Source organism: Molothrus ater, chromosome 12 (assembly GCF_012460135.2).
Source record: "Molothrus ater isolate BHLD 08-10-18 breed brown headed cowbird chromosome 12, BPBGC_Mater_1.1, whole genome shotgun sequence".
In the NCBI taxonomy this organism is placed as follows: domain Eukaryota; kingdom Metazoa; phylum Chordata; class Aves; order Passeriformes; family Icteridae; genus Molothrus; species Molothrus ater.
In genome coordinates this window covers 9,446,108-9,518,196 of record NC_050489.2, presented here as the reverse complement: position 1 = coordinate 9,518,196, position 72,089 = coordinate 9,446,108, and the positions used below count along the sequence as shown (strand labels likewise).

The following is a 72,089-nucleotide window of genomic DNA, read 5'->3' as shown; positions in this document are numbered from 1 at the left end:
ATATTCTGCAATGTAATTTACCTATATAGCAATTTGTACTTGTTCTGCCTGTAGATTGTTTTTCACAATCTGAAATCCTGCCCAAGACCTTTTAATTTGATCTGATCAATCAATTTTGATATCTTTGTTTTTCCTTGTACAATTCATGCTTTCTTTATGGAATTCTTGACTCACTGAAATAAGGTTTTAAAGTAAGAGGTAGAAAATGGTGAAGGCAATAAATGTATTTTTTCTTTCTCACCTCAATATTATAACAATTAGTATTTTTTAATAAGAAAAGATTTTTTTTTTCCTACAAATGATGAAACTCAATTTCTAAAATCCAGTTTTAATACCTGTGTTCTGCCTAACTGGATCTGAAAACAATGTAGATCTCAAACTGTTTCATGACAAAATAGTCTTTGCCTTCAGCCTTGAGCAAGTGAAACAGGGTTTCTGGTTATTCCTATTAAGAACAGTATAAATAAACCTGAGCACACTGCCGTGTAATGTTCAAGTAGAAAATAGTCTTATTACAGACTGGCTTGACTGAAATTTGGATTTGGCATGTTAAACATGTTTTACATCATCAGTTTTTGTTACAGCTGTTGGCACTAGACTGCAACATGATTGAGAGGTTTTGATGACCTCAGCTTCTGCAGTTTATTAAGTCATCCAAACAAATAAAGAGGTTCTGTCAAGTAGCTTGCTCACAACATCTGCCTTACCTGTATATTTTTATGGTCTAGTATAATTGTAATTTGAATTTTAAGTGTCTGTCAGTAAGGGAAAGAGGGAAAAGAGAAAGCTCCTATTCTGTGGCTGAAAGAAAAGGGAAAAAGACACCTTGGCTACCATCTCTCTATTGAATACATAATGAAGGGCTAAGAAAACAACCTTTTAATGGCCTCAAGACTTGGTCCAATTAATAAAATAAACATGCTTTCATTCTAGGACTGGTAGCAGTCAATTATGATGAATACAAGTATTGCTGAAATTTCATAGAGAGGCAGAAACATTATTGCATCAACTGCAAGAAACAGTGAGAGCAATGTATTCATGTGAAGGAAGCAGATTGGTTTTTTGAAAGTACTTTTCCCTGGGCCAGTGGCATATCCAGTGTCTCCTAGTTCTCTGCTAGAATCCAGATGGTTCTGCATTGCAGAGAGAACAATGCCATTTTAACAACAGTTGATTATTTCTTTAGAATTGGAGATTTTCAGAGAGCTTTTTCCTCGGTTCTCGGCTGACACGGGACTGATAGTTAGGACATGTGATAAATGAAAAAAACTCAAAGGCTTTATTGTTTCTAAATCAGATGAAACTTTTTGACTTTCACAAATCCTTGTGGTGTGGTGGTAAAACTGATGGTTTGAGCCAGGTTGAAATTAGAGTGAAAACAACTTTCCTGTTGGCATTTCAACACATCTGTCAGGCAAGTCGGCTTTGACACAGTGGAAAAAGAGAAGACCAAAGCAACATTGAGCAACTCTGGTGATCCCCAAAACCCTCTTAAAGCAGAAGTCAGTAAGATTTAGCTCAGTGGAAAGTATGTATTGGTTCAATTCCCCCACCCGTGCTGCTGGAGGTGCCTGTGTGTGGCTGCAGGCCCCAGGGCGATCCCCAGGTCTGGCTCTGCCCTCCCAGGTCAGCAGTGCTGAGGATCACATCCAGAGGGCAGGAAAATGTTTGGAGATGGGGTGTTCCCATTTTCTTTTTCCTTTGGAAAGTGTAAGGTAGCATGGAATGCCTGTAGGTGTTAGTACCAGCTGCTTCTTACATTTTCAGAGGAAGATTACCTGAGGTCAGCCTCATGAAGTTCTTGCTGTTGTGGAGGCCTGGTGAGTGGTCTCTGGCTGTGTATGATCACTCCTTGCAGTGCCCTGCCTGAAGTACAATGCGTCATCTCTTCTTGGAAAGGTCAGCTCGCCTGGGTTATCTGATACTGGCCCTAGGAGGCTACTGTAACCTAGGAGGTTATGGTAAATGTGTCTTCCTGGCAAGCACGGGCATGACTACATACAATTATGAGATTGCAGCTAAAGCTAACTGCATTTTCAGATAACATCTTGTCATCCCTGTGCCATGCCTCCCAGCTCATGCAGGCACTTTGCATTTGTGTGTGTGTAAATCCAATCAGACCATCCTGAAAGGGCAGTCAGTGGCTTTGGGTGTCGGTACCAGCACTCAACACATTGCAGACTTGAGTGAGACTTGATTAGATCACATTCTAGAGATCACATATAGAAATGCAGCTTGCTCTTTTCTTATAGAGCAAAAGGGAGGGTCAGAGTACTGTGAGTCATGACACAGAAAGGTCTCTTTTCTATTAAATTAGGAATTTGCTGTGTAGTAGTTTGGACTACCCTATCACCATCAACAAAATGCTGGCACAGGTCACTAAAATGACAGTCTGCTTGGCTGCATCTCGGTCTGGGGGAGTTTGCAGTGATGCCAGCAACTCAGAAGTGCATCAGAAGTTGTTTTAAAGTACTGAAAAGCAATGCGTAAACAGTGAGCAAACACATGAGTAAATGGAGAGTGAAGTTGTCATCAGCTGTCCTTCTGTGGAAGCAGGAAAGTGCATGTTTTAAAATGTAGCTAGTAGCAGAACTCTTTTATTTGCCGCCTCAGTGAGCCCCCAGCTTTCAGAAATCCAAAGCTGATCATTTTCAAGACCACCTTCACAATATATCTGTTTAAACTGCCTCAGAAATAACCCTTATGGAAAATAATGAAAAAAGGCACATTGTCCTTCAAGTCAATATTTTCCTTGTGGTTTTAATTCAGGTCCTGGTCAGAAGCTAATGGGAATTATTTTTCCTTTGACTTCCACAATCTTTGAATCCAGTCTTTAGCATGCACAAATTCATGAAAAGCTGGGGAGCATGTTTATTCCCAAAGTGAAGCAGTCTTAGAGGCATTTCTCTTTTTCTTCTAAGGCTGCCCTTTTCTCTTTGGAATAAAGATGTGGGCAATAGGCCATGTTTCAATGTCTGAGACCATCTGCCAATGCAAACTGAAAAAAATTAATTGTGAATGGTGTCTTCCCATGCTAAATCATTTATTGTAAAGGAGTTTTTCAGCTTGTTTGTAATGGCTGTAGCCTAAGGGTGCACACTGTATAAATTGCCTGATTACAGGATACAGAACACTTCTAAATAGGCCTCAGATGATTAGGAGAGGGGAAAGAAATTAAAAAGGCCATTTCCCTTTAGGTATGCAAATGGATTGCAGAACAATAGTCAAAGATATGAAAGACCATGATAAAACATACCCTCTTTTCTTTTGCCTTAAATGATGTACTAGGCAAGTAGCAAGCTTCATTACATGTGTCAGCTGAGATGAGAATTGTTTCATAATTGAAACAATGCTGTGCCTGATAGTGCATGTTAGATTTCAAGATAGAGTACCAGGTTTTGTGTCCTCAAGCAGTTTGGGGTTTGCTGCCTAAATCTGTTTTAGGAATGGTTACATTCTGACCTTGGTTTATTTAACTCTGCCTACTTTAGCCTCTTTTGAGTTACCTCTTCAAGCAGAAAGGACTAAATTTGCTTTTGTCCCACTAGATCCTCCTCTCAAGTCACAGTATGGTGTCTGCCTCTTCTGAGCAGGCAGTGCTGGTATTTTGCTGCCTCTTTGAAGGTATCTGGGTGTGTTTAGACAGCTCAGTGAACGGCAGGAGCCATCTCCAGTCTGTCACACCCTTACACAGATCTGCACTCCCTCTTTCCCATGCCCTCACACACATACACATCTGTGTGGGACAAGCATCTGCTGTTTGCTGGGAGCCTGAATATTTGGGGAGAGAAAAATTTAAGTTTCCTGGTACTAAAGTAATTCAAATGTCTTAACAGTCAACAGCAGCTCCAAGGGAACTGAAAGGTGAGAGGTGATAGATAATATTGCCTTTAAGTATTGCCTTCCCACGACACTCGGGGCTCCTTGGAGTTTAAGTGACTACGGAAATTGGTCAGAAGTGGGTGCTTAACAGCTACAGCCCTTTGAAAAATTACACCCCCATACCTCCACATTGCTGTGTCTCACGTGTGAAGCAGACAGGATACTGACAATCACCAGATGGGGTTTAAAAGTCGTAGTTTTTAAAATCATAGATTTTTAGAAAACTTTTGAAATCTTATTAGTCTGCTATATCAAGCATTTGGGGTTAAGATTCTCGTTACAAGTATGATGTATCAAAAGTAGCAGGATTAGGATCCCAAAGCTAGTGTGAACTGAATTTTTTGCATAGTCAAAGCTAGAATTCTCCCATAATTATAAAAGGCCAGTACCTGAACATAAAATTTGAAGCTTGTTCTAAACCTATCAGATTTGAAAACCTCCCACTATTTAATCTCCATGTATTTTGCTCATTTTCTTACAACATCAAGTTTGCAAGTTTGGCCAGAGGAAGCTTATGAGAGCTGAACTGTGTGTTACAGTCATGAGGAGCTCAGCACATGAGAACCACAGATATTTTGGTGTGTCTCCCCAAGAAAAGAATCAAAATCAAGATTTAGAAATTAATCAAGTCTACATTTTTAGATGAATATTTTGGTTTTCGTAAGACAAGTGAACAAACAAGGAATTTAAAATATTCTCCATATATGTGCACTGTGTCTGTATAGTGCAGTCTGCTCTACTTTCTCTGTCCAGTCTTTCTTCAGAGAAAAAAATCTATCTGCAGGTGCACCATACATGTAGAGCCAATCCTCTGATCCAAGTGTTGAGTCTTACTCCCATTTGGAATCTGTTGATCATTATTCTATCTTCCTCTGCTTAGGTCAGGCCACCAGGCCAGCCTTCAGCTCCTTGCGGTGGGCAGTTCTTCTCTCAGTCAGATGCAAGGCAGAAAAGAGTGGAGAGGGGGAGGGTAAGGAGAATTTTATGATACAGTCATCTGGGGCTTGCAAGAGCTGTAAATTGGGATTTAGAGTGATATCGCTATTCTTTCATTTATTTCACCAAGTAACAAGGGAAACAGCACTTTGAATGTAGTACTAATGAATAAATAATGCACTCATTTGAAAGCTGGAGTCAAAACTGAGATATATATCCAGTATTTTTTAGTGGGCCTGAAGTTCCATTAATGTGCCAGCTCAGAGGGAGGACCCATGCAGGGAGATGCACTTGGTGCCAGCGTGGCCCTGCCACCTGCCCCAGCCACAGATGGGCAAGCCCAGCTGCTCCTCCCACATTTTTGCTGGTCATTCCTGTGCTCTCCAGCCATTGCTGAGCTTTTTCAACCTAAGGGGTGTGACGAAAAGAGAATATTATGTTAAAATTTGTTTGAATCTATGTTTCCTTTTTGTAGGTACCCAGTTTGTGGTGATTGGGATGGGGCTGGGCTGAGCCTCATCCCCAATGAGCTGCAGCTGTGAGCAGCAGGTGAGCAGCAGTGACAGCAATGAGCCATGGAGTGCCCAGGGGCACTGACCAACACCAAAGGGAGCAGAGGGCACACAGGGGCAGGGCATTAACAATGAGGGGCACCCAGGGGCAGGGCATTAACAATGAGGGGCACACAGGGGCAGGGCATTAACAGTGAGGGGCACAAAGGGGCAGTGCATGAACCATGAGGGACACACAGGGGCAGTGCATGAACCATGAGGGGCACACAGGGGCAGTGCATTAACAGGAGGGGTATAAAAGGCTGGACTAAAGAACAAGAAGGGCAGATGCTTGAAGCCTTCTGATGTGGTAAGGTGTTACTCTGTTTGGGAGAGTGCTTAAAGCCTTCTGAAATTGTATGGTGATACTTTGTGTATTGTGGCCATCTCAGCTGTGACATAAGCTGTGTCACTTGCTGCAACACCTTTTGTTCAGTGTCCTCAGGCTCAGGTTTGGTTGTATCCTGTGAGGGCCTTGGCCTGCTGGATCAAAGCACGGTGAGGGATCACCAGTCCCTCTAGGGAAGCTCTGAACACTTTCAGTGCCCTGTGGCCATGTCTTTGGGCTGTTTGATGAACTTTGAATACATAGCTGTGGTCCATTTTTATTGTCAACCAACAGTCACTGCAGTACTGTGTAAAGTTTCTGGATTGGCTGAAACACTAATGGTCCTCTAAGCATCAAAGGTGAACAAGGAGCAAAGTGCTTAAATGTTTTCTGTCCTTACTTCATTCAGTCCATTTTCCTTTGCAGTTCTTTCCAAGGAATACTGGGATTGTGTAGACCTGCTTACAACCATCCCTTGGTTGCCCAGTGTTTCTTTCTTGGTTCAATTACAGCGTGAACAAGCTATAACTTATTGCCTTGTGCACCTCCAAATACATAATTGCTGACTATTTTTCCTAATAATTTGAAAATTATTAGGAAAATAAATATGCATCTTTTCTGTCTTCAATATACCTAGCTAACAGAATCTGGAAAGGTCTAGAAACTGTGATGAATATTTCTCTTGTTTTGGAGGAGTGCCTTCCACAAATAGGAGTTTGTGGAATTTCCCCTCCCTGCTTCTGTGGATTATAAATTCTTGATGAGTGTCTGAGATCAGGTCACAATGGGATGAAATCTGTGAAAGATTATTGATTTCTTTAAGAAATGAGGAAATTTGTAAGCCATGGCATGCATTTTAATATTGGTCCTGTCTGGCAGATCAGCTGCTTGGATCAGCTCTACGGATGCAGTCATTTCAGGATCCCTATCATCATTCAGACATGAAAAATTATTTTTAAATGGATGTGTAATAGACTTAATTTTTATAAAATGAATATTTGCAGTTAGCATCAACAAATACATTTCATTTCATTTGATGTTTGTGTTTTTCCTTGTTCCTAACTATTAGATAGATGAAAAGCTTTGAATCCAGCTTGAAATATGGTATTATATATCCTACATTAGGTATCTTTGAAATAGCGTGTGTGGGTGTTTATGACAGTTTTGAAGATTGATGATTGACAGTCACTCCCATAAAAAGTAGTAATATGAAGAATCACTTGTTTCAAGAATGCTGAGAACATTCCTTACTTTGATATTTTTCCTTCTTTTCTGAAACCTGAAAAAGAGTTTTATTTTTTAAGAATAGGAAACTATGAACAAAATGACACTTCATCAGGCTAATCTGCTATATTTATTTTTTTTACTGCCTGCTCTAAAAAATCAGCTTAAGTTCTGCCTCCTAATGTCATATAGAGTCCATTTCCAGGTCTTGTTCATTGTAAACTCAATACTACATGATCCTGTCTACTTCACAAAACCTTGGGAAGGCAAAGCAACCAGAAAATCAATGTAAGGAAAAGGTGATTTTGTAAAGCAATCCTTTCCATATTGAGTGTGAAACCCAGCAGAAAATAATGTCCTCAGAAGGGAAAAGCAGCTTCTAGCCACACTTCACCATTCTTGGGATAAATGTCACAGAGTTTTGGACTCTGAGGAAGCCCCATCACCTGAGCAGCTCCTGGACAGGCACCTCCTCTGGGAGTACAGCAGCTCCAGGGGCAAAGCTCAGCCCTGCAGGATCCTCCTCTCTCCTTTTGGGGTGACACAAGCTCCTGACCGCTACTCTGTCATTATATGTGATGATGTACATTGTGGTCATATTGCTGAAGATTATATTAAATCTTAAAATGCTTTTTCATTTATTAAGTTTTTAGGTTTGTGGCAGCAATTCCCCTTCCCTCCCCACCACTGATTTTGTTGTTTTTTACGTTTCAGATTGTGGGAACAAGCGGAGATCAAGGATCTAAGCAAAGCCTGAGGATGATGGGTGCATAAAAATACCTTTGTTATCCATTGCAGGACTCTTATGGTAATATGAGTTTATGTCATAATGTTTAAATTTCAGTCTCTCTAATGTTTAGACTAAGTGTTTTTTTTTTGTTTACTCCTCAAGTTTCCAGTGGATTCAACTGGTTTTGATACAAAACAGTCAAAAATTATATCTTGTCTATTCCAGGCTGATCTTCATTATAGACTTTTCTTTAGCTAGTCATATAACCCAAAATTATACAACTAAAAAAAAGAAAACCATGTAGCTTATAAAGAAGGCTAAATGATGTGCTTTAATTTATAAAAATAAATTCCTTTCTCATGAGATTTTCTGTGAAAATGTAGATCTTGTCCATTGGTGTTCTGTTTAAATTGCATCATATTACACTGATGGTACTCACATGGCCTTTGAGGAGTATTGTCTAGTGATGCTACAGGGGGCCTGGAGGGTACAATTAATTTTCATTTTGTAAATATAGAGGGGGAGACACCGATCTGCAGACTGCTCCTTTTCAGAATGCTGACAAATGAGATATTTAGCTGGTACAAATAAATATAGCTCCTTCATGCTTCCTTACAAGAGCTTAGTCTGTAACATATCAGATTTAAAAAAAAGGAAACAAGTCAGATTCCAGGGCTTGAAAACTATTCATGAGTGATTCATATGTGTTTAGCAAGTAGAAAATATCTACTTAATTTTTTAAAGATATATAAATATGTTTCCATAAAGAGATAGAACACTGCACCTACTTTATAAGAGGGTGTCATAGAAATGGAGGTAAACTTCAAGCTCTGCCTTTGCCCTGCTTAAACTGCAATTCCTATTCAAGCTCTAAGAGCCTGACTCAAACCTTCACCTTCCTCAGAAAATGCTTTATTTAATACCTGATGAAAAAAAGAGGATCTCTAGAATCACAAAACTTAATTGTTGACATAAAAACAGCAAAGATATTTTCTTGTTGTCATACAGGACAGATGGCTTCTCATGTTGTGCATCCACAGACAGAGAAGTAAAAGGTAAGATCCCCATTGTGTACCTGTGTGTCTTAGCATAACCTTTTCCTGTTTTAAACAGGGGGAATGATAGCACTTCAAATAATGTTTTTAAGGCTTTCTAAGTCCTATTTCTTAATTGACTTGGACATACATAGTTGCTAATTAGAGGGAAATTCTGTGTAGGGCTCCTCATGTTACACAGCTCACAAACAATGACTAGGCTCTGCAGAAATGAAATGTTTCTACTCATTTTGTGCTGAAGCAATTGTGCATCTTCCAGTCTGAAAGCCTTTATGCTTGCTATATGCAGTAAAAAGCACTTTATGTTTCTAGGCCACAGGTACTTTAGAACACATTTTGTGAACAGGAGCAAAATGCCACCATTTTTGCTAGCTCCTGGATGACAGTTCTGTGTGTTTCAATAGGAAAAATGTGGTAATGTGTTGAAAGATTGATAAATAACTTGTGAAACAACTTAGTTACTGAATGGCCTGTTGTCCTCCCATCATAGTAAGACTTCATCATAGTATGAATCACTCAGCAGTCCTGAGACATCTCTCAGGTAACATATACCTTTACATTTCAGAGGAGTGACAAACATGGTATTTTACAGTACTGTGCATGACTGATGATGCAGGAGTAAGTAGGAGTAGAAAGTACACTGGAGTTATAAAGATGTTTTAAATGAAACCTCAAAAGCCATCAGTTAGTGAATTTTATTTTCTGATTGTTTTGTGCTTGAGAGAGTGGGAGAAAAACCAGGCATCATTTCAATGCCTTATGATTGTACTTTCCTGGCATGCATTTACACAAGGACACCATTTATTTTTGTTTCTATCTTTGAAAATTAGGGACTTAGGTTTACCTGGGACATCTTTACAAACCAACGCCAGTGTAAGGCTTCCTTCTGGAAAGACTGTTCACTGGTAAGGTTCAAGCTCTGCAACTCTTTTCCTGTCAGCTTCTGCGACGTGTTTGAGAATTTAGTGACATAAGATCCACAAAAGCTGGTGGGGGAAAGAAAACCTTAGATAAAGTTTCTCTATCTCTCATGTAGCACAACTGATTTAGGAGACTCTTGCCAACATCACATCTGCCACCAGCATTTCATAAAAGCTTTTGAACCCAGATCAGTTTACAACAAACTTTATAGTATGACTTGGTAAACAGTTCCAGTGGTACAACTCAGAATGAAATAAATTGCAGTGGGAGATGGGAGCAGTGTCCCAGTGCAGGAGACCTCCTTTTGGGAGATTGGGCTGAGGTGGGCTCCCATTCATCCTGTTGGTTCCTTGCACTGCCAGCAGAAACAGAGGAAGGATGCTGGAGCTGTGTCTGCAGTGTTGGACCATGGGCTGGTACATAAGGGCACCTACCTGCAGAGAGCCTGGGTTCTCTTGCACATTGGTCTTTGGCTGATCTGCTAGACAACCATGAGTGTCCATGCATACCAATCCTACCTGTGTTAGGAGCAGTGTTTGATAATAAACCTAAAATTGTATCTCTATACTCAAATAGGTGATCACATACTGGCAAGGAGGGAGTGAAACAATCATTGACACAAGGAAATTCTACCAGGCACATTGTTTTAATACTGATCATTTCACATGCTCATGTGGAATGTCTCAGTCCGGTTCTAAGAGAGGCATATTCAAATGTTCCCAGCTGAATTTTTCAGGCTATATTACTGGACAAGATAGACTTAGCACTCTTTGAAAAAGGATTTCCTAAAGTAAGCTTTAGGACTGTACATGTACTCTAACTAAAATCAGTTTAGAATCTGATCAGAAATGACGCCAGTTGCTGCTGCAGTTCTAGTATCTATTTTCTCTAGAGGTGGAGGCAACTGTGAAGGTTCCCTGACTTTACTGTGCTTCTACAGATTTTTTTGAGGTCACTTCTGTAGATTTCAGCACAGAAGAGGATTAACTGCAGCACAGGAACAGAAATGAACAGTCAGTGTTTAAAGGAAATACATGAATTTCTATGCCTTACTGTCAGAGAAAAATGTCAGGTAATTACAACTTGAGCAACACCAAGATTACATTTCAGTGATTATTAAGACAACAGGTATCTTTGAATTTGCTTCTCAACTGGCTCTTGCCTGTAAAAGAGCAAGTTTATTGTCAGATTCACTAATGACTTTAAACAGCCTTTATGCTGTTTTATAGATCAGCTATAACTGCAGAAAAACTGGGACCTTAACCAATGCAGGTGTTGGGGCCTGGGCTTCAGTGAAATCATTCATTGACACAGTGTGCCTGTAGCACAGAAACTGCTCTTTAAGTGGTTAAAGCCTTTTGTTTTGGGGTGAAGGGTGGGGTTTAGGGGTGTGTTTTTTGATAAAAAGCATCCAGTTCAAGTGTGTACCTCATACATTAACAGTGTCTGAGCTAGAACATCTTTTGACTGTGTAGAGATGTTTCCCCTCCCCCAGAAAAAGAAAGACGCAAGTTCTAGAGTCTCCCAGAAGTCAGAAAGCACAATTGGAATCTACTAGTGCCATTTATGATCACTCTTTTGAAACAAATTGATGAAACAAAACCTTTTTCCTTCCTTCTAGCTGGAAAGTTCTGGCATTAGCATAGATAAGTAACACTCACAAGTTATAGCAAAGGATTTCTTAGGAACTGTCCTTTTCTCATTCATATATATGTACATATGCACTGTTGTACCTTGGCTTTCAAGCATCTTTGTTTGCTTAAAAGAAAAGGACACACACCTTGAAAATCAGTTGTCAAACAAAGTGCTTGAATTCCAGCTGAGCAGGATTCCCAAAAGAGCAATCCTTGCCAGTTTGTATTATGGAAAAACCTAATTCTGACACACTGTTCTGTGTAGCCTCGTCCACACACTGAAGCAGCCTGAATTAATTCTCATGTTAGAGTCAATCAGCTTGGGAGTTTTCCTGAAGGCAGGTGTTTCAAAGTGCATGCAGTTTTAATGAAAAGTGAAGATAGCTGTTTTCAAGCATGTAACCTAGAATTTCCCAGAGGCTGCTGTACATATACTAAACCATTAACAGTTAAAAAAGTAACAGTCTCTCCACTATCAAGCATGTCTGCTAAACCAGCTTTACAAAGGCAAGAAGCTTGTCTCTGATCAGCTCTCTTTTCCCCTTTGTCTGATACTGTCATGCAGGCTCAACACTAAAATATTGTACTTTGTGGGGTTGCTGTGACACAGTTTGTCATAGTGGTGTTATCCAGTTACTCCTTGACTCTGTGCTCGCTGAATGTTGTTCCTCATTGTGATGGTTTTGGTCTTCTTCATTAAGAAATTAGGAAAGGACTTTGGTGGGATTAGACTGCTAACCATAAAACAAGGAATTTTCAAATCTTAGGAACTTGGTGTGCATGGTTCACTAACACTGAGTATTAGTATCTGCATTGTGCTTGTTTAGCTGAGGGAATGTTTGAGAGAGGTAAGATTCTATGGGGACAGACTGTCCTTAGACTTTGTTTATATTTATTTAGTTAATAAACTCAAATAATAAAACAGTTTCTGTCTACATAAACTGTTTTCAGAAATTACTTTAAGAATATCCATGTAAGGTGAGTTTGGGTGTAGATGGGGACAAATCAGTACCTCAAGCATGCCATGTATACTCTAAGATTAATAGGAAAATCTTTCAGTGTGGTCCGATTGCATCATCGATGCACCCTGCCTATTGAGGCAACTTGCTTTTGCAGCTGTTTGATATAAATTCCTCGCATATGTCTTAGTCCCCTTGGTTTATTTTTATAAACAATAAATAGCCCAACATTCCTGCAGTGTTTCCCCTGCCTTGGACAATCCCATGGAGCCATTTGCCATGGGGACAGGTGGCTGAGATTAGTGGCGTTTGCACAGATGGCGGCCATCGTTTGGGAAATCTCATAAACAGTGGAACACGTGGACTTTTTCCTCCCCCTTCAACATGATCACAATAGATTATGAGGGCCTACAAATCACTACCAGATGATATTAAGTTGCTTTGATAACACTCTGGGTCCCTTCCGGTGTGATATTTTTCTTCATTAGAAAGGATAGCTCAAGCACACCAAATCCTCTTACTCTTTTCTCAAAATTTATAGATCTCAGTCTCTAAACTAATTGTTAGTTGCACAGCATGCCTTAAGCTGTGCCCAGACAGAGCAATTACATCCCCCAGCCCTGATTAAAGGCACAGAGGAAACAGAAGTGCAAAGAAAATGAAACACTCTTGGCTGTTTGGGCAGGATGTCATTGCTGTTGTTTGCCTTTTTTGACATTTGTTGATAAAAGTGAGAAAGGAGGTCAGTTATCCATCACTGACCCTTGTTCAGTGCCAAAGATGTGACAGGCTTGTCTCAGGCTACTGACTCCGTTTATGAAATTATAAACAAAAAGGGTTTCTAGGCCAATGTGCTTCTTTTCTATTAGCAGTTCAAGAATTTCTTCATTTTCCCCTTCCTAAATTATGTGACTTTCTGTGTCTTTTAAACTCATTTGTTTCTGTGTGTCTGCCTAAAACTACAAATATATTTGTTCATGAATGAGCAGGGCTGTACAATCATTAAAGCTCTACAAATTATCTTGAACAAGGTAAAACTCATATTCAAATATATCTGCATATTCAGGCATTTCTTATTAAATGTTTCACACCTGTAAAGTGCAGCTTTTAAAAGTTGTGCTTTCCTTTTGAGATTTACAGTAGCTTTATGGCTGATGGTGTGCTTTAACAATCAAAATCGAGATTTTCAAAGGAAAATGGGAAAACACTATTTGCTTTCTCCCAATATCTGAGGTAATATGACCAAGTTTGTAAATATGAAGTGGAAGTACATGTTTTTAAAGTGCTGAAGGCTTAAAAATCATATACAGGCATCTAAAAATCAGATGGAAGACAACAGCAAATTTCTTGCATTAAATCTAAGCTTGTCTTTTCAGTGACATCTCTGCTAGTGTTTTCAGTCTGCTGGGAGTTATCTATTTCATAGAGAAGTTTGTGGAAAAGGCACTGTATTGTAGTTTAAATATTTTAGCCAGGACTGCCAGACACTTCACATTTTGAAGTCGTTGTTTAGCCAGTTTGTCTAATTGCTTTACATGATACACTAACACTGCTTCATACTAAACAGATGGGTTGTACAGAGAATCAAACCACAATCTCCTGGTGTCTATAAGGAGTCAGAAACAAACAGCTTAAATATTTTGAAAGTATTTTTTTTTTCACTTCATATTCAGTTTTCTGCCTTTTTAAGACACAGGGGGATTTTCCATTAAATGACCACACCCATTCCCAATGTTTAAATAGCTGATACAGTCAGATGTACATGATTGTCCATAAGTAATGGTGGCAGTTGTTGCTGTCCTTTGTGTCCATGCACCACGGCTGAACAGAAGAGAAGCTTTCAGCAGTCACTGTCTCTTAAAATTACCAAACATCAAAGAAGTTCAGTGAACTTGAAATTATATCAGGAAGTAGATCAGACAAAACCTTATTTGTGTGCATCTGTAGTTTCCCCAGTTCTGTGCTTTTAAGTGGATTTAGTTTCAGATATTCTGTCTGTGGAAATTGTACACTTGCAAAGATACAGGTCACTCCCCCGTGAGCCTTGGTCCCATGGACAGTTTTATGATTGCTGTGGAAGGCTGACTGATCAGGTATTAGTAGAATAATACAGTAAATAAACAGCATGTAATAAATTAGAGCTTCTCACTTTGAAGTCTTTGTTTAACCAGTTTTTTAATTGCTTTATGTGATGCACTGGCACAGATGGCTTCATGGTACAAAGATTGGTTGCACCATGGATCAAATCTATAATCTCATGCTGGCTGTAAAAAGTAAATATCTAAATAAAATTAAGATAGACTAACGAACTATTTAAACAGAGTGCTTATGGCCTAGGATCCCCACAAAACTGCTGTAACTAATGATTTAACATTGCCAGCACGTGAGTTAGTGTTTTAAGACCCTACAGAGGAAAGCAAGCATGAAACCTTGTATTACATTCCCACAAGAAGCAGTGATGAGCAGAAGCCTATTTTCAGGCACAGTGAGTTTCTATCCTTCTCAGATAATCAGAATTATAAAGACTGATTTAAGATGATATTTGCTAAATGCAGGTTGCCTCATGCTTGAAGGGATCCTTAAGCCAGATCCCTTGCAGAGAAGTTATGTTCCCATCTTTTTACCAGTCATCACTAACCAGTGTTGCTGGAGAAGCCCTAAAAAAAAAAACAGTAGCCTTTTTTCCTACCTTAGTTGACAGATAGAGCTGTTGAGAGATTTGAGGGGGTAATTCCTCTTTTCTTGGCCACAGCCCTCAAAGATTTTCCCTGAATTCCTTTCCATAGCATGCCTATGTGTGTGTTGATCTGTGCAGCTCAGAAATCACAGAGGGAGTTTTTGGTAGACAGAGGGAGTGAAAAACTCTGTTTTTTTCTGTTCCCTTGTTGTTTAAGAACCTTACAAGAAAAAGGAAATCCACTTTGACATTCTATTTTCAAGCTATCTATAAATTATTTTCTGGAACATTTCCTGAAATAAACAGAATGCACAAGTTCTGACAGCTCCCCACATGTGCTTTTGGTGCAATGGGTGAATGTAGCTACTGTTCCTGTAAGACAAGGCAGAAGTGAGACATTACATGCCATGTGGGAGAGGCTGTTAACAAATTGGTGGAAATGGTTACGGTTTTCAACTTGTCAAGCATCATTTTCTTAGCTTGATGACACCTTGTAAGACCAATAAATAATTTATGGGGTATCTAAATGTTTCAAATAGGAGTTTAAGGACTGGAGGAAAGAGGTCTAGGGTCTCATAGTTAATCCTATTCGAGCAGCTTCTTATTAAAACAGCCCTCCACAAATTGATTACAGCTGCAATCCCTTTTAAGAAGGATTATTTAAAAATCCCAATTATAAAGACTATTTGTAAAGAGTAAAATACTTAGTGTCAGTTTTGCGTGGAGACTGTGGCTTGACTCAGTTGGCAAAGTGGGTTATCCTTTTCCTGCCTTTCTTTTCAGGAGAATCTGCTCAGGGTGGGCATTTCAAACAGTGGCTTTAACACAGTTGCTGGGAAGGAGTTTCGCTTCTTTTCTTGCTACTTGTGTTCCCTGGCTGCATCTGCTGGTCCACCTCCGCTAGGCTATAGCTTGGCCTTTGCCTCCTTTTGGTTCTTCTGCTCAATTTCATCTGACATAAAGAACTGATATTTAAAGTCCAACCTAATTCAGGACTTGATCCTAGATCTTTTAATAGTGTTTCGCCCAAAGGTCACATTTTCATTCTTAAAACTCCTATATACAACTGGCAGTAAATGTGAATCTGATGGAAAAAAAGGAGCTAATATAGCAGTGGTTTGTCTCAGTTTAGGTCCCTAAGGCTACTTCTAAAAAGCATCTTTGAACCATTCTGATGATGTAAGCAGTAATAAACCACTGATAAACACAGTTTCACAACTGTTTTGCAGCTCTGGAACCATGCAAAGGAACAAGGACAGGTCAGTGGATTTGATTCTGTGGTCTATATCCAGAAACATTTATAAAAATCTGACTATGCCATTTTATTTTAAAATATTCTAGTGGGTTCAGAGGGGTTCATATAATACACTGTGACTATGAGACTGATTTTCTTACAGCTAGCCTCTATAATACCTCATGTTTGCCTTTTCAAGTAGGATGACATCAGTTGTACTCTCTCAAACCAGTAATGCCCCTTCAGAAACTTCACTCACCAGAGACTGTTGCTTGAACTGCTGTGACAAAGCTTATTTTCTTATGGCAGAAATGTTTGAAAGTGTGTATATTAAATAAATATTTAAGAACAGTCTTAGAAGCAAAGTTGTAAATTTGTAAACATTAAGTTTACAAAGAGTACTTAATCAAGAAACTGAACGCTTAGGGATTTAGTCAGGGACAGAAACATACCCTTATAGCCATTTATCTAATCAAAATTAACCAAGTACTTACAGAGTGAATGCTTGTAATGAGCTGCTTGAGAATAAGCTGGCAACCACAAATAATTCTCTGAATACAAATACTCTTTCAAGGAAAAGCTGAACTGCTTCTGAGCAGCTAGTGAATAAAATAAAAAAAACTAAAACCAGGTGACATTTACCAAATAAACTCTGCATTTCACAGTTTTGCTGACCATGTCAAGATTGATAAAGACAAACAATACTTCCTTTATAGATAAAGAAAAAGGAAAGATGAAAGATGCTAGACTGGGTAACTTGTATTCAGGTCTCCATTTAATTACACACTCACCATTCTGTTCTAGTCTCTCTGCTTTACCCTCATGTTTTATTCTGAGATCTTAGGGTTGCATTTTTCAAGGCTGAAATCAACTCCAGTTAGTTTTAGCCGGAGTTAGGTGCAGGCCCTAGCATTCCTGTCTGTGCTCATACTTACACATTGGTTTGTGTAGGTAGTAGCAGTTCCCTACTTCAGCCAGGCACTGGGAGGGTCCATGGTGGAGACGCATGGTAGTAAAATATTTCAGATCTGGCACATGGTGGGGAAACATCTCTCCTACTAGCCAGGTATGATTAGCACTGTGTCAGGTTGTTCATGCTTGTGCTTATGCCCTCACTTTTTAATGACTGTGTGGATACAGCAAAATCTTTTTTATCAAACTATAGAAAGGTTTGTCTATTTGAAGTCTTCTGAAGTGCGTATTTTATTTTGCTATAATTTTCCAAGTAGCATTAGGGGAAGAAACATTAAAAAGGTTATTTGTATTTTTTTTTCTTTCTGAGGTTTAGCCTGTTAGTTCATGGGAAGATGAGAAGACAGTCTGCTAATGAACCTTTTAGTCTAGCATCTCATTACTCTGTGGGCTTCTTTCTACATAGACATACACATTTGCACACATATATGTATCTATTTCACAGGAATATCTAGCCATCATTCCTTTTACAGTAGTTCCAACTTTCTGTACATGTGCTGAGCTGTAAAGTATTAAGCCTTGTAATCCCTCAACCTCTTAGATGTGGTTTGCTGGGGGGGAGGGCTGTAAATCCATGGTGGCAAACAAGAAAAGCCTGAAGCTGTGAGCAAACAGGAAACAAATTATCTCAATCTCAGAATGTAAACTGTCATTGACAGAGATGCATGAAAGAATCATAACAGGGAAACCTGCTGCAATTTTTCATCCAGTTACCAGCTGAATCACTGCCATTACACTGAAGAAGAAAGCTGCCAGCCCACCACTGACATGGCAGAGTTCTTTACATGTTGTGTGCACAAAGCAACCATATAGCCTGACTGGCATTTACTCCTTTTCATGCTTGCAGACTGATAATTATTGTGCACTGCCTCAAGCTTGCAATTAGAGGCCACCAAGAAACAAAAAATAGCTGAATTTCAAGATTATGCCTTTTGCATGATGGGTCATATTTTCCCAGCAGGGAATATGTTGTTGCCAGCAAAAACAGAATTCACCTATGCTGTACCAAAGGCCATATTAGCTACAGGAACAAATGGAAAATTTGCATATAATAAAAAGTAATAATAACTGTCATTGTTACTGGTGGCACAATTAGAGTTGCTGCTGGCTCCTGTGTCACAATGCAGCTTTTAAGGGGGATGAGACAAAACACTGAGCAGCCAAGAACTTTTAATTATATATTCTATAGTCATTTTGCAGTATAGATATTCACTCTGTGTTTCAAGCATATTCTCATTTCAGTTTCCCAGACTTTTCTCTTATCTCCCAAAACCTGCAGTTTAAGTTCACAGGGTTGCTTCCTTTATTGCATAAAAAAATGTGCCCTGCTAAGCATGTGCCCTGTTTGGCTCACTCACAGTGGTAGGCAGAGGACAGCAAGTTACTAAAGCATTAGAAAAACACTTAGGACAAAGTAAAATACATAAAAAAGACATTGTCCATGAGGAAGGTTAAAGAGATGGTTTTGAGTTTCTTTTTTACTTTCTCATTTTATGACTTTTTCTGTGTTGTATGGTGATGACTAAGATAAGTTGCTTTGGAAAAATCAGAGCTGCTCTGCAATAATAATCAAATCAGTCTATATATGGATGTGTTTAGTGGTATGTTTATTGTAAAATACATTGTTTTCACTTAATGGAGGATTTGAAAGGGGGAAGTAGAAGGAGAAGGAATGGCCCAAGTTGAAACTTCTTGGCACACCATTAAGAATCATTTCAGAAAGTTCTATCAGCTCTGAAGTTTCCTCTACAGCTATTTGAACCAGGACAAGTCCTACAAACACAGGAGGAGAAAAATAAAAAGTAGATGGTAGATTTCAAAGGATGATTTGTTTAGAGATGGAATTTTATGGTTCAGGAGAATTTGATAGAGGTAGAGCTGCTGTCTGGGAAGGCTCAGGAGCATCAGCCCAGCTTACACTGCTAGAAATGGCACATGTGCCAATACCACTTTAAATAATATTTGTTTTTCAGAGGGCTGTGTGATGATTGTTCATGCTGGATGCAATCTGGAAAGATGAATCATGACTACCTGCGCTCACTGGACTCTGAACAAGAGATCTAGATTTTGGGACTTAGATGATAAGTACTCTTCTGGTCTAAGGGTATTGTTTCTGCCTCGTGGATAATTTATAGTAATTAACAGCTTGCAGAAAATTAAAACATCTCATTGCAAGGTTTGAATAAGTGTCTAACTGGATGTTGAGCTGAAGTTGGTTAGGTGGGATGGAGCAAACCCTCTTTTCTGAAGCTGATAACAATTGCATTAGTTCAGCCGCCCTGTGAAACTTCACTGAGTGAAGGGAAAACTTTTTCTGCTCCTAGTCTTCAATTCAGTATATTACTTATTTTTAACACATCAAAGCTGTCTTTGCAGTCATGGTTTTGAGTCATCAATTCATTCTAATGCCCTGATGTCATTTGCCATAAAATCTGGGTGTGCACTTAGTAAATCTAAATGTACTCTATAAGAAAAAACCCACATGAAATATTGATGATGGACACACAGGGTAGGATTGACTTCTCACATAGCTACCTATGCACATGTGCCATAATATGTACCTATACAGACTGACATTCACAAATAATCCTAAACTGGAAGCATAATATAGTAGCCCAAAGTAAGAGGTTTTTTTGCATAAATCTTAACTCTGACTCTCAAAATATTCAGCAACCACTTCCCAGGGCTTCTTCCTATCTCTTGCAGGTCACTTTTTTCACATCTCCTGTTCTCACAAAGACAGTCTATAGCAGAGTCAGCTATTATAAGACTCATCAGCTTCCTGTCTCGACATCAGGCTTTTCCTTCTCTCTTTAGTCTTAAAAATGCACATTTCTCAGTCATCCTGAAACTGCTTAGAGTATGGGCACAGTTATAGCATCATAGCACTCAGCAGCAGATAGGAAACTGCCTCCCAGAATGAGGGAAAATCAGCATATATGCGAGAGAGATCAGAACAAAATTTGTTGTTTCCCACTTGAGAGGGCTGTTCAGGAGATCCTGCTATTCTGAGTCTTTCAGAATCAGTTGATGGCCTCTCTTCAAGGTTCCTGCAGTGTAGCTAGGAAAAAACCCAACAAACCCACCACTTTTTTCTTGATGGACTCAAGAGGGTCTGTTGTAAGGGGAAACAGGACATGGCTCCTAGCTGTGGCCTGTATTTTATAAGGAATTTGGCAAGCCAGTGTGTAAAAACAGTAACACTGGTGTGCAAGTGGCTCAGCAGACTTGGAAGCACCAAATGGTAGAACTGCCAATTCTGAGTTGGTTGATGAAGTGTAACCCATTAGGGTAGACCCTTCTCAGGTCACAGTGATCATCAGCTCTTCCAGGCTGGGAAGAATTCTTGCTGAAGCTGCCTCATTGTCCAGCGTTGACGCCCGTGCTTTGTGACCACAATTCACTTTATTGACTGTTGTGTGCAACCAGAGCTGAGCCATGTGACAGGTTTGCACAAAACCCACACCTTTCAGGCTCTGGAGAAATGGGAATGATGCTTTACTTTGGGGTGCTTGAATGGAAGTAGTTCAGATTACCATAATATCATACAGAGTATAATACTCTTACTGCATTTATTTAATTAATCATAGTGGTTTATAGGATAGCAAATGGATTCAGTTCCTCCTTCCCCCCACTCCACAAGTAGTGACTGATGCATTGTTTGTCATTAAATTTAGCCAATATATAATATTTTAAGGTTGGGTCCCTAAAGGAATAATTTTGAAATTCTACATCTGTGTAAATAAAAATATACATGTGTATATATTTACGCACATGAAGACCTAATTTTCATTTCAATACCAAGACAGGTCCTACAGGAGCTGTAAAGTCAAGTCAGTTTGGGCCTGAGTGAGCCTTTTTTTTTTTTACTGGAGGAAAAAAAAACATTTTTTGTAAGAGCCTAGCCTATTCTGTGGGATTTTGCTTGCATATGATTAAAATTTCACCCATGCCAGGAGAAAAAATGACTGATATGAAAAAGAATCAGGTATATATAGTTACAATGCATTTACTTGTGTCATTACTTACCTTTGGCATTATAATATTTCAGCTCTACTGAATTGCTGTATCTCTAAACTGAATTTTTTAAACTGTTTGGAGTAAATTGCAAGGTTCTTCTTCATGGCACTGACTTTATTGTTCTGCCAGGATGTCTTCTTTTGTCATAAAAACAATAACTTAGTGTAAGTAGTACTTTTTAGGTTTACTAATCAGACAGACTAATTGTATCTTTTAATCTGGGTCGATCTGCTCTTGCTTATTATAATTTGGCTCCAAATCCCCCCCAAAAAGAGGAACATTTGCAAATAATTTAGTGTCAGAGGCACTCTTATATAAACACTGCAAGAATTGCTGAAATGCCCAACAGAAAGTCACTATAATTTTGAAGCCAAGGCTCTAATATATTTTGTAAAAGGAATATATTGCTTTTCTTAAACCTTGGAGTGAACTTGAATGTGTGTGTGTGTGTCTGTGTCTTCAGGTGAACACATAAAAGGACTGGATAAACAGGGAATGGGGTCTTTCCTCTATTTACAAAGCTGAGGCTGTCTAGACAGGGCACTTTTCCTGATTCAATCTACCAACTAAACTTAGAAAGACCATACTAATATTCGATTTTAGCTTCATCACCATGTCTGTACAATCCCTGCTTAGATTGCTAACCAGGGTGATTATTGCTTACTGAAACTGTTAATGTTTTGGTTGGATGTTTGTCTTCTCAAAAATGGGCTGAAAGATTTTTCCCTGTAGGCTACTGAATTTTCATTGCATGTTAACTGTTTAGGTTATTTTCCAACTCCACCACCATCCAGAAGTGAGAAAAAGCAGCTGCCACAGCAAAAAGAATATTCAAATTTCTCATGGAGGCTTTGAAATTACTTGATACCTGGAGTAATTTTTTATGTCACAGGAGAACCTTTGTTTACAAACAAAGTCTGAAAGTGGCTATACCTTATGGCAGTACCAGGCAGCTGCTCTCAGGAAGCAGTGACTTTGTGATATCAACATAGGAAAGCTTCAAAATAAGTTCGCAAAAATATCTGTTCTTCTGAGCAATTTGGAAGTGTAGTCCTAGCTGCATGAGGAAATATTTTTCTTCAGGTTGAAGGATGGTTTTATCATCCACCTGCATAAAGAAGTGATTTAGTAACACAAACTGTTTGTTATCAAGCAGGCAAAAGATAGTACAAAATTATACCCACAGTTTCACATATGTCCTCCTGATAAGGAAAGGTCTTGAGAAAATGTTCTTTGCCATAAATTATTCCTTCTGAAGGGAAAACAATATTGAAAGGGTTTTTGTTTTTTTTTTGACAAGTACAATATAAGAGATTAGTTCATTTGAGTAGAGTGCTTAAAAATGCAGCTGCGTGCAGATTTCTTAAGAAACTACAACTGACAATTGAAGAGGAAACCTAAAACAAGATTACAAAAATTAATCAGTTGGCACAGAACGGCTGACATTAATGTGTGTACTTCTTTGTTTTGAAACTAGACTGTGGAGGAGTTTTCTTATATGGAAAATTTCATCTACTTGTACTTGTCTCCTCACATAGTCAAATATTTTGTGAGACAGATCAAAAACCCTCTTTGACAAGCTCATTCCCACGCTTCTCCTTTTTAACCTGATTTTTTATTTTTATTGGGTTTCTTCTCTTTTCCTAGAGACTTGTTGAGATAAAACTTTGCTTGAAATATATTTCAGTAGCTCTACGTCTCTAGGGCAATCAGTATTTAAATGAAATACGGAAATGGAATTTTGAAAAAATATTAAGGGATGAAATCAAGTTCTACTAGCCTGTTAGAGACGTTTGGGAGCATGGAAAGAGTGCTGAGGCTGGCATTGGGCAAGGCAGTCAGAAGAAGGACGTTCTTTGATGAACTATTGCTGTGTAAACTCTGAGCTCTACTCTGAAATGCTGTCACAGATTTCTCTCATACTCCAGCTTGTATTTTTTTTTTTTTTGTTATGTTACATAGAATGCAGTATTTCTTGGCAAAACCTTTGATCACAGTACAAAAAATGTAAAGTGACTGGGTGTGTGTAATTTGCCTTCCACGAGACAATAAAGAAAAATGGTATAATTGAGCACAAAGATTGAATGGGCAGACTTTCTCAGTTAAGACTAGGCTACATGGAGAGCTGTAGTGCAAGAGGCTAACGTGGTATCTGCTTTATGAAGTGCTGTGATTGACAATAGTTACGTAGAAAGACTGCAGGGAGATGCAAGACTGCATTAATTAATATGCACTGTGTGCAGCACCCATCACTCAGGGTTGAATATTTATGAAATTTTCTTTGCATGGGATTTTTTTTCTATCCACCTTTGCATTTACAGAATTTCTTTTATCTAGTGATCTCAAGGAACTTCTTTTGAAGCCTTAACTCCTGCTTATTAGTTTCTTACAAGTGGTACACTTGCAGCTGGCAGGTGAGGCATCACCTGGTTCCCACTGAGCAGCCCACAGAAAGCAATGCAAGTACCGCCAGTGTGACTTTGCTGATCCAGAAACAGTTATTGTTTCAAACTCCAAACAATTGATTGTCTCATTCTTCAGAAGGAATGTCTTCCAAAAAATGTAGGAGTTTGTAGAACAACTCTAGTTTCTTCTCTCCTGTTTCATTTTCCAGTCCTAGACCTCAAATTCACTGAAAGGGTTGCAAACATTGGAACAGTTTTCCCAGTTAAGTGGTGGAATACCATCTGGATCCCTGGAGGTGTTTAAAAGACGTGTGGATGTGGCATTTAGGGACATGGTTCAGTAGTGGCCTTGGCAGTGCTGATTGGACTTGATAATCTGAGAGATCTTGTCCAAACTAAACAGTTCTGTGACTCTAAATCAGCTATTGTCACTTCTCTTACACTGACACAAAAGTTATGCACCTCTATTTGTGAACATATTGACAAACAGTGTTATTTTACAGTAGAGCTTCAATTATCCTGCTTGGTTGCTAATGGTATTTAAATGAATTAGAAAAAACTGAGTTCATGAGCTTGGTTTGATATATTCCATAAAGCTGAGTTTGATGTATCTTTAATTTATACATCTGCACTGTGTAAATGCCCATTTTGTAAAGAAGTAAATATGTATGGGACATGTATAAACTCTTCTTTTGGATGAGTCTTATCAGTAAATTCATGGCCCCATTTTGAAAAAAAACACCTGGATTATCATAAGTACTTATAAACTGTAGTGATTTGAGACAGAAAACTATTTCTGTCATAACCAGAGTCTCCTGTGGTTTTTAAACAAAGCTCCCATTGATTTCTGTGGTGTTCCAAATTTTAAAATGTCATTTTTTCTGTCTATCATGTTTATTTATTGTCTTTAGGGACTCAAGAGGATGTAATCAAGTGATTCAAAGTTAAATCAGATAAATATTTATGGAAAATGTGTCTAAATCTTAAATAATTTCTTTTAAAATTTACCTTGTATATTTGAGTTTCAAAATACTAAATATTATAAAAAAGCTAATTAAAATATTTTTATAGGTATGTTTTGAATTGATTCTATAATTCCTTTGAGGCTAGGCATGAGTAAATATAAAGTTCAGACAGAAGACACACTCTTTGCTGATCCAGTTTCAAACTTTCTGCCTAACTGGCCTTTCATTCACAGGCCCAGAAAATGAAAAGGGAGCATAATGTAGATGGGAATGGCTGAAGTGAGCCATGTATCATAGTGATGAGGTATGACTTTTCCTCCAGAGCCTTTTTCCTCTATGGGGCAAAAAAATCTGGATTACAAAATAATGTCATCTTTGACATAGGATTGTTTTAAGCTTTTGTGATCATGTTCACTTTTCTACCTCTCAATGCAGCGGTGTGGACCTGTGTTTTTCACCCCAGAGTATTATTCTCATTTGCTTTTAACATAAGGAAATCTGGGTTTCTTTAAAGAGAAGTGTGTGCAGATAGAATCTCAGGATGGCATAAATCTGTCAGTTGTATCAGCTCCTCTTTCTATAGTACAGTGCATATAAAGCAAATGCAGAAGCAGTACAGTTTTCCTTAAAGCATGAAAAAAAAATCTCTAGGATCTTTGATTTCTGTAGTTCTCCCACTTAAAATCTCCTTCAAAGTTTTGATTATCACACTGTGATAGGCTGCTCAGAAAAACCCAAGACAGATAAAATAGATCTAATTTCTAACCCTGACATCTCTGCCACCCATTCATTACTCTTTTACATTTCTTGCTATGCCCTGTGAAAGCAAATGTGTCACTTACATCTCCAATTTCTATCAGAGGGGGAAATAGTTGTATATTAACATCAGAGCTTTTAAAAAGTGGAGTAAATTGTGTAGAGTTCAGAATCTCCTCACTTCAGGTGAATAATCAGCCTGGCACGAGTGGATGGTTCTTCCCATTTGTCAGTGAGTGCAGGGGAAGTGGTGTCTGTTCCTTGTGCTGTTGTTTGTTTTAAACACATTATTTTATAACCATTGTGTAAAAATGAGTCCTTTGCCTCTTCAGCCAGCTATGGGAATGTTTGAAATCAAACAGCTTTTGTTTTATATTGTAAAAACTGTGTGTCCCTGCACTTTTGCACCACTCATATTCTCCACAGTGACTCTCAGTGGGTAACTTAAAAATGTACAGGAACGTTCAGAACACATTTTGAAGAAAGAAGAGAAGGGGGGGGAGAGAGAGAAAAGAGAAGAGAAAGAGCGACTCATCTTAAGTTACACCATCATCTTTAACAGCTGTGCACATATTAAAGGAAGTAATGGGGGAGTGAAGGTACTGCATATTTCAAAGCTGAACTGTTGCAGTAACAATAAGAAAGGGGGGATGTTGTACAGAGTTAGCCAAGTGTTTGAAGTGCATTACCGTAAGCCAAACCAATGAAGTGGACAAGATTTCTAGCATGCTGCAGTGGTGCCTCTGCGTACTTAATAACAGATGTTTGGTCTCTCTAGGCAGATAATTGTCCTGCTGTAAGGTTGGCTTGACCTGTGTGAGCAATACTGTGTACAGCACTGAAACAGTAACAAATGATCATAGCTTTTCTCGTTTTACTGGTAGAATGCTTAGCCACGCTTCCTTTTAAGCACATAATTACTCCAAAGCAACTGGAGCCCATACATCCTCCTTGCCTAATGGCTCTGAAGCCATTTTGCTATAATTTATGGGGACAGGGTTCAAAGTTTTAATAATATTTGGATAATATCATTGCCAAAATGTCTTTGAGCTGTGATGAATAGAATGAGAGTGGGCACATTTTGATTCTGTGCATGACAGTGCGAGTGTTAACAGCACCATACTTTGTTCAACCTTTATGGAAACATTCACGAGCCAATTTGCTCATGAATTGTAGATATGAGCATGAAGAATTATAAACAGCAGTGGAAAACATACAGGGTTGCTTGTTCATAAGGCACTGTCCTGTTAGTGGCTCTTCTTTATGCAGATAAATGAATTGCAGAGAATACAAAAATGGTTTAAATAAACCCTTAGCAGATAATGTATTGGCACATCAACATAAAATACGCAGGCACTGTGGCATGCTTTTGGATATTTATGTTTATACTCTCTGCTCAAGTGGCTCACTGATTTTTTGGCTTCCTATCATTCACCTAATAATTTCAGCATCCTAACTGCACCTCTGGGTATGTTTATCTGACAATCCAAGCTGTTCTTTGCTTTATGTGGCTTGCTGAAATTGGCCAATTTGCTCTGCAAGTCGCTCCAGTGCATGATAGGTTAATGATGTTAATCAAAGCTAAATAAGAGTAGACATGATCCTTTCACTGGAGTCAGAGCCCAGCCCAGCAAGTCAAACAAGTCTATTGGGTAGGTGGCACAAGACCACAAAAATAACACCAAAAGAATGTGTCTCTAAAGCTAATGTACACCTAGAGCTTCATTCAGAGCCTACCAAAGCCTGGAGGAGTCTCTACTGATTTCACTGAGATTTAGACCAGACGCACAGAACTCTTCATCCTTTGGCTAAGAATGCTTTTTTCTAGTTTGCTTGATGGAATATGAAACTGTGAACAAACTGTGGTTAAATTCTGTAGATAATTTATCAGTGAGAGGTTAAGGATTTGTTAGGCAGAGAGCACAACAATTTTTCTGTACACAAATTACATAAAAATGCTGACTTGTCCAGTCATGACAGCTGCTCTCAATGATAAATGAAAAAAAACCCAAAACAAATATGAACAAGACTTACTTTAAATGTTCCCAACAGTGATGGTAGCTAAAAACAATTTTAAAAATAATCTCTGTTTAATTCCATTCAATGATTTTCAAGCAATGCTTCATTTAATCAAAGGGGTGTTTGATTACAGAAATAATCAGCTGACACAGTCCCAATTCACTCTGGCCAGGCATGTAGATGGCTCTATGTGACATATGTGAGGGTTGGCAATTATTTCTGAAAAACTGCTAAGATAGCCTTAATTCCAATGGTCTGATTTTGTATTTGATAGCCTTACTTGAAGATCTTAATGCTTGTTATGAAATTTTAATGTAAATTTCTTGGTGATTCTTTTAAGTATAAGCCTTAACTGGCTTGTGTAAGTAGGGATTTTTTTTTCCTCAATGGATTGAACAGAGTTCACCAGCTAAAATTCTTTCTTCTGATTATGCTGAGGCGTAAGGCATGATGAACTTAGATGTCTGCTAAAAGAAAAAAAAAAACCCCAGAACTAATATTTGTGGGGTTTAATTAATTTTTCATTTTTCAGAGAATAACAATAACTAATATAAAAATGGGATTGGTAACTCCTGTGGTTATCTTAATACCTGGACTATTTTATATCTGTATTAAGCTGTTGACTAAATCTTTAAAAACAAGTATATTTCAATATTGGCTTATCATTAGAGGATGAAATATATACTTTATTCTTCCTCCTCCTTATTCTTTTTTTCCTTTAACTACAAAGCAAGTCTGGAAACCTTCAGCCTCAGAAGTTAAAAATACACTGTATTTTTCTTAATTGTTTTCTGGAAAAGATCTCTAAGGATGAATTGAGAGACAGGAATTATAAAGGCAGAAATAGTTTTACATTTTGAACAATTCCAACAAGGGGCTGAATATTCAATAACTGATAGGCCAAATAACAAGTTGTTACCTTCACAATGCACAGTCACAGAGTACATATGTGTCACTTTGAGCAAAGATTGAAAAGACATTAGAATTAGAGATTTAACAGCCAGTTTTGATTAAATCAAAACAATCAGAGTAGTTACATTTGCAACAGAATTAGGTTTAAAAAATCCAGACTCAGAATACCTTGCTAGACCTCACATTTCAATCTTATTCAAGGATAAATTTTTCAGGTGATACCTCTGAAAAATATATGTTGCAGAATACTTGAGGACTCTTCTGGCAAACAACAATGTATGTTTGATTATTTTGCCTCCTGTCTATGACTTAGAATAGTCTCAGAACAGAGAAATGCTGCTGCTTGCTTTCTTGTGGAGAGAATTCTATCATATTTAAGTGAGGTAATAGGAAATCCTGATTTTTTTAGGTTATGTTTGATGGTTATGCTCATTGGATTAAACACAGATAAAGCTATATTGTCCATTTCTATAAGTTTAAAATATTTAAGTTGAAATCTATAGAAACCAGCTGCAGATCTGTCTCTTCCTTCTTGTCATTAATTCACATACAGTTTGTCAGTACTTGCCTTGAATCAAAAATGTCCACTCCTCATGCACCACAAAACGCAGGGATCTGTCTCAGGACAGGGTATGGCAAATAGAGGACATGGCAGTGCAGGAGCCTGAAAGCCTCCAATATTGCATTATGCCACAGGAAGAGGATGGGTTTATGCACAAATAACTTTGTCATTCTAGCTATAGTTGGAGAATAGTATTTCCAATTTATTTGCATCCCTGGACTGCATGCATTATTGCTCTTTGGAGAACTGCTGATATCTGTTTCCAAATCACATCTTGTGAAGGTCCCAGAGATTCACTTTAATATCATCACATCAAGAGAAATTAACTCCTACGTGGATATGACACTGACCCTTTATCCTCAATCTGTGTTGTTCTAGTCAGGAAAGGTGTACTCCGTATGCCATAGAGGGATTTCCTGGTACATATACCTAATAAAAAGCCTGAGAGGTGTCCCCATAGTGCAGGTGTGTCCATAAGACTCCTTGAAAGGTGTAACCACTAATTTAGCTCAAGAGCTCACATAATTGAGTAGATTTGGGTTGGACTTAATGACCTTAAAAGTCTCTTCCAACCTAGGGGTTCTGTGATTGTGGACCAAATAATCCCAGCCCACGCTCTTAAAAGCGTAAGCTGCTATCCCCAGATCCCACAGAGTTTAGGCAAAGCTAGTGAGGAATGCTTAGCAAACTCTCAGGAGCTCTGAGGATGTGACAGTTTTAGATTCACATTCAAAGTCTATTCAAAACCTCCGTGCCCAAGAGCATTTGGTTTGAAATCTTATGAGAATGGTTATTCTTATGAAATGTCTGAAAGCTGCCATTTTTTATTTGACAGAAAGTCTATCTAAATACAGCCATGATTGTCAGTGACTTCCCTCATTGGGGGATCCCACGTGTCAGGCTGAAAGTTCTACACAGTCAAACTTCTCTCCATGCTTATTCATGAAATGGCAATCTAATTTGGCTGGCATGAGCACACTGAAGATTATCCCAAAACGGTGCACAAAAATCAAGGTAATTTTTTTTTTTTATTTCTACCAATTTGTCTTTTTTATCTTCCCATTAGGCTTCACTTCTACCCTTAAAAATTGATAGCAAAAGGAAGACTTCAGAGATTTACGTTGTTTAGTGCTAAAGGATGTTGAACATTTCGGAAAACTACAAAGCATTTTCATTTAACCTTAGTTAAAATTAGGCCGATGTGCCTACTTTTAAATAGTACACCTCTCTCCAGGTATGCTTCTAATTCCTGCTTATCACCTCGTTGTGCAGCAGAATTTGCGGTGACCTGCTTCCTCTAATTGAATGGGAGCTCTATTCGATCGCCCCGTGCTTTAATTTAGCTCTCCCACCTAGAACAATGGGTGATTAACACAAGTCAAAACAAGAGCATAAAGGGAAAAGGCAGCACAACCCGCCTTGGTGCAGCTGCTCGACTCCAGTGTTTGCCTGCTGGGTAGCAGCATGTTACGGTCACTGCCAAGCCTTGATCTTCTCTCTCCGTGTCAGTACTCCAAGGATCCATCCTTTAAGCAGCACGGAGCACACAATCAGACATTGTTGGAGAACTTCAGTGTCACTTCTAAGCAATACAGATTCTGCACCACGAAACAAAAGTGAATTAAACAGAAATACACAAACGATGTTTGAAGGATTGTTTTGTTTTTAGGTTTTTATTCAGATTGCTGCTTCTGTTGCCATCAATGCTCTTTTCCTTTAAGTTATTGAAATGCTTCCCCGTCTATTTGTGAGCTATTTCAGTTTTAACGTTTTGAGTTTTTTCTTTTCATCTTGGTCCTTATGCCAGCATAATATCTCATCAAACTGTACCTTACTCAGATCAGAATATGTTTGAAGTCTCATTTTAAGAGGTTTGCACCTTGATTCTGGAAATTATCCTTTAACTGAATATAATTCCTAGAAAGTTGTTTTGATGCAGCTCATTCTGGTGCTGACCTAAAGGAATATAATAGCAATGAAATGAAACTCAATGATTTAAATGATTTTGAATCAGGCTTAGGAAAGTGCATATAAAGTATTAGCATTGATAGTGACTTTTTCAAAAAGAAATGGAAAAAATATTTCAGAGGGGTAAAGCCAATAAGCTGAGCAGAATTTACTTGCAAAAGCTTATAAAATATAATTAAGAGCAAGCACATCTAACTTGATACAAACTACAAAATGTTGGAAGCAGCTGTCCAGGTGCCTGTGGAGATCTCTGCATAGACAATAAGGTGCAACCTGTCCCACAAACTTTACAATCCCAATCATGCAAAGATTTGAGCACTAATTCTCTTGCAGTTCTAAATAACAACGATATTAAAGCTATCAGCAAGGACAATCTGCTGCTTTTAAAGCACGCTGGATAAATGTCATGGTTTCCTTTCCAGTCTCTGAGAGGGCACATAGTGCTGTTACTCGGGCCCAGACCAAAGACCACGAAGGGCAGTAAATGTATTTTCCTTGCATTAGTAATCTTTGCACCAAACCCTTGGTTTTTCCTTCAAAATCTGACTGGCAATTTCATAGATACACAATATGACTCCTTAAGAAAAAAACCAAAACTCTTTCATCTCTATAGACAAATCACCAGGTTCTGAAAGGACAGGGTTACTTGGTAGTCCCTACTTAAAATGAGACTCTGCATACCTGCTACGATTCAGTGTTTAGAAAACAAACAGATAGGGTTAGATCCAAACAAAGGATTCATTTTAATAGTAAACATATTTAAGAGGGTGCCTGCCTAAATGTGAATTGTTTAGGGGATGGATTACCATTTTGCATACATTTTAGAGCTCTGAGAGAAGCCATTAACACCTCCAATTTATGAAAATGCAAGGATGATAAAGAAACAATAGGGGTGACAACATTGTGTAAACGACATTGATTCATTTCAGAACAGGGCTGTTAACTGCTGGAAATGAAGAAATAAATGGAACAATGGATAGATGCTTTTACCAGCTTGTCATTAATTAGCAGTGAGCACAATTCTTTTATTGTCCTTTTTGAAAAATACAAAATTGGTAGGAAAATACAAGCACTGAGCAAATAGATTACTCTGTGTCACTAGGCTGACATCTGCATTTTCTTTCTTCTCTAATATATTTTGGTTTTCAAATGATATCGAACTTTTAGCCTGGCATCAAGCCCACATTTTGCTTCCTTTGAAATTCCTAAAAAGATGTGTTTTCATCCTTGAAACCTTCCTGCTTTATAAAAGCACAACAAAAGGCCACGATTTGAGAAAGGGTTAATAAATGTTAGTGAAGCCCCTCTAACACAGCTTGGAAGCACAAACAACAGTTCAATGCACTATTCTGCTGACCTATTGCATCCGATCAACTGGGGTTTTATTTCTAGCAGTGCCAGCAGGTGGGAACTGACAACATGTTTCTTTGGAATCGTAAAGAAAGATCGTCTCAGATGGAGAATTAGCTGGAAGTAAGCGAGGTTGTTTGGCACAGATCTAAGCAGGGACAATGCTTGATTATGGCTATCACTCTCCAGCTGCTGTCAGAATGTTAAGTTTGCTTTCTTGAGGCCTGACATCTAACACATTTCTTTTTCTAATTAGTATCTGGTACTGTAAGATGCTGATATTTTACTGCATGTCAGATGTGCAGGGCTGAAATACATCACTGAACCCAGGCAGGTGTGGGTGCTAGGAATTAGTTTTTTACCTCTCATAGTGAATTCAAGGCATCTCTCCCCTTCAAAAAAAGCAACGTGGATGGAGAAGTTACCATGGATAAACCTCCAGTGCTGTTGCCCGAGAAAGGATGCAAAGTGAAGCAGGCAAATCAAACATCAGAGAGACAAAGTACCCTGAGCGCTGCTTCATTTTCACCAGCACATCCAGGCAATATTCTATTCACAAATTCCTCCTCACTCTAAGAGCAGGGCAGGGTTCTTCCCAGCTGCAGATGGAAGGGCACAGGGCGTTTGTACCATGCTCAAGGAGCAGCAGCCCTGCTCACACAGGGAGGTGAATTGGTTAAGCTCGGCACAGTTAAAGATTTGCCATTTTGCAGCCCGAATAAAGGCACTGCAGGTAAGGAGGAGTCAGGGAGGGCTCTCACCTGTGTGAGTCTCACCCACAGCCTGGCAGGAGCTGCTGGGTGCATGCAGGTATGAGTGGAAGAAAATGAGATCATAGGTACTAATCTCAGCAGAACCCTGCTCCACTTCTTCCCTGCAGAACTCTGGGATGATTTGCTCTGTGGCTGAGAGTGTGTGTCCGTCTGTGTGGTTTTTTTCGGGGGAAGATGCTAAATAGTATTTTTCAGGCTGACACTACAAACACTAGCTCATAAAACACTTCAGCATCCTGAGGTGAAGCTGAGAGTGGTTCCTCACCTTAAATGCACATAGGTTTCATCAGAAATTGATTTCTTGTTGGAGAGGGCTCTTCAGCCAGTAACAAGTAGGTCTGAATCTCTGGGTTTTGTTGCACAAAAATAAAAAAAAAGGTAAAAAAGGTTTGTTTTTCAGAAGAGGAAGGCTAATTTTTCTTGCTAAAGTGAAGCCATTTGTTAGGTATTGGCTGGGCAAGTCATAAAAAATATTTAGGAAAAAAACCTGCCAATTTAATTTCTATCTTCTTGAGGCTTTGTGCTTTTAAGACTGAGTCTATCCAAATTTCAGTGATTTTTCTCCTAGAGAAAACAGAGATGATTATTTTGTAAAACTATCAACCTTAGTGATATAGGTCCTGGTATTCCAAAGGTGTTTTCAGTAATTTGGGGTACTTGCAGTATTCTAAGTCAAACTGTTAATCACCCACCCCATGCAAACAGTCAAGCTGCACCTAGCTCCAAGCTTTCCACAGTGCTTGATCTCTGAGGAGCTGCTCTTGGTTTGTAGAGCAAGTAAAAGTGTTCAGTGATACTTTCATGAATGAAATTCTGTACCCCAAATACTTTCTTTGAAGGCAGTCTTGCACCAGTACAAGTCTTTTGTTCTTTGGGAAAAAACAGCACAAACTGTTTTCAGCATCAAAGCTAAAGGAACTCTTTATTTGTTGCACTTATAATTTACATATCTACAATTATTTTATTATATATGTCCAACTTCCTTCCTTTGTTTGCCAGGTAAGGCCTTCCTTTTACAAATGCATCCAGCTCCCTCTGCTCCTGGCTAATCTGTGTCTCCAACAAGGCTTCATTTCTGGTACCAGGTTAACAAAGAAATTGAAGGTAAGGCTGTAAAGCTGTAAAAAGAGGTGTTTAGCAAGGTTTCCTCCCACCTATAGCAGAGATTCTTCATCATCTGTGAAAGTCATTGAGTCTCTGTGAGGGTTCCTAGAATTATCTGTACAGAAGACAACAATTGTAAAGGTCTTATTGTGGTGGAGCACTGAAGCACATGATTTACTCTCAGGCTGCAAGCAGTCCCATTGATTTCAGAAACTAGTGACATGCAGAAGGTTAAACATGTGCTTTGCTGGGTTGGGGCCAAACCTGGTATCATTCTTCTGAATAGTTTACAATAAATTCTGTTATTAAAAAAAAAAAAAAAAAAACAACAAAAAACCAAAAACCCAAACAAACACAAAAAAACCCCTACCACAACAGCAACAAACTGTTATAAAGATTTGTTATATTTTGAGTCAGGACATAAAAGAACCAACTCTGGCTCAAAAATAAGCCAGTTATTTTTGCAAACACAGTAGGATTTTTTGGCTCTGGTGCTGCTGTAAGCACAGCAGGGTCCCTGTACACCATTCCTGCACGGCCAGGCAAGTACTGTGGTGATATTAACTTTCCTTCATAGGCTGCCTCTTCAGTGGGATTTACCCTTCAGAGGACAGTTGTAGAAAAATCTCCAAGCTCTTGGAGATTCTGCACTGTCCCATTCAGGATGGATATTTTAAAGGCATCACAATTGATTTTGGATTCTGAGCAGGTGCAATTGAACATCTTCCATAAGATTCAAGTTGAACTCAGGTTTGAGGAATATGTTATTTCTGAGTTGTTTATTGTCTGCTACATTCTCAGAGGAAAACTGTTTCATGTCAGTGGAATGATGTGCCATGTATCTAATGTGTGGAACTTTAAAGTTTTCTAGAGAATTAAGATTCTAGTTCTGAGTGAGCTATAGAACTTATGCTTTTACTGGAAAGAAACCACCAAACTTCTGTAAGTATATGCATAAAAGGGAAAATAAAGTAAGGTAATGAGCTGTCTTTGTTTATCCCTTTAATTTCTGTTTCAGTGTAGTCTTTTACCTTGAATGTAACTCATGAGCACTAATAGTCTTTATAGTTAATTCACCATCTTTAATTTCTTTTGTATTGATCTTGGTGAAATTTCAGTCTCCCAAACTGACTCACTCCTAATTTCTATGAGGATCTGAAAGGAAAAGTGTAATATATAAAGATCAAGTGACATTCTCATTCTGTACTTCATTGCTGGGCATTCATCAGTTCTATGTCAGCAATGCTCAGGCAGGATGAGACTCTTCTGAGAAACCAAGCAGTGCAACTTCACTAATTCCCCCCTGGGTTCTCTTCCCTTTACTGAGAAATGAATGTCCTGTAACTACCTGCATACAGTAACCATGGCAGCTTTGGTCAGGATTTTGGGCTATTTGCTGCTTCTCTCCTGTAATAAGAACAAACCTCTTGTTTAGTGTGATGCTGGGGAGGTACTTCAGGCTGTGAAAAATGTTTGAGGGGGCAATCCCAAAATAAAGAGATCTGGTTGATGGGGTGATGCAGTCACTCCCTCAGCTGTTTTTCTTACTGTACATTGTAAATATTTTAAAAACATTTGTAAATGAAGTTATTAAGGAATAACTCTTCTGAAACCACTGCTTTCAGGAGTAATGCCCATGCTGGCACACAGGGGCTGAGAAGACTTGCTCATTTCTGGTAAGAATCACACGTGTCTGAGCTTGTCAAGGGTTTGTTTCCATAACATGAAAGTTCTGGGTGAATGCCAGAGCACTGCCAATTTTGGAAGAGCCTCTCTTCTACTCACTTTGATTTTCTTATTGGATAACAGAACTTCCAATGTCATATCCAGCTAATACAGGGATGGAGAAAAACATAAGGGGAAAGAAAACATTCAAAGGCCCTGTTGAATCTTTCATGATGGAAAAGTGAAAAAAATTCATGCCTGACATTTTTCAATCTATGAAATAGAGGAAAAGAGTTCTGAAAGTTTTGGATATATTTACATTCACACACTTAGAGTTTTATTCATGTCCTCGTAAATAAGTTATCTTTAACTGCAACCAAAAAAGGATCTTGTACAGTTTAGTACCCCTTTATGGTTGACATTGATTTAAAACACTCCATAAGGGGCACAGTACTGCAGGATCAATTAAAAGTAAATGCAGTCATGAAAGTTACATGAAGTACTGTCAGCCAGAGCCCTGCAGACACTGTTCTTCATAGAGCAACTTGCCACCTTAGCTAGACAGAAAAAACAGATGTAGTTACAGGTGGAGTTTATTTCATATTAATCGGTGGCCTTGTGACAGGAAAGCAAAAGTCCCTGACCAAACCAAGGATTCACTGATAAAATTCTCATGCAATTTTAAGAGGATTTTAAGGTTGTGTGTTGAAGCATTTAGTCATCTCTTCCAGAAGAACCCCCAAACAAGTAGTCTGGCTGTCAGGTCTCACCAAAGCAGGTTCCTAAAATGTTATTGCTAATCACTACATTTGTGATGTAGTGATGAGAAAATCAACAGAAACAAAACAAAATCCAAACTCACATCAGTGTGTTTGGCTCTACCAGTTCCAACTTCCTTCGCTTATGATCTTAAATATAAATAAGTGTAAATTAGACCAGTGTTAGATGGGAAGCATTGCTTGATCTCCTGTGAGGAAAAGCACTGATAATGAGTCTTCTCTCGCCCCTGAATGAAAAGCCAGCTTTGTTGAGCTCAGGAGCTGCACTAATTTGTCTTTCCAGCATAATGCCCAAAAGGTAGCAGGTAGGAAAGAGGGACTATTTCCCTCCTAGCCCAGCTAGCCACAAGGGAGCTTCCATGGTACAGACCAGGTGCATATTCTTTTTTCTAGAACCCTCCCCAAAAATGTAGCAGTACAAAACCCATTACAAGTTCTTTGAGCAAGAGTATCTTGTCGTCTTCCTGTTGCCCAAAGGGCTTCCTGTGTGAAAAAAGGGCATTGCTTGCTGTCATAATTAACCACAGGGCCTCCTGTGGCCCCTGTAATCCTAATTTTTGTGTATATATTAACATTTGAATGGAACAGGAAATCTATATCAGATAATGCACAAGGTTGCCATCAGTTTTTGAAAGAGGAGCTTTTAGAATTCATGTACTCCTTATCTGATATAACATTTCTTTTTCTAGTCTAAGGGATTATCTATGCATAGAGACCATTTACATAATTTCTATGCAGATGCTGCTTTGTCCAAACTTTTAAATCAGTATATATGTTTTAGAGACATGACTTTTTTTTTTTTACTTAGCCTCACAGATAAAATTTTATTGATTAATGAAATCTTTATTTTAGTCCCTCCGATGGTAGATAAAAGGGAAAACTGGATTTCTGAAGAATTAATGTTGGTTTATATGGACCTCATTCCTTGCCTACTCACCAAGCTCTGATCTGCCAATATTTCTGTTGACATTTCATCATGACTCTTTCATCCATTTCTTAAGAACATAAGAGAATCTGTGAAATGCCAGTTTGTTGGCAAGCTGTTTATTTATACACATTCATTTTTTATTTTCTTGTTCTTTTTCAACCTGACAAAACAAGTTACAGCTCTGTCACTCTATCAATTTGACATTGCTTTCTCCAATGAAATATAGTCTAAGTTTTGGACAGCTTTTGGCAAGAGTGGCAACTTTTGTCTAAACAGGCACTGGCCAAACAGACCTGGCTGTAAATAAAAAACTAAAGAATTGTGTTCAGTCACCAAGTGACAGAGTTGCTTCTCTTATATTTATAATTATGTGGTTATGGTTTCAAAATTCTCTAATTACTTTAGGTAATTTAAAAAAAAATTAAAAACTAAACAAAAACCCGCCAAAAAATTAATGGTTCATACCAATCTGATGTGGGGGAAATGCTTCACTGACCTCCCACGTGAGGCTTGATTTAATATAAGGAAGGCACTCCAGCTGGGTACTCTGGTAGAGTAAGAGCAGCAGCATCTCAGTCTGACATCCTCTATCAGCTCCAGTCATGCTCAGCCATCAGTGCTCTAAGGAAAGCAAATTATACCTCAAAAGGGAAACTGTATTTTCTCCTGCACTGCAGGCAACCAGGAGACCACCTTGGAATGGGATTCATGTACTGTGTCAGAGAGAAACAGTCAACAAACAGTCCTTTCAGTCCACACCACCCTGTATCTACAACAACAAGCTGTGTAGCCAAGAACTCATATTACAATTTATTTTTAATACCAGGTTTGTCCTGATTTCTGGCATAGAGTTCTTTTCAGAAATTATATTAAACTTGCATTTTTTAACCAAGTGATATATATACAGAAATAATTTTGTCTCCCATTGAGATTTTGTATATTATTTGACTGTTGCATTATAAAGCCAAAGAAGAAGGTGAGCTGAGGACTTTAAAGTTTTTTTGGGTTCTAGGGATTTTTTTTTAATTGGGAAGAAGGGAAAGGCCGATGGCTTGGGCACTTAAAATAGGACTTTGATTCTGGGGAAGAGTAGTCCCGAAAGAGATCTCAAATAGGTAAACTTAAACCACTTCAGTAGTGTTGAAATGCTCTAGATAATCTTTTTTTCCCTTATCTTGATCAAGTAAAACATCATCATTATGTGTATGTGCATATTTAGGTGAGGGAAGAAGGAGGTCTTTACTTAGTATTAATACATTTGCAGCATGTGGTGTCTTAATTCCACCTGCCCAAATGAGCATAAAAAAAGGAAATATTTTCTATTAACTATACTTCTCCTGTGATAGAATGAAAATATGGTGTCATTTTTAAAAGACTGAGTTTAGCAGAATAATAAAAAGAGTTTCTGGGTAAGTCATGGGTTACAAAGAGTTACTATAATATTGGATGCTATGCTTAAGGAGCAGTCATGAAGCGATGCTCTGGCATTCTTAAATTAGTCTTGTCCTTACTGATGTTTGAGATGCAGCATGAGCTTTGTGATCAGCTGAAGGACTCGTGCAGCACAGATCGCATATTTTAGACTCTGGTTTTTGGTAGATCCAAATTTGTGAACAGGTACTTAAATTGTCTATGATTTCATTATTGTTCTGAAAAAGCAATGGTGATGAAATAAAAGTACTTCTTTAGTAGTAATGGTGTTAGAAATATTAGAAATACTTGGAAGTAGTGACAATATTGTTGTCCAGGTCCATGTAGAACAAACAGGTAGGAGAAAAGGAGTGGTCTGTGGTGCTGGGGGTTTTATATTCTCTGCTGAGCAGCCCTCCATGAGTGGTGATTCTGATGGTGTAATTAGGTAATTCATAGCACAGTACAGGTTTAGATTTGGTTGTAAATTTATCTGGATGATTGTACCTCTGCTGGCATAAAGTTTTATTTTCAGTCTAATTTTTTTGCTTGCTTTCAGCTTGGCATAATTAATTTAAAATCTGGTGAATATAAAAGAACCAGCAAGTCCAACTGTCAGTTGAAGTGAGGTATCAAATTAATGCCATATGACAACAACAGTTGTATAAATTTGACCTGATTTGCCTCTGATGTAGTTTATGCTAAAAATACTTTAATACAGACGCATACCAACCATTTTTATCAAGCCCACAAGCAATTTATCCTCAAGTCTTAGTGCAGGAAAACTATTTGGAATGAATAGGAAGTTTTGCTCAATAAAGAGTCTAGTTTTGGCTGCCAAACCAGCCAGCTCCAGAATCAAATTTTTTACACTTAGTATAATATATTATCGTACTCCTCTACTACTGATATCAGTAATTTCCTTCTCTTTTATTAGGAGTAGGGAATATTTGTAATTGTTTTACATGGGTAGACACTCGAGGTCATGCATCAACTTGCAGTGAAAGTGCATTAACTCTTGGGCCAAAATTCTCACTTAAGAGCAAAATGGTTCTATTTTTTTTTTCCAAGTGACATTTCCATGTGTCTCTCAGAATACTTGATTCCCAGTAAGGGAACACATTTTTAATGAAGTGGAATGAGTGTCATCATAAAATTGGTACATTTTTTTTTCATGGAAGATGAAAAAATACGTGCAAAGTTGCATATCATTAATAATGAAAAAAGTCATTTTTTGTCCCTAATACCAGACTTCTTGCTTGACAAGAAAGAGGGGGAAATCTGGCATATTAAAAGAAGCTGTTTATTGAAAAATATTAAATTATACTGCAAAATTCATTTTCATACATTGTATGATTTTATAATCCTAGCAAAGCAAAGAAAAAATGTGTTAATACCTTTTTTTGAATCCTTATGGTGAAAGAAAGAAGCAGGGATGGTTTGGCAGATATTTTAGATTGCTTGCTTTAAAGTTGGGTTTTGAGCTTGCTTTTTAACTGGGAACTATAATGAAAAAGAAACAGTTGTTTCTCTGTCTTTTCCTGGAGGATCTCTTTGTCTCAAGAGGACTAGAAAGGAATCTTTCACAAAGATTTTCTCTCAGTTGTGGTATTGCTGATGTCAAGCATGCAAAAACCATGACTCAGCACCCCAAAAGTCACGAGACTGCATCCAAAAAAAAAAAAAGAAGAAAGATTTTCAAATATCTACGTGGTTCTCTTGTCTAAGCCTTTGTGGTAAACTGATGGCACATTTTTATATTTTTTCTGCAAATTAAAATCTTATTTTTCAAAACAAAAGAAGAAAAAAGAAGCAGCAGCTGAATTTTCTCAAAAGCTTGGAGGACTCCCAGACACGGGGTTCTGAAGAGCAACTGAAGCATTACAAACATTGCAATATAATTGCAGGTGTTGGAAATGAGGCATATGTTTGTAAGAACTTTGATCTAAATTTTAGTCAATAAAAACAATTGGGAAAAAAACTGATTGAAGGAAAAGCAGAGAAACCTTCCTCTGCATTTCAGAAGCTCAGGCTGCTGCAGTACTTTTTATTCTGCAGTCCTTCCAACAGAAATCCAAGAGAATAGGCCTCATGTCTTTAAGGTTAAATAAAAGCCATATAAACATCTGATTGCCAGACAGAAGATACAGTCAGATAATGACAAATAACACTTGGATATTGTCAAAAATGGAACAGGCAAAGTAGTGCAGATGCTGCTGTTACAAAGATATAAGACCTTTACCACAGTTTAAAAGACAAAGACTATTTGAATCTAAGAACATGGTTTCTGGCCAGAAAAAGCTACAATTATTTTTAAAAATGTCACCTCATTCACATTCAGTGATCAGAGAAAATGGAAACATTTTAAGGAGTAATTGTAAACATCTGCAAAAGAAAAAACGAAAACATGACTAAGACAGAAATGAGCTGCCAACATAAAGTATTGTGTGAACAAATCCACCGGAAAAACACCAGGTCTGTGGATGGATTCTATCTGGAATGTGAAAAAAAGCATTGATGATCATAAAACGGACTAGAATGCACCTAAAGATCTTTTACTCTAGGTCAATCTGGCCCCCTACGCCAATATCGAGGAATGTGGCTGCACTTGTGTTTCTGCAGCAGCTTTGGCCCCTGCTGCTTCTCCCGCCCTGTTCCAAGAGAAGCATTTGCACAGGCACAGGGAATTGGACTCAAACTGATCTAACATTTTTTTTCTTTCTTCTTCAGCTGGATCAGTTAAGAAAAAGTCAGTGGTGGTGCAGATGGTGATGACAGCTCATACAGAAATGCTGCTAGATTTCTAACCATTGCCTCGAAATACTGATTTCAAACTGCAGCGCTATAATGACACCATTAATGAAGGTAAATCAGATCCTTATGGTTTTCAGAAAATGCTCTCTAAGGCATCTATAGATCTGTATCTCAGCACAGCATTTAAATGTGTTGAGCAACTTGCAGGGTCCAGGGCTGTTTTTTAAGATAGGTTGTCTCCAGCATGGAGTAACAGAATGACAGAGTCATCACAGGAGAAAGTAAAGGTATTAACCACCCAATTTTCCAGGTATAACTGTGCCAGTTAAAGATGAACAACTCATTGTAGAGATATTATGCACTATGTCCTCTGCACAAATGAGCACATGCACGTTTTCTAAAATACAGCAGGTAGCCTGCGTTGGCTCAAGTCATCTTTCCCTAACACCAAATATTACATCTGAAAGCAACTGTTCTGATTGAAAATGTTTTATCACCATCCTTTGGTAGAAGATTGTAATTCCTCCAGTTCTACTGGCTGACCAGTTCATTTGAACTATTCCTAATCTATCCCTTTCTGCAACAGAGGGAAATCAGATGGGTTACAGGTGGCTCTGGGCAGACAGGCTCAGACAGACCTGAGCACAGGTGCCTTGGCCTTGCATTGCTTTCTCATGCTGCAGCTTTCCCTGCCCAGTCTCTGATCCAATAGCTGATACTTAGTCACCTTCATTTTCCCCCCTTTCATTTTGGTTTTTAGATTTTTGTTTCATTTTTTTAAAACTGAAATAGCCTGTGGTTTGAATTAACCACATTACCATAGGAATGTGTGCCCTTCTTCAGCACATTGAGCAGCACTGGGGGAGCAATACCTGCTGACAAGGTAGCTGTGATTATTTGCTTGAGAAAAATGCTAGTTGGAGTAAAAGGCAAACCATCAATTTATAAAAATAGGTCTACAGTCTTCAGAGTTGACCAGAATAGGGAATGAGAATAAGGACTTCGGGGAAGTTGAAGTTTCAGGAGAAGAATCCTAGAGACTTTGCTGATTAGCTCTCTAAAAAAACCTCTGATATTATAAGAACATCAAAGTAGCTTGATGGCCATGATTTGTTCTAGTTCACACTCAGGCTGAGTTACAGGAGACTGGGACCCTGAAAGAAGGCTGTTTGTGGAGGGTGGGTGTTATTTCATGTTATGTGTATGATGTGCTCTTAATATGTGTGTAGGTGGTATTTGTGGGGGTTTATCTTTCCTGCTCAATAGCTAGAAATGAGGTGTGTGGAGAAATGATGGCTCAATGCAGATTGCCTGCATTTGGGTGACAATTGAGCCTGTGCTCTGTAAATACCAGTTTCTTAAAATCCTGAGCAATCAATGTCAAATGCTCATGAAAAATCACCTTTTTTAAGGAATTTTCTTGAAATATGGCACATGATTTCAGAAAATCTATGATAAGACTTTTTGAGGAAAACATTTGAAATATTTAATGTGCACTTTCAAACTGCATTTTTTTGGGAGTTTGGTAGTGGAGAACTGGCCACTGTTTTAGCCTGTGGCCAGGAAGACAGTAACAGTAGTTATATAAAAATCAGTAAAGAACAAACTCCTGACATCCTCACAATAACTGCAAGCAAACTAATATTTTTAGAGAAAGTTATTTCATTCTTTTTTATCTGGGTTGAAGAATGCAAAATGAACCTTCTTTCCAAGCTCTGAAATCCCCACTGTTGATAGTAGTTGATTTTGCATAAAGATTACAGGTAAAATTAACATTTCTGCTTATCTTTAAGGAAATTAGAATTTCCAGAGTTGTCATGAGGCTAGAAAATCTGTTTAAACTGGGATTATCATCCTGAATACTTGTAGACAATAGGAAAGGAAATAGTGTTCAAACCTATCATTATAACTAAGTACCAGCCCTCCAGGGTCATGGTGTGCTGCCTTCATCAAAGCCATAGGTCACAAGCCAGGGGTTCCATGGTGCTTTCAGGCTGGCTTTAGGCTCCTGGTACAGGATCAAAATAGTTTGATGAAGTTATAGGAAGTATTGAAGTGCTCTAAAGTCACCCTGCTGATTCAAAATTTATGAAATTTTGACTTTTTGCCTGAAGGCTTTATGTGTGGCTAGAAACCAACTTTCCAACATCTAATTTTAATCCTTTTAAAGTATTACTCATCATTTTAATCATAGCAGGAAAATCACAGAGCTGTCAAACATACATATACAGTATGTATCTGCTGTTTTCATTGCTACTATAAGCCTATGACTAAGAATTAGTGATCATACCTAGTGAGGAATATTGGGCATAGCAGAACCTCTTGTAAACAGTCATGGAACCACAGCTGCCTAAGGGTGTCCTGGTTTTCCTGCTGAGTCAATTACACCAGTCTAAATCTTTGTCCACTCTGTGTCCTCCTGGTATATTAGATCATAATACATAAAATGTCAGAAAGTAGAAAAAGAAACCTCATAAGTATGAAGGTTAAAATTCTCCTATGATCTTTATATTTTGAGTATAACATGTGCCAAACATGATTACAGGCATTTTTCCCAACTTACAAATATTTGCATTGCAGAAGGTGATTTGAAGAAAAAGGAGTAGTTAAACACAAGTTGAATTTGTTGGTGCTATTATGTGTTTCTCCATTGTCTCTCCACTTTGAGCACTGCTCTTATCAGATGGAAACCAGAAGAATGTTGGTTTTAATTGCTGATTGTAAATGTGACAACCTGTACTTTCAGCAGTGGTGTTTGTTAGCTTTAGGGAACAGAGCTACAGAGATGTTAGAGGACAAAGTAAGTTACCTGTGTTCCTGCATGGACTTCAGTGGGAGTCCCAGACACTGCCTGCGGGTACAACTTTTTTGTTTTTTGATCATTAAATTTATCTCTGCTTTATGAGCCAACTACTTTACTGAAACCAGAATTAATCTGGAATAGCTGTGTGCATCAGTGGTGTTGTTCAGATATACACTAGCCCAGTTAATATGGAATTGAACCTGCTGGACAGAGCTGTTCCTAGGGCACTGCCACCTTTTAGACACAGTTTAAGAACTCAGCTCAGTGAAGATTATATATTGACTTCATATGCAGACACTTTGCTGAAAATATACAAAATTAATGACATGGATTATTTTTTTTTCTTTGATGCACTTTTTTCCAGTAGAAGGGAAATTGAAACCTTCAATTCTGAAGAGTCAGAAGGACATCGGTCTTGGTTACTGGCTCAAAAATCTTGGGAGTAGAAAAAGTGACACCAGTCTACAACATTTTATTTTCAGTACTGCAACATAGTTCATGTCTGAAGAGACAGACTTTGTCTTTTATTCTCTTGGTTCATCTGGACTGGACTGCAGAAAAGGTTAATTCAAATAAGTGTCATGAACGTGCCTTCCAGCTTCCCTGCAACCACCACAGCATCTCCTTTATCCTGACAACCTGTTGCCAGTTTCAGTGGGCAGTTTTAGTTCACATGAGAAGGGACTGAGGCTTTCTACTCTGAGCTCTTTACAGAGTGCTAAAATCCTGCATGAGACTCAACCTCAGCAGAAGAGTGAATGTGAAAGTCCATCAGTCAGCACAGGGCTGTGCCTGGAACCTCAGCATCTTCCCAAGGATTCTCCAGATGCTCATGAGGCTCCCAAGGTTTCTGCTGCTCAGCTGTAGCAGACTCATGACATGGACATCAATGGCTTGAACTCACCTCTCTGCTTTTGCTTGAGAAAAAACAGATAAAGGAAAGTGACATTTCACAAACAAAGCTGACATCAGCTGCAGAAAGACTCAAAAAGTGTCCTTAGGTTTGCTTAGGAGCAAGACTAAGACTAGAGTTGACTGTATTCTGATGCTGCTGCAGTTGTTTGTTTGGGGGTTAATTTTAGTTTGTTTTGGTTCAGTTGTTGTTGGTTTGGGTTTTTTTTTTTTTTTAACAGTTAACTTTAAGGGGAAATAATTATAAAAGGTCTACGTGTTTCTTTTAAACACAGCATTTTTTCCACTCTGCCCCAAGTCTGACATTTTAATGACCTGCTTTGCTTTGGTTTTTACTGGCAGTGTATATTGAAGGAGTATTTTATGTACAGTTTTAACATTTGAACAACGCAGCTCCGTGTTCTGTTACTCTTTTATGTTGTGGATAATGTCTTTTAAGTTTTTATTTCTTTTAAGTGCTTACTAATTTGAGGGCATTTTTGCAAATACCTTTAGAAACTTTTAGATTAATTATCAGTAAGGGTTATTAATTTAAGAAGAGCAAGCAAAGTAAAGGCTGCATATATTTTCACTCAAATTACTATCCTAAATGACTCCATGGGGGGTTTCTTATAGGGGTCACTGAAAGGCAGAAAGGAATGTTTTTACTTCTTTGCTTTGTCACAAAAATTAGGTTACAAGGGCTATAAATGCAGGTAATACTTTTTATTACTAGATTTTCCTCTGTAATGAATATAACATTTCTTCTTTTCCGATACCCACTGAATGTTTCAGTACTTAGCATGTTTACTCTTACCTTTAACAAGCTCGAAAGTAATTCCCCTTTAAAAGTCTTGCAAGCAAATTTGAAGGCAAGAAAGAAACCCTGTATGGCAGGATCCCTGCTGGAAGTGGAAGATTGGAAGGGGACACTGTCTTGCCAGCTGCCTATGAGTTCACTGATAACACCAGTCCTTGAGTAGCTGAGGTAGAGAGAAGTAAAAACTAAAACTGGAGAAGTCAAAAGTGGAAACCAGAAAGACCAATTTTTTTTTCAATGCAAAATACAAAATTGATCACATATTTTCCTGCTACAAAACAAAATGCTCAGTGCCAGCCTGCCAGAAGTCAGGTTTACACAGTTCTCTAGTTCCAAAAGAGACCTGGGCTCAGTATTGACATTTGGGCCATGTAGCTGAGCTGGGGTGAGCAGCTCCCCTCGGCAGGGCTGTGCTGTGTCCCCAGCAGTGGCCTGGTGTGGCTGGGCTGGCAGGGCTCTCCCATCAGGGGAATCCACCTCCTCCCCAGCTGGGCCCTTCAGGAGGGCATTAATATTCTCTGAAAGGCGGCCACTCATCTGCAGCTCTGTAAGGCCGACCTACTTTGATCTCAGCCTCAGAAACAGAGTGATGGGGGATAAGAGTTCAAAGTATAAGAAGAAACTCAATATGCAAAGAATGTACCACATCTTAATAAGTAATGAGAGTTCCCTCCACTTGTTGCTATTGTAAGGAAAAATAGTTTAATATCTTTATGGGATTAGGACTCCACGGTACTTTGCTAATGAGTGGCCAGAGCTATTAAGATTTTCCCTGTGTCTTCAGATAGGCTGGCAAACAAACATCACTAAACAATGGAGAGTCTAAGGCTGGCTATTAAGAGTTTGATCTGGTGAGTATTTTATTAATGTGGCTAATGTTGAAGGTTTTTTTTTGTAGACCCTGTAGAGCAAATATATAACAGAATTTCTATCTTTTCCTTACAAGAGACTTGAGGATTAAGGAAATTACCAGTAATGAATGGCAGCTTTTTAACAAAGTTTATCACAAATGACACTGGTTTGTGAAGTGTTCACTATTCAGGCAGCTGTGGATGAACAGGAGATTGAGAAAATTACCAGTGAGGACAAAACTCTCTAGTTTTTACTGGTTTGCTCAGAGCTGTGGAGATATCATTCACATGAACACTTAGCCTGCATAGCAATGGCAAATACCAGCAAATTTAGCTTTCATAAGTGTATTTGAGAAAGATTAGCACACACCATTCAGTTCAAGTTTTAGTTTTTAGGTTAGCTGCCTTTCATATTAATCAGCTTTGGTTTTTTCAGAGCTGCCTTTTCTGTGTAAGAGCAGTGGGTGAATGCCATGTTTAATAACCCCTTACATCCACTAATTCCTTTTGCAGCAATTGTGTAGTTTCCAGAAAAAATTAAGTTTGTATAATTGGAAGAAGAAATGTAGAAATTAACATTGTTTGTCCTTAAAGTCCAAGAAAAGTTTATGTTTCAAGGAATTGTGTTGCCCTTTCAGAACTGTTTACTGTTCCTCAAAGACCTTTCTATTTATTTTTCCAGGTTCTATAAGTATAGTAGGATTTAAGATCAGCGCAAGAAAGTTTTTCACTTGATCAGCTGAAGTGCTAATTGTGACAATGAAGTACAGCATACAAAGGATAGTGAGATATTTCACATGCAAACTCTGATTTCCTGAGTGTGATGGCAGGGGTTATTAACAAGCATTTTCATCAGGTCCCTGTTGAAAACTCATTTCCTTAATTCACTTCTCCCAGCTGATAAACAGCCATGCCATATCTCTAGCATCAATCTGATTGCCCAGAAACAGGTTACTAAATTCTCTAAATTCTCTTTCTCACAGGGTTCTCATTTTCCTTTCAGAAAATGTTTGAGAAGTATCAGAGGTTTGTACAATAGAGGTCAAGCATGAAAAACTTGTCATTCATGCAAACATCACCCCTTAAATGTCCCGAACAGCTCTTTCCTCTTCTCTATTTTGAGAGGAGAGTAGCTTTAATTAATTTATTGGTTGGCATCTGTTTAACAGGCAGATGTGTGATGGGTTTCTGAACACACCTGGTCTATTTTTTAATGTAGCCTCTAAAGAGATTTTGATCTTATTTTTAGCTTTAACCTTATAAAAATGTAACAGCACAAAGAATTCTTACAGTGACTAAACTTTTCTTTTCTTTTTTTTCTTTTTTTTTTTAATTTAAATCCCAGTTTCAAAGGAATTTAGCTATGACCTGGATTTTAATTTTCTTGGGGATTTTACTAATACTTGAGGGGGGAAATCTGGTACATTTTCAGCATATTAAATACCTGTTTGTGTCAAAGTAGTCATTAGATTTCTAATTGATTTGATTACAGTGCAGTGGTACAGCAAAGGGTATACCTGGATATTTATCATCTTAGTTATGCTATCATTAGAATATGATTTCTGTATTTTCCTTAGAGGGGCACACTACCTAAATATTGCTCAGTTTTGAAACTGTTTTATTATCCTGTCATTGGTACAACATTATTCAATTTTACATTAAAATTGTTTTCCTGGAGACCTATGCTCAATTCAAATAAACTGTTCATTTTTAGCAACCAGGAAGAAATGGAGTCCTTGTAAAAATCAGACTTTGGAGTGAGGAAGTTGGCGATTTTTTTCATTAGTTTCATAGGGCTCATTGTTCCTATTCTGGAAACTTTATAGCTGCAATCACCTACGGCTAGAGTCTGATTTTTACTGAGGTGCTATAATAATTATACTAAGTACTTTCTGTTTGTTGCTGACAAACAACAATACTTGAATGTCACTTAAGGAAAATAGAAACTTTTCTATTGTGGCTCAGTTTCCAAAACTTCATGGTTTGTGTTCTCAGAAATCAGTACAAGATATTCGTTAAGTAAAACCAAACCAAACAAAGAAAACTACCCTGGGTTTTGCCCATAACCAGAAGATCTCTCAAACTCTTAGGCACACTCACAGAGATGTGATAAAATATTTTGCTAAGAAACTTAAGTATGACTTACTGAGAACTGAAGGTTGACAAGTTTAAATACTGTAATAGCAAAACAAACAAACAAAAACCTTTCAGTTCACTTGTGGATTAGTAGTTAATACTCTGAAATCCACAAGCTACGGCTATCTGTGCTGTTATAATCCAAAAGAAGAACTCTACTTTTTCTGTTTTTTCAAAGGAAGATCTTAATCACCTCTTTGTAAGCCACCAAACCCCTTATTAAAAGTCTGGGCCCAATCCTCCCTTGAAAGCATGGCCCCAGCAAACTATGGGCTTTGATCCTAAATTGAGAACAACAGTACTGAAGGTAACAGTATGTGATTAAGGACTGCAAAATTTGGGCCACTGACATTAGTGAGACTGACTGCTCATGTGAGTAAAGAACAATTTCATAAGATTAAGAACCATTATTAAGTTTGGTAGTTGTATTTTATTAACTCTTCCTCATTATTTATTCAGCTTAAATAAGCTGAGCAATATTAATGTGTTGTCAATATCAACATTTATCAGTGGGAACTAGAGTGAAAATTGCTGCAGTAATTATATTTTTCTTTTTTAATTATTAAAACTTCAGTTTATAACATAAATACTATATACTGTAAAAACAGTAGATTATTGGTATGGTTGCCAGTCTCGCTCTTTGACATCATACTTTTAAATAACTGACAATCTGAATAATTAAACATAGTTTTCTGTTAACATTACATTGCTCTCACGGACACACAAATTGTTTTCCTGCTGTTCTAAATGTCTCCCAGCAAGAGGGACCTGGAGGGTTGGGACCTGCTCGGGCCTGGCACAGGGTGCTCCCGTCAAGAGGGAAGGAGATAATGGAACATTCTCCTCCAATTCTCATGTACAATCAAGGGCAAAATTAATATAACATTAACAGCTGGGCAGTTCATTGAGTTCTACAACCAAGCCAGAGTAAGAGCTATTCTCCTAAGAGAATTCAGGTTGTCCCCATCCTTAGGGACTGGGGAGGTCCCCCAGATGACCCATAAGTTCTCTCTGTGATAATGTAGGTAGAAGTGCTACCCTGAAAGCTTTGGGATGGTAATTTTTCTTTTGTGGGGAAAATGTCTGAACTGGATTGGTAACTGTAAATTCAGTTTACCTGCAGAGTGAGGCATTGTGACAGCTCTGACATTGAGGAACAAGAAATACCATTTTAGCTTAAAAAAAAAAAAAGGCAGACATTTATCTTGCTTTACCTGAACTTTGTAAAAGCTTTGCAGTGGTACATCTCTGATTTCAGATTTTTGTGTTTGTCGCAAATAGGAAATGTTGAAAGAACCTGGAGCTTAACAGCTTAGCTCTTTCCTTTGAGAGGAAATAGAATTAGAACCTGCATGTGCTTGGCTCATACTTCATAATACATTTTATTATTACAATTATAAATTAGGCCTCTGGGCACAAAAATACAGCATAACTAAGAACATAACTAACCAAGGTAAATTGATGCCTGCCCTAAAATATTTTACCATCACAGAATACTAGAAGCTGCCTCTCACTCTGGGCCCTCCTCTCCTAAGTGGGTCTGTTGGCACAGTACTACAGTGATGTAACTAGTCTAGGGCTTGAATCTGAGCCACACTTTGGTTTCCATCCATTCACCACAACTGGAGAGTCTTGTAGGCTTTTGGCTTTCTTCTTCTACAGGTGGTGGAAGGCCAGCTGCAAATGTGTTTGTTCTCATTAGCTGTGCAATAAGCCCTGAGCTTTTCAGTGCTGGTGATGGAAGAGAGATAATCTCTGTGTGTGTGTGTGTGATTGCACATCCTTCCATGCTGGGCTTCAGTAGTGCTGGGATTCAGTGGTGCAGGAGTCTGACCTTTGCTTACCATTTTCCATAGGCTCAGCTGTCATAAAGCTTGTGATCGTGATACAGTCCTGTTTCCTGGATATTATGCAGTTATCCAAATTTTTCAAAATGGGAGTAGTAATACTACCCTACCAACTTGTGCCTGATGACTGCAATCATGAATGTTTCTGAGGAGAGACAGTTTTTTGAATCAAATTGGTTGTCTTCTTTATAACTTCAGCTTATCTTGTGAAAATACTGTCAGAATAATATATGCTTCCTTTATAAGCAAGAAGTTCTACTCTTGATCGATAGGACTTACTTTTCAGTTGTCATCTTAATGAATTATTAGTCTTCCAGGGTTTTTTAGTACATTTCAGACTCTTTTTATGCAGCAGACAGCTGTGACAAGCTGAGATGGAAAACTAGCCTAAGCTCTGGTGCTAAATAGGGACTGGTACTCTTAGATCTCACTGGGTGCTCCTTATTTATATAACTCAGGTATTTGGACTAATGCCAGCTGCTGTAGGCAGAAGTGATGCTGGAGAGTGCCCTGGTGCTGGGGCTTGACACTGACAGTGATTACACCTGGGAACTGGCTGTAGTGTGGCCCTGACAGGAGGGTCCAGGGCTGGGAAGTATCTCCTTTGCTAAAGGAAAGGTTCCAGCAGTGTGGCAAAGAACCTTAGGGACTGGTGTCCCCAGAAGTTTCAGAGATGGGGGTTTCAAAGCCGCAGTATGTGACCTGTGTCCCTGCACATCAGGGCTGCTGCTGCAAACCAACCCATGCAGCTCTGGAGCTCCACAGAAACTGTAGTTCATGGGGGCTGGGATTGGGCTTTCCAGGTTAGGCTGCTAGTCCAGCTGTGTGCAGCAAGAGGTATCATCAGAAAATCAGAAAATGCCACTTTTTCTGTTCAGTTTTCTTGCTTTTGAGTGACAACATAAGTGCTTTTGCATTGTTGCTTCAGGATTTTAGCAAGACCTTTTCCTTTGTGTTTTGTTTTGTTTTGGTTTTTTGGGGTTTTTTGTGAGTTTACCTTTACTTTGGGTGCACATGAGGAAAATGAAGTTTTCATGTTCAGTAAGTTGCTTTTCTTCTATAAACATTAACTATGCATGTTAAAGCTGTCCTAGGGCAACCCTGATGTGCACACAGTAGTGTTTTCATCTTTTCTATAAATATTTGTAGTTGACCATGCATTAAAATAGAGCATTCCTCTCTTTTGACTTTGCCCTTTCATTTTTTTAGTTTGTTCAACTTATTTGCACAGAAGGGGGAAGAAGTTTTTATGGAAAAGATAAACTGTAGACATAACTCTGTGTGTAGATATGTGTGTATTTAGTAAATCTGCTGAAAAGCTGTTTGTAGATTTTGGTGAGAAGGCATTGTCTCCATTTTTATGAAGATTATGAAATCTTTGGGGTTTTGTTTATCTACATACAAAGTTCTGTGGGAAAAAATGTGAGAATGGTGAGGAAACATCAGAAGTAAAAAGTTAGCTTCAGTTCTACTATTGCATTCTAAATGTCATATTCATCTTTTATTTGCTCATTGAACACTTCCTCCCATGTTTGGAGGCTACTGCATTTCAAAACTTTTTTGCCAATGAAGGGAAGTCTTATGATGTCATTCATGCTTGAAATACTTTGCTGTTCCTGATGTTCCAAAATGCCAGGGTGTGTTTCTGAGTGCCCTGGACTTTTGAATACATAGAAAAATTCAGTGAACCACAGAAAAAGATTGTCCAGTAGCAGTGAAATAAAAACTTACAGGACTGAGGATTATTATTTTCAAATTCCTTCTAGTATATTACTTTATACCATAATATCATATCAGGTTTTGTTCCAGTGTTGGCTAAGCCAGCAGTCAGAGCACCCTAAACTGGGAAGTCCCAAATCTGGGCAGGCATTTTGGCAACGTGCTTTGGCTGGATCCTAAGTACAATCCTCCTGTACTTGTTTACTACTAAAACAACAAAAGTTCTTCAGTGAAAACAAACCAAAATTGTAATTGTTTTTAATTAGTGGCTGGTCTACCTAAAAGCTTAAAATGATTTGATATTTGCACAGGTCCCTTGCCCAATCATAGCTTCATGACAGACTTTGTGAAATAACTCAAATTTGACACCCAAAATAGCATAAAATTTCCCTGGGTTGTACCCACTGTAAGGTTATGACAATTTTGTATCTGGATTCAGATCTCTAATATTTTTAATTGAGCTAAGTTCCAGACTGCTAATCTCTCTGTATTTTTAATAGCTACTATTGCATTTATTATGTGAAAAGTCTGTACATTTCAAACAATTGTTTTGGACATAAGCATAGGAAAGCTTTAGTTATGTATGGAGAATGTACTGCTGTAGTATTCCTTTTTTTAAGGGAATAATTGAACATTACTGGTCTGGTATCACTGTCTTTTCATTTGTCTTTCATCACTGTGCCTTTCAATACCATTCATCTATGGACTAAAGCAATGCCTGCCGAAGTCAATAGAAGACATTCAGCTGACATCAATGAACAGTGAATCAGGCCCTTTAAAAAGAAGGAACTAGAGTTTACAAGGGTTAAACAGAGCAGTGAGGAAAAACACTCTGAGGCAGGAATTGTGACTTCTCCTGTGTCCACACAGCACCTGGCCCTTCCCTGACATTCAGAACAGTGACAAAATGGCCAATTCTCAGTCTCCACTGGTACCTCTGATAAGGGAAGGCAGTTTTACCAGTCAACATCTGAATTGTTTTTCTGTGCAAAGCCTTAGCAGGTATCAATAATTGTAATACACAGTAAAATCTGTTCAGATATGTGCCATTGATGCAGATGTTGAAAATCTTTTTGCGTAATTGCTTCTGCCCAGTCTTTCCAAAGAACTCACCTTGCTATCAGTCTTTCTTTGTTCTGATTAAGTTGTAATCACTCAAAAGCAGATTCAGAAGCTCCCCCTCCTTCCCTCCAAGAGACGGTGTTTGCTTTATACCCAAATGTGACATTGCACACTGGAGCAATCGAAAGGGGCTGCAATGATCAATTGAGGGCCCAATCAAAGCCTCACAGATAGGCAGCCATTCGTCGCTGTTTGATATAAAAGGTGTTTTATTTCTCATCACTTTTTTGTCACTGAAAGAATGCTTCCTACGTGCAGATTAATTAAAGTGTAAACATTAAATATTGATTGATGCATTATCAGCATGGAGCAGTTGCCTCCACTCAGATTGATTCCTGCAGTGATTTATTGTCATATTTGTGGAGTCATTTCACTCGATAACAAAGAGAAATAGCCTGCTCCCTCTACCTTTCAGGCTTGCTCTCTGGCACTTGCAGTGCACCTCCTCATCCTCAGTGACTCCCATTTTTTGTCTTCTAGAACTAACACGGTGTCACCATAATTTCAGTAAAGAACCTTAGCACTTTTTATTTTGGCATTTGCATAGTAAATTATAGTTCAATAGGAAGCTGGCAGCCCTGTGCTCTCAAATGGAACATCTCTGGTTAACACTTCCACCCCGTGCTCCACACAGATGCTTTCCATGACCCCGCTCAGGCACAACTTTGCAAGGACAGTTTCAAAGCCTTCAAATTCACTCACTGACAACTTGACAGAAAGGTGAACTTTCAAGAGAGTACCATTGTTCAGGTCAGTGCTATGGCTAAATTATCCAATTACTTACTCTGAGTAGGAGCATGGCCATACACTAGACTATCAATTTAAAGAATTTCAGGTTTTTACTCTCATTTTTGAAAAGAGGCCTCCATTCAAGTCTTATGGAGTATTTAAAATAAAGCAAAGTTTTGTGTTATTGAGCATCTAGATTAGAATATTTTTTTCAAAAATAGTATTAATTTTCTGTAGTTTTTGAAAGTGGATTGAAATGAGATAGTATTCCAAACCCCTTCCTCTTCTCCCTGAGTCTTTAACGTTCTTATTGTTTGTTTATCTGTGTCAGGAATGGCTACTGCTCAGCACCACATGTTGTGGTGTCTGCTGCACACAGCCATCTGTGCCAAAAGAAGCCATAGCCCTGAAGTCAGGTATTTGTTCCAGACTGCTGCAGTCCCTCCTTCTCTGTGTTTTCACCAGGCTGATGGTCACCCAGCACGTTTGCAGCCAGAAGCTGCCTGGAGCTACCCTCAGTGACCCAATCAGCTGCAAGAGAAAACCATTTGTGGAATTGCTTTGTTCTGCAGTAACAAAACTTAATCTCTTACATACATGGCTTTCATTTACCACTCAGGGAATTAGAGTACTCAAAGTCTGCTGAAGTCAAATGTGTGAGCAAGGCCACAAAAATATGTAATAGGCAACTGGTGATTTTGATTCAGTCAAGCAGCAAAACATTAACCTTTGGTCACAGTAGCAAGGAATGCTAAACTTGTGAATTTACTGCAGCAGATAATTTCACTCCTATACCTGCAGGAGATCATAGGAGTGGTTTCCTACATAAGGAGAGGCTGTGCCAAACTGGCTCACTAAGAATGGTGTGCTATGATTTCTCTAAAGGGCTGTTGCAAACATGGTGTGAGACTTCATTAAGATAGGTATGCACTTGTACTGTTGCCATTCCTGCCCATCCCTGTCACTCCCAAGCACTTGCCCAAAAACACTTTATTTAGGATGCTTTGATATTTTACAGATGTAACCAAGCCTAGGAGAAAATGCTGCTGTTCTAGGTGCTTCCTCCCTATGCTTTTCCTACCAGATGCTCTTCCTGTCCTCCTGCTCTGTCACTTTCCATTCCAAACCAAAATTCTTGTTCTTTGCATCAGCCTGCTGAAAACTGGGCAGTCACACTAGAATTTGACACTCCAGAAATTAAAAAGCAAACAGACCAACCTTAAGGTATTGCAACAGTGTGCTCATCTGGGTCCCTTCAAGACAGTGCCCTTGCAAATCACTTTTTCCCTGATCTTTGTTTGCTGCTGCCCTTCCTCCCCTCTGAACTGCTGTCACTTTGAGTTAGACTGTCCCCCCGATGGAAGCTGTCAGCTCTGCCAGGTGAGGACCTTGCCTTCCTGTGTCCCCACCCAGCTGTGCAACCCAGCATGGCTGCACAGCCACCACTGCTGCAAATGCAGGGCCACGGGGCTCCTGCTTGCAACACTGCTCTAAACAAAATCTGCCATCGTTTTTGTACGTTACATGTACACTTTTACAAAGCTTTTCAAAGATCCTGTGCATTTTGTGTGGAAAATAGAGACCTTCTTAAAGGTCTCTATTTTCAGATGAAAGCTTACATCAGCTATGAAAAGAAACTTTAATACTTTTCATACAGGTAATTCTAGCAAGTAATATTCAGTTGGGATTGCATTATCATTGTTTAGATAGGGCCACACAAAAACAAATTAAGAGATTTCTCAGTTGCAAAGGATCTGTTTTGCAGATTAAATGTAGACCTGAGAAACATGCAAAGAACTGTTCCCTCTGGGGACATCAGAGCACCTTTGAAACACCTGGAAAGATTCTGTTGGCTTCAGTGGGCCCAGGCTTTCCTGGATGGCTTTCAGAGGTGCCTACAACCAACTTGGACAAATTTAACTTGCATGCAGCCAGGAATGGTTCCCAGAAGGAAGCAGCCCCAAGGAAGACACCAGCCTAGGAAGAGCTCAGGGTGTGACTCTGATGTGGTGTGTGCTGGTGTAAGTTACCCCAAAGGCATTGGTACCTGCAGGCACCTTCCCAGCTGTGGGTGTGAGTCTTTGCTGGTTTTCAGCACTGGTACCAGTGGGGCAAACTGGAGTTATCTGGGCATGCTGCTGCTGGGAAGAAGCAGCGCAAACCAGTGCACAGCAAATCTGTGTTTCTCTCAGCCCCATAAGAGCTGCTGTAGTGGGCAACTACAGACATTAGGAATATTTGGGGAAACCATGGAACAGAGAATAGAAAAGAGATCTTTTTCAAAGCTACCAGAATAACTTTGTGAAAGTAGTGTATGATTTAATACTTCTCAAATACCATCCTCCCAGGCCAGATTCTGAAAGGAACAAGGTATTTGTGGAGTGAGCTTTTCCCTCAGTGCACCTCAGTCTTATAGAGCTGGTGTATAAAAGCCCTACATTAGTTAATAATGATAATTTTAAATAATTTATTTTGTTTTGGTGTTTTAAATAAGATGAAAATTTGCTTTTTTCTTATATGCTTTTCCCAGGAGCATTCCTTTCCCAGGTTGGAAAGATACATGTCTCAGAGTACTTCTCTTGAATTCTGATTAGCATCTCCTTTCACCATGGACAATTAAATCTGACATGAAGGGATACAAAAAGATGTTTGTTAAGTATTTAGAAAGCTCAGTACTGACCTAGATGCTGGAATTTTTGATATGTTCATATACACAGAGATTGTAAACCTGTCCTAAGGATTCAAACTCAAAAGCTCCCACTCCAAAATAAAATAAAATAAATTTTAAAATATTTAAAATAACCCTACAAAGTTGTGATGATAAATACAAGCTGTAGAAGGCAGCAGTCCTCCCCATTTTAATGAAGAGAGTGTCTGCTCTACAGAAGGGGCTGGATATTAATTCAAACAGTCTGCTAATTTTCCATATGAAGTTACAGTCATATGACCATATTGACCAAATAGACTCTACTATGAATTTAAATTAGCATATTGATGCAAATTACCCAACTGTTTCCTTGTATCTCTATAAGACCTGCCAGATGAATACTATTGCCCTAAATTGTGATATTTCCCCTACAAAAGCGAGTTTACTATTTTTGAGGCAACAATTACAGATTGCATGAGAATGGTGTGTTATTTCCTGAAATTGTATGTAATTTATTTTTAAGAGTTTGAAACAGAGTTTTGAAGTTAAATGTGTATCATCTTTGTAACTGCTCAAATCATCTTATTTTACATTTCCTGAAATACTTTGGAAGTTAAATGCAAATAAGGGGAAAATAAATTACAAGTTGTGGAGTGACCAGTGTCTGATTATATGCAGTATAATTAACTCCATCCTTCGTACTTATCCCATGTACTTCAGAATCATTGAAATGATTGGTGATACTCTGTTTGGGGAAAACAGTTAAGTTTGTTCATAAGGTGGACCTTTTTATTCACTTTCAGGTCATGAAGATTTAGCATTTTAAGAACACTGATTCAAAATTTATTTAATGTTAATAATAAGCAGCTACAACTCAAATAGTCAAACTGCTCAAAAGAGTCTCTTCTGTTCATCTCTAATTCTTATTTACCTACAGTAATTTGCCTTTGGAAAAATTGTTGGGATTTAGTATTTTAGTTTGAATATTATTATATTTAGAACCATCAAATAGATTAATAAGGCACATTTAACCTTTCTTTGCCTGTTCTGCAGTCTACAAACAGAAATGGTTTTTCAAATTAAGACTTCTATTAGAAGAAACCATTTTAGTGCAAAAAGAAGCTTTTTCATTCTTAGACTATTACTTGTATTATGACAGAAATTAAGATTTTTGTGACCTGTAATTAACTGTGCCTCCTCTTGCTATAAATAAGATTTGGCAGCTACAGCTGGAGTTAACTGTACATTGAGGTCTGTGTCCTTTATTTATAGCTTTTTGTATTTGCTAATGACACTGTGGAGCTCAGGGATGCAGACAATAAAGAGTACAAATAAAATCTGTGCCTCATGTCTGCAGCCCTGTTCCATTTCTTTCCTCCAGTGGCATCAAGAGTTTCCTCAAATTTTCCTGTGCTGGGAAATCTCCGGGCTTGGCGTGCGAGTCTTTGACGCTGTTAACAATTTCAATCTGCACCATTAAAGCTGCATTTTCTCACCGTCCCCGGGTAATTGTTGCAAGGACTTAGACAAGTAAGACTATCCAAAGGCATCAGTAAGGTCAAACCGTGGTAGAAAGAGCTCTGATTTTATCCTGGAGATTGATGCTTGTATCACCTTTTTTTCGATTCAGCAGCTGGGGTTATAAAATGTACTTGCAATCACTGATAACATGTTAGATCAGACAACAAGTGGAGTAACACAGTATTTTATACACTCTGGGTAGTTTTACCTAATGCAACAATAAATCAGTGAAGGCAGAGGTCTTTTGTAAATTTTAATGAAAATTCAACTGCTGAAAATATGGTTACTTCTGGCTGAAGTTCTAGAAATATGAATTTGCTTCCATTCTTTAAAACTGTAAGAATTATTTTAACTACAAACTTTCTGGTAAGACAGTGAAGAAGAAAGCAATAAAAGAAGAGACAGCACATCCAATATATTATAATTAATTTGTCATTGGCTATAAGCAAACTGAGGGGAGGGGACCAGAGAGTAAAATGTACTTTGAGTTAGATGTAAAGAATTCCTGTTCTGAGCACCATCTAAAAAAAAATCTCTGTACATGAATGAGACTAAAGGTCATTGAATGGGTCCATTGTGCCATTTAATTTCATATAAATTAAATCATTATAAAATTTAAAAATATTTGCCAGCTAATCAATAAGTCACATTTTTATGCAAGTCCAGAATGTTTAGTAGAGAACATTTTCTTCCACTGATTATTATAGCTACTGAAAAATATGCTTTTTTTTGTTGCAAAATTGCAGTCATATATAGCAAACCTAATAGAAATTTATTAAATTAAGTCACAACAGGAAAATGGGGGTATAGAAATAAAGAACACTCAGGAATACAAACATGCTGCTAAACTTCTACAGCATCTTTCTTTCTTGTAAGTTTAAAGCAATATTTCTGTAAAATTAACTTTAGTCTTTCCTAAAACCTCTCAGACTACAGAAAAAGACCCAAATCTCTACCAAGTGACCAGGCTCATTAGAACACTGAAGACTTGAATAACAATAAGCAGAATTTACACTTGTTTAAAAGCCACAAAAAGTGGAATTTTTTTCAGTTCTTTGCTTCCCCAAGGTAGATTTTCCTTGATTCCTTTTTCACAAATTATTTCATCCACATACATGATTTTTTTTTAAATGTAAACTAAGGTATGATATTTGTTATTGCTTGTGCTTTTCTTATTTTTCTTCTTTATTTCAGGTATTTCTCTTAAATTTCATCCAGTTTTGAGTACCTTGTCTGGTTAACGGAATGTTAGTTGAACTTTGATACTTTCTTGATTGATTCACAGCAGAACTAATAAGATTAAAATGAACATTGAAAAAAATAATTTTTGACAATAACATTTTAAATGAAACATCTTTTGAATAATTTAAAAGTTATAATTTTTCCTTATTACTAGTGTTTCTACACAGAAATTATGAATTATACATACTGAGTTGTTTCTTGCAGCCTTCTTGCAAACTTAAAATGATTCTCGAATTTTATAGGAAAAGATTTAAAAACTGATTGTTTGCTCTCATTTTTATGCTTCTCCCAGTACAGTTTTGTTGGCTTCAAGGGGTTGTTCCCAAATTACATTGGTGTCACACTGGAATGAGATCAACTCAGTTCAACCACCCCAAACATCACTCTTACCTGCAAACATCGCTGGCTTCCACCACTGTCAAAGGTACAAGAGGTGAGCTGCAGATTCTTACCTTCCATTGCTTCTGGTGGTTCTATACCTGCATAAACAAAGAATATTTCTGTCTCAAACTGGTATATATTATAAATAGCTAAAATGTATTTCCTACTTTTTTTTCTGTTATGTAAACTGTGTGTCAGGAGCTAATTTCTGATCTCTACTTGAATAACTTTTAACTTACTGTCTAGATTTCAAACCCCACCATGTGAACTCTTATTAAGATAATAAGAATGGCAGCAAGAGTTGTGGCCAAGAGATTAATATTTAGGCAGTGAATATAAGCTTTCAGAAAGCCTGTAGCAGTTTTGAAAAACATTCTATCCAGAGGGACAGAAATGAAAATTATTTGGAAGTTACCAGCCAGGGAGTGATGCTGTATATCCTTTAGAAACTCCCTGGGCTTCCACAGACTGCTTGGGAAAGTCAGCCTCAGTTCTGGGAAAGTGCATTCCCTCATGCATTGTGATGTATTTCTGCAAACTCACTATCAAGCAGAACAAGTTTCCAGTGGTTGTGCATCTGCTCCTGCTCAGCCAAGGTGCCTCTGGGAATATATTTCCCCTTGCAGCAGCAGGTGGCGTTGAACAGCTCACGTTATTCTCACTCTCCTAATCATTTTGTCTTACATGTAGTAAAAGCTTCTCTCCCAAAGAGAGAATCTGCAAGAGAAATTCAACAAGTTTTTAGAGATGTAGCAGATTTCCTACATGACTAAAGTAGGGGTAAGTTCTTCCAACTTTAATCACACTGAGAAATGAAACTATAAATAATGTATTTAAGCAACAGCAAAAGCAGGTGTGGTAGAGTAATATCTTAATTGCATTTTAATTTCCTATCCACAAAAATCTCTTGAAACACCACAGAGTCCATAAAGAGTTGTGATAAGGTCATGTTATCCCGGGCCAGCTCTCCAGCAGATACACAAACCTGAGCTAGTCTGTGGCATTCTTTCCACACTCTACCTCACAGGCAAAGGAATGGTTCCCCTCCCATTGTCAGTGTGTATGCACAGAACACAGAGCAGTGCTGCAGATTTACCCCACGGCAAGTGAGAACAGAATGAGAATTACCATCTTCTGAGCTGTTCTGAAACTGCTTCCAAAAATTTGCAGAATAAGTTCAAAACGCCTCCAAATGATTTCCTAGGTTTATTTTTAAAATATGACATGCACATGAAACAAAAAAAAAGTAATTATTTTTACCTGCACTCAGGTAACATTTAAGAACAGAAGTCTTTTACAAGCAAATAACTATACATCAGTTTATATAGTTAGTCTTTGCACTAATTATGAGTATTTAAGAAATCCATCCATCTTTCTTTCATCAACAGTCAGAGTTTTCCATTTGCATATCTAATAATTTATGGCATGTCCTGACCCCAAGCAGTAATTGAACCAATAGATCTTCAGCCTAGATTTACTCATCTGGCTGCCACAGTAATGTAACTCTGCAGGAGTTTTGGATTACTCCAAATGCCATCTCCTCTTCTGAGAGGTTGACAGTCACAGGCAAAATTTGACCTCCCAAATGTCAAGGCAAAAACTCCCTTGCCTAATTTAGACTAACTAACTCTCCTTTTGGAATACTTCAGATAAAAACAAGAGGGCACAATGATTGCTCCCAACATTACCCCAGGAAGATGGTCTTTAATGTAGAACTCTGTAATGATAAATGAATTCTCCTTGGAGTTTAAAACCATGTAAGAGGGGGAAATCTATGTACCAGAGCTTGTAATAAGTAATGTAAAAACTAAGGAGGGGGGAAGAGAGAAGCTCTTACATTAGAGAGGAATCTCATGATCAGAGCCAGACTGATGAGACTTGAGCTGAGAGATTTGGAAGGGGCAGGTGGGGTGCTTTTCTGCCTCAAGCAAGCCATGGCACAGGGCAAAACCACCCAGCCAAGAGCCTGTGTTTCATCTTCTCAAAATGTGGTTTAGAAGCCAATTTCAAGGCAGCATTATATGCCTCAGTAAAGTGTTCTCAAAAGCTTTGAACAAGAAAAATGCCAGCAAACACACAGCCCTGCACTGCTGCAGTGTCTTTGCTGAATACTAACTATGAGAAAATGCAGCCAGGGAAGTTTGGGTTTACAGCAGGTACAACTTGGGAAACTCCCTCTGCCATTCAGACACTTGTGGCTGTGTGAGGCAGGTACAGAGACTGCTCACACTGCTGCTGCTTCCAAGCCATGGATCAGATATTATGAAAAGGCACTGGGTTTGAAATTTTGTAACCCTCATCTGTTGGCTATTTTGTTTTCCTGGAAAGGAGCTCCATTGAATAAGCCCTGGCAGACACACAGAGCTGTGCTGTTGCTACTGACACGAGTCCCAAAACAACACATACAGGCTGTGAGAAAATGCTACTGTCTCACAACTGTGGAGCTAAAAAAGAGAAAAAAAAAAAAAGAGCAGCAAAGGTACAAACAAGGAAAATCTGACCCACTCCCCAATTAAATTTATCTATTGATGATTAAGTGCTGCCCTTGTTCCTTGGTAGCAAAGTTCAATGATGATAGACATCTTGGAAAACAGGTAGATGGACAGAAAGATAGATATCCTCAGCTACTTCAGCTATCCATAACGTGCCATGTGCTGCCATCACTGCTGTAGCCTGACCAATTGCCTCAGTAACATGTTCCATCTTGTCTGATCAATAGTAGCACTTCAGTAACCCTGCAGAGCTGCAGCTATCTGCTAGCACAGGAAGAGCCTCATCTTGCCTTCTTGTATAGAAAGAGTCATATGGAAGAAGAAAAACCATTAGCTATTTAAATACTTTCATTTAATTGCTCTCATCAACTTGGTTTTCTTTTTGCTCTGATACCTTTCATACCTGTTCTGCAAACACTTTAGAGCAAAAAGAAAAAACTGAAGTATCAGAAAATGAATGAACACTGGAAGAGTTTAACAAGAAATCTGAGTTTGGTGCCCAGCCTCCTGTCCAAGCAATTACTGTGTGCCTCAGTTTAGAATTAAAATGGGATTAATGACACCATTAAATCACCTGTTGTAAGGCTAAGGATATTCATGTGATTAGCAGACCTACATGAGAATAAGACCCAGAGGCAGAATTGCTGCTGTTTCCTCCTGAGACTGAGATACTGAAGGAGACATGATACAGAGGTGAAGGATCAAAAAGTTCATGTGCATTATGGGAATAACAGCACTGGAAGGAAAAAAAATCTGTTTTTTACCTCCCAAAATCTTTCATTAACTGGGAAACAGGGACAGAGTAGAATAAAATGTTATTCTCCCTGCCTCTATAACAGTGAGTGTTCTGGTAAGAGTCTGGGAAAACAGCAAATACCAGTGAGAGTCAGAAACTGGGGCCTCTCCCTCGGCACCCTGAGGACATACAGAATGATGGGAAGTTTTCTGGGTTGTCTCTGTCATCCTTGAAAGTCCTCCTTACCTCACTGCACAGGGCAACAAGAGCTAAGCCCTGTTTTGTTAAAATGAAACAAAGCTCTGTTGAAATGATCTGCAAAAGTATAAGGAGAGACAAAATATCCCTTCCCTATAACTTGTTGATCTCCCACATGTCTGGTTTGCCTATCTGCATTGGCCAGCCACCATTTCCTGTCAGGTTTCTTCAGCCATGTTTTTTTTTCATGGTGGAAGATGAAAGAAAGGTACAGATAGAGAATCAGCCACCTAAGCGTCATAATGCTAAATATTTGTTCACTTGCTTAAGATGCAGTAAGTCCTGGAGTGCTCTCTGTTTACCCAAGAGGATTTCAGCATAGAGGCTTGCTCCAGAAAACTATTTGTTTAGAAAAGAGAAAAATCCTGCAGATCAGTGTAATCTCTGTTACTCTAGGAATTACTGAGTGTGATGTGGTGTGGGTGGGTGGGGTTTTCTCCTTAGTAAAGCAGCAGCTCATGGGAAAGACAGAGTGCTATAAAGTCTGCATCCTAGAAGAGTGAGAACCTCAATATCAAATGTCAGAAATTATGAAGGTTGGGGCTTTTCAACTGATATTTTAAATTATTGCTAAGCAAAATTTTCATTTAAGTCAAAAGAATGGATTTGATCCTACAGATTTTTCCCTTATAAACTTCCAGACTAGGACAGCAGCCACATGACAGGGTCAAAATCCCATTATGTTCTTCAGGACAAATACCTCTTCCCAAGATGGGGGAGTAAAGACAAAGGTCTTTACTGAGAACTTCATTGCTCATGAACAACTCTGAATTTTGTTCTACAGAGGGAGGATATTGAAGAATTTTCACCCCAGCTCAGGTTTTATCATGGTGACCACAGCACAGTATAACAGATTAAGCTACTGCCAGAGGTGTTACAAGAAAACTTGCCTTTAGAAAGAGGATAAACTATAAGAAAGCTCAAACAAATAATAGGTTTGTTTCCTATTGCAAGTTACTTTTCCTTTTTTCATCCCTTTTTTCAGGTTAAAGTCAGAGAGCAAAAACCATGTGCATTTGGTGGATGGCTGTTTTGCAAAGATGACTGACAGAAGGCAAAAAATACAAGTACAGCAGCATGGCACAGCAGAAACCAGCTCATTGGAGATGGCAGATGGACAGAACAGTAGTAGTTATGCTTAACTTTATATTTTTGCCATTATTTTGTTCATTAAATATTTAAAAAAATCGTTTGGGCAATTGTACCAGCGAGACTGTGATTTGCTATAAGATTTAAAGTATACCTTTGGATAATTTCAAATTGTTTTCTGTCTTTATTTGACTGAATTTGCCACACTGAAACTGAATCAAACCATTGATTTATCAGAAGTGTTTTATTCCTCATACTAGATCTGTGCAGATCGAAGTTATAAAGCAGGAAAGTAGTAGAAAGTTGCACCTGTAAATATTTTAGAGAAAACTGCTGTGCTGTGGAACTTTATGCTGGTTTTTTCTGGTCCTATTGAGTGCTTTACAGAAGCTCATTTGGGAAATGTATTCTTTGATTTTGGTAATCAATTGATCAACATTTGAAGCTCTGCTCAGACACACAGCTACTGCGAAGAGCAGGTCTTTTGAATATCCATCTGATTGTGTTTGTGATGCTTGCTTTATTCAACTCTGCTCCAGGCAAATTAAAATGTACTGCTATATAATAAGTATGGGAAGGTTAGCATTCACAATTTAGGGATAAAACATTTTGACAGTTCTATTCTACATTTGCATTTAAAAATCGTAATGCATTTGATTAGAGCCTATGTTTATCATAGGATCTCTTGTAGGCATTGCTGCTGTGAGATTGTTACCTTTCAGGATTTGTTCTGGACTGTGTGTCTGTGGGGGAGCACAATAGCCTGCTGCTTCCACAGGCATGTTATTTTCTGGTCCATGGTATGTCTCATTTTCTTTAATTTCTGATGGGGCTCCACCTGCACTGCTGCTGCTGAGTCATCTGTGTTGGTGTCTGAGATATTTTTGGCGTGCAGATTTAGGCAGATACCTGTGCATTGTTCTGCCTCGTATGCTTGCCATGCTTCTCCACTGGTCCCCAAACTCTCAGTTTTTGGGGCACTGTAGAATGCCCATGGGGACAGAGGCAGGCATTGTCTGGGCAGGGACAGGAGACGCTGCCACCACAACCATTGTCCTTGCTGGTGAACAGGTGATGCTCAAGCACAGCATGTGCACGGACAGTGGGCAGCATTCTGAGCTCAGGAAAATGATCACTGACACAGGCTGATGGCTGAAGGATTGGTCACTAAAACTATCAGGATTCATTGCTCTCCTTTTATTTTATCTGTCATCTTTCTGCATTAGGAATGTTCAGGGGGATTCAAGTAACCTGATCTAACATCTGCAACATTGCTATCACCAAGAAAACATTCATTCAGATAATAAGGCTGTCTCAAGATACACTGTCTCAAGAGACCCTATGTAAACTAGACCAAGTGATAAAAAACCCCAAAAAACTAGCAAACAAGCAGTCTAGATAGTTGACAGTTTTCAGAGGAGCAGAAATAAAGGAAAAAAAAATGTAGGGTTTACAGGAAAATGTATTTGAGCTGAAGTAAGGCTTTCTCCCCAGTCTTTTAGCCAATCTCTAGAGACTTTGTGTAAATATTAGATTTCCCTTGGGAAGGATATGGACTTAGGTGATACCAGAAATCTTGTGCAGTGAATTCTTCAGGAGCCCCTTTCTACATTTTGCCCCATTACTCTGCCTCCAAAGCCCTGAAAACTCATGCGCCCTCAAACCGCTGTGAATTGTCATTTTCCATGCCTTCCTTCATTTGGGAGCTGTTTCTTCTGACTCAGCAATAAATAGCAGAGAAGGGATGAACTCTGAGTATCAGAGATACTAAGTGCACAAAGTCCTCTTCTGATTGTAAAGGGGACCACTGGTAAATCCTCTCTGTGCACCCAGACTGGGTCTTGCACTGAAAAACATCAAAATCTGAATTATACAGAGGCTATGCAGCACTATGGGTAAGTACTTTCGCCTTTCATGTCTTATTATGTTGTTAATTAGTTAATGTTTGTAAAGCACTTTGAAGATGAAAAGCCCTATATAAGTTCTAAGTGTTATTATCTCTAGAGACCTAGGTTCAATTCAAAGGTGCTTAATTACATATGCCATAAATTAGACTTAATGAGTTGTAGAATCATACATTTTATGCAATGCATGCAGATTTCTCAGCCGGAGCTGGATCTTATGGTCTGCTGCAGTACTTCTTTAGGTATTCAGAGGTATTCAGAGTTGTTAAGAAAATTACACAAAAATAGACCAGATCATTTCTAATAATGATTTGATTGCATTTCAGTACTATTTGGGACTTGGTGGAGCAAACCACTGGGAGCTTTGCTCAGCTGTATCTAGGGATTTTCCAGTAACCAAATTGCTGAAGGTAACAGTTTTGGTGTTATTTTAATTATGATATAGACATAATTCTAATTCATGCTTCTGTATTTTGGCTTAGCAGAAGGGTGCTGAGAAGTATTGGTATGACTGTTGTCCTTCCAGTAAGACCTTGAAATGTCCCATTAGAGGACCACTTCATGTTGGCTTACATTCACAAGCATAAAAAAAGAATTTCCCATCTCTAGAGATACCACTGTGTAATTTACAAGCCATTACGAGTGGGTAGCCTGCAAAAAGGGGAAGCCACAGTTATAGGAAAATGTGGTTTCATTGGCTTTGCAGAGCTGAGAGTTTCCATGTTTTGTAACTTACATATTTTGTGGCCAGAAAGCTGCAGACTTTGCCCTGTTCCAGCCCCAGCAGCAGGGCAGATGTCCATGGTGAGCAGGCAGCTTCTCCTGGCTCTCGCCCAGCCAGCAGAGTTCAGACACACAAACCCAGCAGCATCACTCACCTGACCTAGAGGGGCTCTCATGTGTTCCTGCAGCAGAATAAATCCACATTACCTTGGGCCTTCCACAGGCATATAGAGGGAGGCAGGATTTATGCTGCATATAAATATGTTGGGAGTGTTTGTGTTCCTTAGTACAACCCAAGTGGATTGGAAAAACTAATTATTAGCAATTTACTATGAGTGTCACTAACAGACTCACTTGAAAGTATTTATCCCGAAGTGAAAGTCCTTTGATTTGATTAATGCTTATTGTAAGCATATGCAGACTGTCTTCCAGGGAAAAATGTATTTTTGAGTGCTCCAGACAAGTGAAACTGGTGAGCCCACAGTCCCGAGAAAGCATCTGTAACCGCAGCCAAAAGGGGAACAATGTTTCTGACATTCTTTCAAGACATGTGTTTGAAGCATGGGTTCCCATCACTTTCAGAGCCACTTGCAGGCCTTTTTCTTTATATAGATTTAGGCAAGTCAACGTGGGCCTAGATTCAGTTAATAAATAAATGTCTCTGTGATTTCTTCCTCATCCATTCTCTACTGTTGTTTTAATGTTTATTTAGAACAGAAATATGTTCCTTAAATGGGCCAGAGCACAGTTCCTGACAGTGTTTATCACTTCTTTTCCATATTCCCGAGAATACACCCTAATTACACCCTAATTACTGGGGTGCATCTCTTTCAAAAACAAGACATGATTTTGATGAATACTTTTCATATACTCTAATAAATAGGAACTTCACATGAATGCTGATTTGAGCTCCAGGCTGTGGTTAGATGCTTTAATAGTGCAGCAAACTTATCAACAAACCTTTCCTTCCCTACCCTTCCCCCTTCCCTTTTTGCAATGAACAGATTTTTATCCGACTGGCTTGTGACTTGGGGATTTTTACAAGCAGGTTTAGGAACTTGTCAAATATTTGAAAATTTCAGTCTGAAAACAAAACAAAAAAATCCGACAACTTAAAAGCCCAAAATTTTATACAGTATGTATTAACTGGGTAAATTTTTTGACTCACTGAAATACCTACAAGACTCTATTCTCTTGACCTAACTATCAGTTCTTAACTAGAAGTTACCAGTCTGATGCCTTTTTTAATACTCCAGGACACCATTTATACTGATATAACTCACTGAGCTACCAAGTCACTGGAGCTGCGCGACGCTTTTTGTTTCCAAATTCCTGTAGCCTTTTGTCAAAAGGTGATAAGAATTTTCATATTGGTTTTATTTAATCTTGGCTTTGCTTTTCCAGCCTGTCTCCTTTCCTCCTCTGTTTCCAAGATGTCAGTGACTGACATGCTCTGGCAGTGATATCACTCTTGCTCAAACATGAGTGAAGAATCTCTCTGAGCAAATGGGACAGGTGTGAGCTTGAAGTGCCTGTTGCAGAGACATCAGGCAGCAGGGACAACTGTACAGCAGAGAGCACCTTGATACAGCCAGGCCTTCAAGGCTGGCCAAGAGACCAGTGGCTAGGGAGGCTCCAGAAAATCTTCATGGACTCAAGAAGCAGTAAATGTGCGTGGAGAAACAACTTGGTAAGTTAACATCCAGCACAGAACTCTGGTCACTTGGTGGTTGTGTCTGGTTGGGAGTTTTACAAAAACTAGCCATGTTTTTGGTTTGTAACTTCCTCACACATTTTCCTGTGTTAAGTCCCTAATTTAACAATGCACTGACCTCTCTCCTCTGAAAATCTGTGGCTGTGGAAACATTGCCCCTGCAGGAGGTCTGGAAGACTTCTGGACCATTACTGCTTCTGACTTCCTCTCTCTGTGAGCAAAGAGTTATCACAGGTCAACTGCAGAGTGGAAAATGTGGCAGCAAATTGTGGGGTAAGACCAGATTTAATATTTCTGTGTCTTTATACCACAGTGGATAAAAATCATCCATGCCTCCTAACAGAATATGGTACAGATGTATATGACTCATCACAAACTTGTTGGTGCCTTCTATTTTAGTGGGCCTTTTGATTTTTTTTGTCAGCAGACTTGAAAAGTGTACTACTGGTCTGCTGCATGGTTCTTGAGTTCCTTTCTCTCTACAGTCATGTTGCAGAAAGAAAGAAAATCAAATGCAAAATTTAAAAAACAAAGTGTCTGGTCTAAGAGCATTAATAATTAGGTTTGCAGATATCTAATTCCAAGAGTAGCATTATGACACCAAATCTTTTAGTCTCATGCACACAATATCATGTACATATTACTTCAGCAAGAAGTTCTGTCCTCTGTAGATTAAGAGCATGCCTTCAGTTTAACCCTCAATTCAGTAAAACATTTCTATTCTGAATGATAGCGAAGTTTAAATTTGGTTAGGTCTGCAAGTCCATTGTGTTTGATGTCTGAGGTTAATGAGGTTAACAACAGGCTGAAGTGTTGTCCTGAACCAGAGTTTGATTTGACAATGTGTAACAAAGTACATGTGCACACCAACATTTCTATTTTAAGGTTTCCTCAGGAAATAGGCAATGAAATTATTTAATAAGTATTCACCAGAAAATCTGCTTTGACTATGTCTTTACAGTTTAACCTAAACTTAGTTCTGCATTAGGGGTTGGTTGAAATTTTGATTTAAGTAGGAGCACAGTCCATGGCTTATGCATCTATCAGGACAGATTTATGAATTAAGGTGGCAAAATCACACTGTTGCCTGACAAAGGATATCAGAAAGCTGTTAGACTTTAAAATGAACAACTCTATACAGCTGGAGTTTGTCATGGAAACATCATCACATCAACTAATTGGCGTTACTCATTCACCCCACTAGAGTAATTATTTGTAATTGTTATTATTGTAGCATATGTCCACCATTTAAGCAGTGCATGTTCCTGGGAAGAGCTGGGCCATTCATGAGAGAAACTGAGAAATTGAGTTGAAATGTCAAATCAGGCAGGCAGATGGAAATATTTCATTTGCTCTTAAACAAATTTATCATTTTTTCACTTACTTCCTCATACGGGCAAACAGGGAAGCAAGTTAATGCTCTCTACTGGTTTCACAAGAAAAAAAAAGTCAGAAATACCAAAACCACTAAAAGACATCTTGAATAAAGAAACATTTTACTTTGGTGGACCCAGTCTTCAGGGGTGCATTCAGTTTCTCTGACACAGGTACCTGTGAGCCAGCAAAGCACACTCAGGTGAGCTGTGAGCTTTGGCCCTGTGTCACTGAGAAAGGCAGAAATGGCCCTTCAGTCACCGATGAGCAAAGAGAAAATCCACAGATAACCTGTGTAGGGACCCTTCTGCTAGCAGATAAAATCAGGGTATTTACAGAAAATCTATTGCAGTTGTTTTTGTCTTGCATTGATAATGGGACTCATTCTGGTGTGATTTAAGAGTCAGAATTAAAAAATAATCAAAATCTGCAATTGCTTCATCTAGATTTCTGGGAGGAACCATTGAAACTTTGTTCAGAATTACCCACAATTATGAAAAAATGCTCTTTTGTTCTTACATTAATTTGCTTACAGATGGATTTATAATATCCTTTAAAAAACTGATGTTACACCCATCTGCATGTGCTTAAGCTCAGTCTGCTGAAATGTACTGCTTGAGCTCATGACGAAAGCTACTACTATTGTTTGCCTGCACAATACAAAAGGAAATAAAATGAAGGGCTCAGAATGGACTGTTGCAAATCAAGACTTCAAAATCTGAGTTAAACTGCTTTTTGTTCAGTATCTTTTATTACAAAAAGAGGCACTTATCACAGATATTTGGGATATTTGGCAGTAAAATCATAATACTGAATCTTCAGATGATGATGATGAAGAAGCATCATTGTCTTCCAATGCCACTAAAGTTGAAGTTTCCATTTAGATCAATTTTTTAAAATTTGGGTGTTTGGTTCTTTTTTCCACAAAGACCTCAAAGAGGTAAATTAAGCTTATTAGCCTGAATGTGGCAGTTAATATGCTGATGTTAAGAACATACTTAAAGCCAAGAGCTCTTGGCTAGGCATTTTGACTGATTAAAAGAGAAATAAATGTCAAAATGAAGGAGGTAAAATTGTAATACAAAATCTATTAATAAAGCATTCTGAAGAAACTGCCTGTTATTTGTTACTAAAGGAGTCAATATACATTTCTATAATGAAAAAAAGATTATCCATAAGAAAATATTCGGTTCCCTTGCTTACACTGAAGAAATTTTATATCAAATGTATAGAGAAATGCTCCTTCATTGTTCCAATTATGAGATCCGTGTCCAGTGAATAGCAATTTGTGTAGTCTTATGATCTGACATCCTAGGTCCAATCAACTTGTGGGAAATGATGGAAAGAGCTTTTTAAATGCTTCAGAGAGGTGACAGCCTGGAAAAACCTAATTAAAGAATGTATTAAAATTGAGTTCCTTAGGAACTTTCACTTAAAAACAAGCTCAATTGGAAAAAAAATGGACTAAGAGGGTGCCAATGTCAGTGCAGCAGCAGTAGTCTATATATTGCTTAAATGATTATTTTGATATGGTTTGGCAAATGAAAACCTTCTCTTTTTTAGCATCTGGATTTGCATGCATGTATTATATCTGTTATATTAATTACATCTATTTTC

General features: G+C 38.4%; 2 long non-coding RNA genes across 2 annotated transcripts; both read left to right on the top strand.

Moving 5' to 3' along the window:
• Nucleotides 1–16,110: 16,110 nt before the first annotated feature.
• Nucleotides 16,111–33,976, top strand: LOC118691042 (uncharacterized). The gene is made up of 3 exons (XR_004980950.1): nt 16,111–16,156; nt 29,578–29,756; nt 33,833–33,976. It is a non-coding gene; the product is annotated as an uncharacterized LOC118691042 (long non-coding RNA).
• Nucleotides 33,977–35,064: 1,088 nt separating this feature from the next.
• LOC118691041 (uncharacterized) lies at nt 35,065–64,872 on the top strand. Its single transcript, XR_004980949.2, has 4 exons — nt 35,065–35,613; nt 41,450–41,584; nt 60,094–60,234; nt 64,654–64,872. It is a non-coding gene; the product is annotated as an uncharacterized LOC118691041 (long non-coding RNA).
• Nucleotides 64,873–72,089: the final 7,217 nt, after the last annotated feature.